The 72,089-nt window shown below is 41.9% G+C and overlaps 2 protein-coding genes across 5 annotated transcripts; one reads left to right on the top strand and one right to left on the bottom strand.

Moving 5' to 3' along the window:
- Window positions 1-26,913: 26,913 nt before the first annotated feature.
- On the bottom strand, window positions 26,914-54,132 carry CUNH1orf105 (chromosome unknown C1orf105 homolog). Its single transcript, XM_035445819.1, has 9 exons — window positions 54,061-54,132; window positions 53,916-53,945; window positions 53,065-53,472; window positions 51,948-52,033; window positions 48,862-48,949; window positions 38,633-38,707; window positions 34,215-34,285; window positions 31,160-31,218; window positions 26,914-27,960 (listed from the first exon to the last, which is right to left on the bottom strand). The coding sequence occupies exons 1-9, from the start codon at window positions 54,130-54,132 to the stop codon at window positions 27,734-27,736; spliced, it is 1,116 nt and encodes a 371-aa protein (XP_035301710.1). The 3' UTR covers window positions 26,914-27,733.
- On the top strand, window positions 53,193-55,671 carry Pigc (phosphatidylinositol glycan anchor biosynthesis class C). Of its 4 annotated transcripts, none has more exons than XM_027417222.2 (2): window positions 53,193-53,331; window positions 54,294-55,671. In XM_027417222.2, the coding sequence occupies exon 2, from the start codon at window positions 54,507-54,509 to the stop codon at window positions 55,398-55,400; it is 894 nt and encodes a 297-aa protein (XP_027273023.1). In that variant the 5' UTR covers window positions 53,193-53,331; window positions 54,294-54,506; the 3' UTR covers window positions 55,401-55,671. The 4 variants fall into 4 exon arrangements, with proteins under 4 accessions (XP_027273023.1, XP_027273025.1, XP_027273024.1 ...); XM_027417224.2 differs by having other exon boundaries at window positions 53,232-53,331; window positions 54,301-55,671; XM_027417223.2 differs by having other exon boundaries at window positions 53,285-53,424.
- Window positions 55,672-72,089: the final 16,418 nt, after the last annotated feature.

Genomic DNA, 72,089 nt, shown 5'->3' with positions numbered 1-72,089 from the left:
TAGTAGCCATTAAGTAAATATCCCCAGATTTCCATGAGACCCTTTCCATACTACAAGTATGGATTCTCAACAGTTTGCTCCAAAGACCTGACTTCTGCTCTTTGCCATCATATCATTCTGTGGAGACTTTGTCTTTGATCTGGTTTCATGTTTTAGGGACACTCCCTGACACTTTTATAGTCTCTCCTCCTACCTGCTTGCTCATCCTATAGCCTTTCCTATTCACATGGCAGGTAGTATGGTCTGTGTTTTACTAGACAGGGTGGATGTTTTTCTTATTCTTCAGTAAGAAGGGATATTTTACTCAGGATTTGGGCTGAGTGTTTCTAGATTCTTGGCATCTTATTTAAGAATTAAATAAAGGCACATATGGATTGCAAAGTAGCAAGGAAACATTCAGAGTGAGGTAATAGTACAGATTAAATTGACAGCAAGCCACATGAGTGAGGGTACTATGGTTGTAGCTTAGGGTTTCCTTTTAAGGGGTTCAAGAGACAGAAATTTGCTTGCAAGAGCTGACACATAGTGTGGACAACTCACTAATTCGATTGGAAGATTGTTATGTAATCTTTTATGTGCATGTCTTTTTCCATAATGAATCTAATTTTAATCACATGAATACCCAACTGTGCACAAGAATAATAAGGTAACTTTTCCCCTAAAAGTTTACTGTGAGGACATAGTTTGTCATGTGATGTTCATGAGGTATAGAAATGGTTCAATGGTTAAGAGCAGTAACTGCTCTTCCGGAGGGCCTGAATTTAATTCCAACACCCACATGGTAGCTCGCAATGATCTATAACTAGAGACCCAATGTCCTCTTCTGGCCTCTGTGGACACTGTACCCATGTGGTACACAGACACAGATGTAGGCAAAATACCCATATACATAAAGTAAAAATAAATAAATCTCAAAAAACTAACCAAACAAAGAAAAATGACTATTCAGGCCAATTGGCCTTCATACTCCCTACCTTGACATAAACACAGTATGATAGAATCTAAGTTAGATGGTCATTAAGGGAAGAGGAACTTTTCCCATTGTTTAGAGTAGGGTGTGCATGCAGCTGATATAGGTAGGGGATTCTAGGTTGCTAATAGGTAACTAATAAATTGTTTGGAGTGAGATGTATGCTCATAGTACATGTAGATAAGGGTTTCAGGCTTCAAAGTACATTAAAAGAGGAAGGCTGCATTGCATAGTTTCTAAACTATTCCCTATGCTATATACAAATATTCTTCTGATAAGAGTCTTGTATCTCTCCATCACAATTAGAGGAAACCTCTAGTCATCTCCTGGAAGTGTTAAGAAAGGGTCCTTTGAGTCTACTTTGTATCAAGGACACACAGTGTTCCTGTGCCACAGAGCATCAAGATGTTGGCAGGGCCTTTTGGGGATCCCATCTTCACTGGTATTCCTTCCAGCAACTAGGAAATTTCCTTAGAAAAAAACTTAGATACCTGGAATGGTTGATTAAGTTTTGACCTTATGGGCACATCATATAGAAGCCTTGGTTTTCTGAAACACTAAGTCACAGATGGAGAATAGATTTGGCAACTAAGTTGTGTGTGTGTGTGTGTGTGTGTGTGTGTGTGTGTGTGTGTGTGTGTGTGTGTGTGTGTGTGTGTGTGTGTGTGATTAAGTCCCCCTAAAATGCACTGAAAACATAGTTCAAAGTCCAAAATGACCAAATGGATCTGTCCCTTAGAATTGTATATCTGTGGGAGTGAGTTGAGCAGTGGCATCGCCAAGGCCACTGGAGCTCACCCACTGGGTAGGTGAGGTAGCTACAGTGTTAGAAAACGATTCTGAGACTTCATATGGATAGTTACAAAGGTGACACTATCTCTTTAAGATAAGAGAAGGGAAAACTTGAGCCATGGATGGGAGTGGGAACCAGCAAGAGAGGCTCCTTCAGTACCTTACTATTCCCTGATGTTTCTTCCTCATTCAGCCTGCAATGTCAACATTCCAGAGGACTATGAGAAGTGTTGCTGTCATTAATACTGCTGCATACTTACTACATTCCTCACACGAAACACTATTCATTTGCCTGTGTTAAATGGCTTAATGCCCATAGATTGTTTGCCTCCATTAACGATGAATTTAAGGAAACCGAGGCACTGAGAAGTTAAAGAGACTAAGTTTTCCCAAAGGATCAAATTCTCACAAGTGTTTGGGCTGCTGACATCCAGATATAGCCAGGGAAAAGAGAGAGTGGGTGGAAGAAACCGATCAGCAACACAAGCTGATAGTTTATTCTATGACCAGACATTTCTTGCCACTGACTCAGCCAAACACTGCCAAATCCATCTTCTTGGTGGAATTTGGCACCTACTGCTTTCCCATCTATCAGGTGACAATGACACATGCAGTCCTTTGCAAGGGAACATTCAGAGGCATGCGGCGAAGTCCAGTCTCCCAGGACTGTTACATCAGCCCTGACAGAGGTCTAAGTAAGAGGGCTCAGGACAGCATCAATAGAGTCAGTTATTAATAACAGAAAGAAAAAAAACATGAATCTGGGAGGGAGATGGGGAAGGGGCCCTAAGAGGAGTTGGTGGTAGTGGATAGATGAATAGACACAATCAACAAGCATTGTATAAATGTATAAATGTTCAAAGAAGAAAATAATATTAAAAAAAAAAAAAAAAACACGGTGGCCTCCAGCCATTGGAGAGTCTCACTGGTCCTGAGAGTTGAGTCAGGCTCTGGCTGCCTTCCTTCTCAAGAGGAAATGGGCACCAAACATGACATTGTGGCTTCAGGGAGGGATATTTCATTTTCCGGCTGACATTTCATCGGTGGAGGCTGGGTAAGCAGGTATAACCTGCTCCACCCTTTTCTGGCACACAATCAGAAGCTACCCACCAAGTCTTTCCTTCTGGGCATTTTACAAAGGGAGGGAGGATCCTGGTTTTTCCTGGGAGAAGGTGTATCAGAGCCATTGTGCTTCTCTCTGGGAGACTTGGTGGCAAATGCCAAAGTTTTCAGAGAGCTGCCAGCTCACCTCCTCTGACAAGTGCAAGTACTACTGATTAAAGGCAAATTGCCTAAGAGTGAATTGCTCTTAGGTGACGTCAGGACTCCTTGCTTCAGCAGGTTGTATCTATGGAAAGCAAGCAATGACTCTTGCACCCATTTTACAGACTAGGAACATTGCATCAGCCTTTCCCTGATCTCAGGGTAGTTTGTTGTCCACAAAGGATCCCTGACCCATGATCATTCTGGTTGCTTTCTGAATAGTGGGAATACTGACCAGAGGTCACCCTTACCACTGGACAATGCAGCTCCTATCCCTAACCCTGAGTCTCTCAGCACTAGAGCATATATTTAAAACTAAATATGTGAAGGGAAAAATAATATTTCCCCTATTTGGTAGTCTAATAAAACTGATATAAAGGGCTCTTGTAACCTGGACCAATTTCTGAGGAAAAGCTTCTCACTCAGGAGAGGATTCGAATAAATGGTTCCTTTTACCAGGTTGGATAGCCCTGGTGAAGTCTCCAGGGAAAGGCTAATAAAAACTGAGGACTCCTAAGAGCCAGTAGCCAGGGAGGCTTCCCAAATGAAAGATAGGTTGAAGCCAGTAATAAAGCAGTGGAGAAAAAAAAAAAAAAAAACCCTGGAGAGCCACATTCACGTTTGGAGTCTGGTGTGTAGTGGGTATGAGGGAATAGAGAGCTGAGAGCCTGGACCTGGACTTCTGGCAATTAGTGTTCCTAGATTCACCTGGTGACTTGTGAATCCATGGTAGAGTCTGTGTTCCACATCTTGTAGCTCTGTGTGTGTGTGTGTGTGGGGATGGTCTAGACACAGACATTTCTAACTAGCTCCTGGGATGTTACTAGGGGACACATTTAGAGAACCAGTGATTACTTGAACCAGAGGGAGATTCATAAAATGGAGGGAGTCCCTGACATGCCCGTGGCAACCAAAACTCATTGGTTCATGTTCAGTTTCTCTGTATGGCAGTGCTGGCATGCGGGGCGGGGTGGCAGAGCTGCTATTAAGAAAGCCGATTCTGAGGTCCACAGACCTAAGTTCAGCCTTATTTAACTGCTGTGTGATTCTAGTCTAATTTCTTAACCTTTGGGTGGCCCATAGTTTGGGGTAAAAAATTAATAACTTTTCCTCAGAGCTTAATATGGGCTAGACACAGTACCAGTGTGTTTATTATTTACTTGTGGATGCCTACATGACTGTTAGGAGCTACCATCCCCAATTTATAGTGAGGACATTCAGATATAGAGGGACAGTAATAACAGACACTATACAATTACTGTGTGGGTTAGAGGATATCATCCATGCTAAATGTTAACCCAAACACCTAAGAATGTCATTTACTTTCCACATGAGCAAGGATCTGAAAGTCTGCTCTCTTACATTGAAATTTTCAAGGAATTGCCTAAAATGATGAACTATCTTTTTCCTCCTAAAGCTTATAGGAGAAAGAAATCTACAAGCCACACCCTCATTTGCCTCTTTCTCCCCTGCCCCATAGATGGGCTCCCTTCTTGGAGACTTTCTGTCTCCAAAAATCTGTGCAGTTCTAAGGGCCCCAGGGTATCATGGGTGAGGCAGAGAGAGTGTACTGTGGAGAAAGAGTCATGAAAGCAGTGGTATGCTTGCGCTTGGTTGAGCTGGGAGTTGGGTATGAGATCTGACATCTCAAGAGAAAGCAGGCAGTTTGCAAATTCACCAGACCAAAAGAAAAGAGAGCTGGGAGAATGCCCAGCCCTAGAGCTGCACCAGCACATTCCTGCCTGATTGACCCTTGTTGGTGGCCTTTGTTTTTCCATCAGAGCTGGAAAGCAGGGGCTAGAGACTTGGCCAGTACTTTTTCTGACCTTGTCACTTATAAAGCTTTCTTTTCATAGATTAGCACATAACAGCAAATTTCCCTTAAACTGATTGAAATTTAGTCATCACCAGTTAGTTGAGTGAAAAGTTGGTGATTCAACCTTTAGAACTTTCTAGCTGAAAGTAAAATATTCTGATGCAGGAATCATTATTCAGTTCAACCCATATATTCTCCTCCCAGCCCTTTTACTCTGACTGCTGAGCCTCCCCACACTGTGCCTTTGCTTTGGATCAGTGAGCACCTGCCAAGCCCTTACAGCCCCTAGATCCTAGCTTCTCTCACCCAATCCCATCCCCCAGCCAGATGGCGCAGGTGCCCTGAACTTGGTTTCATAGCCCCTGATTTCTCCTGGTGGTTTGTGCAGCTGGTTTCCTTCTTCCCTCAGTAAGAAGTGACAAGCTTTACATTCTCTTCTGATTCCCAGTGCCAACCATAGTGCCTTGCTGACAAGACATCACTGGTTGGTATTTTCCATATACCCAGCCTGGCTGGGCTATTCTGTTGATTGCCTATGGGACTGAGCTTATGGAAGAACTGATTTCTGTGCTGACAGAGAACAAAGTAAAAGAGAGTGAACACTAGGCCAGTCAGCTTAGTTATGATAAACACCGGTGAGAATGTCTGTCACAGTCCAGCTTATACTAGGATCTTTGTTTCTGGCTGTGTCTTGCCTTCTCCAGATTGCTTCTGAAGCCATTTTGAGAGAGCCTAATGTGTGGCTTTGTCTTCTGATGCATAGGACAACATATGCCTGCATGAGTAGGATATCATTTCCTGTATCTTGAAAAATTCAAAGTTGATTTTTTACCTTGAAGGTAAGCTTAAACCTTTGATCTTGACAAATGGCTGTGGCTGCATCCTTAAAGGACATCTAGATGTGAAAAATATGGGTGGATCTACCCTATTTTAGGAGTTTGACTCTTTCCCTAGCATACACAGAGGAAAATGAGACACACAGGATTTTCAAGGATTCCAGGCTGATCTTCAATTGGAAGAGGTGCAAGAGACCATCTTGCCAGTCTCTGGTTTATCTCCTCAGAGGGAAAATAAACTATAAAGTCATTTTGTTAACATCAGAATCTCATTATTCATTTTTAAAGGCCAAGCCTCTCATTTATTTTTAATTTTTAAATAATTTAATAATTAATTTTTAGAACCTAATTAATTTAAACTTAAAATTTTTATTTAATAAATTAATTGATAATTTAAAGGTAATTATCAGTTGAGATCATCAATTCTCAATTGATAATTACTAAATATAAATGGAAAAGGGACATATTTTCTACATAAATCATGTCAGCAATAATAGCAAAACATATAGGAAACAGAATTAAAAAGTTGTTAGTGCTGGGCAATAGAGGTACATGTCTGGAACAGCAGCACTAAGGAGGCAGAGACAGGAGGATCATGAATTTCAGATGAGCTGAGAATACCCTGTCATTACAGATTTTCTTAACTAGGTCAAACTTCTGGAATATTTCAAGGAACAAGGGAAGATTATTACATGGTTTTATTTGCTAGGAGGAAGGTTTAACAACATTGTCTTCAGTATCTTGTTATACATTAAACATTTCTCAATGCTTTATTAAGGGATCCTGACTGTGGGATCATGGGAGGTACAGATAGGCCCGGGCTAAAGTTGTAGGCATCATCCAAATCCCTTGATATAGGACTGTGCCATGGAAACTCTACTTCTACTGATACCAATCATAATATCAATGTCGAAAATAGCACTATAGGAAGCTAATATATTAAGTGCCTATCATAGAGAGAGTGGCTAAGAACCTGGCAAATGTGTTGTTACTTTCAAATACTTGCAGCTAGGCACTCATAGTAACTTCATTTTGTAGATGCAGAAGGCGAGGCTTGGAGAGGTCAAGTCACTTTCTTAATGTCATAGCCAGCAACAGGAGGAGCCAAGGCACAAAACTAGACCACCTGATTTACCTCATGCTGCTGTCAGCTTTTACCTTTGTAAGAAGCTAATCCAAAAAAGGAGGAAAAACAGACATGGTTGGGGACTCCAAAGAATGAGTTTAGAAAAAAAAAAAAAATGGGGACGCATTAGCACAGACAACATTAAGAAAACCACTAGGCTGAGACCTGCCTTTTATACCATTCCTGTTGGTGTGGTTGAGTACATGCTGGCCTAGCTACCATCTCCTCCCCCTCACTCCCCCTGAGATGGCAGTACCAGTGAGGGCTGTGAGCATATGCGCTTGTGTGGAACCTGGGCCTCAGGGTAATCTTGTCATATCCAGCCAGCACTCCATGCTGTCAGGCTCTGTGTATGTCCAGATGTACTGGCATAAAGGAATCACACTCGGCTGAAAGGTGTTTTACAAAAACAAATGCCATAGAAAAAATCCTTCCTAAACATGCTGGAGCAGGAACCCTATTCATTCTAGCAGCATGATAAATGGACAAGTTTTTGATTTTGTTTTAAACTGATGGGTGATCTAAATTGTGGGAGAGTGGAAATAATGATCTACTTAACTTTATGTTTGTTACCCTTGCCGTGGCCAAAAAAGAAAAAGGAAAAAAAAAGTGTTCTTGGCATGACACAAATAAGTGTTCAGGTAATTAGAAATAATCCTCTTTATTTTCAAGTATATAGGCACCAACCTATGAGTGTGTGTGTATGTGTGTGTGTGTGTGTGTGTGTGTGTGTGTGTGTACACCAAGCTTTTTCTTTTGAACAACCTACCAGATTTTAAATCATGACACAGAGACTTATTAGTTTTGAATGCTCAGCCTAGCTTAGGCACATTTTCTGGCTAGTTCTTTAACTTAAATTAACCAGTTTCTCTTTATCTACCTTCTGCCTTGAGCTTATTACTTTTCTTACTTCTGTATATCTTACTTTCTCTGCTTCTGTCTGGCTGGTGTCTGCCTGGCTTCTTGCCCTGGGCATGTCCCTTGTTCTTTCCCTCTTCTCTTGTTCTCCTTCTGCTGAGCCTAGAGTTCTCCTCCTATTTATTTGCTCTGCCTGATAGCCTGGCCTATCCTTTTTCCTGCCTACCTATTGGTCATTCAGCTCTCTATTAGAGCAATCAGTTGCCTTAGGCAGGCAAAGTGAAACAAATGTAGCACACCTTTACATAATTAAAGAAACGCAGCATAAACAAAAGTAACACACCTTTGCACAGTTAAAGTAATATTCCACAGCACAAACAAATGTAACGCATCTTTACATTGTTAAAATAATATTCTACAACATGTGTTTGTTGTCACGTGTGTGTAAAGGCCAGAGGCTGATGTCCAACTATAATCCTCTTTCTCCACCTTTTTTGTTTGTTTTTTTTTGTTTTTTGTTTTTTAAGTAAGGTCTCTCACTGAACCTGGAGCTTAATGTTGAGTGGTCTGCCTGACCAGTGATTTCCCAAAGTCTCTCTGCGTGTCTCTGCCCCCAGCCCTAGGACTGCAAGTATACTCCATCTGTGCTTTGCTTTTTTTTTTTTTTTAGGTTTTGGTTTTTTGAGTCAGGGTTTCTCTGTGGCTTTGGAGGCTGTCCTGGAACTAGCTCTTGTAGACCAGGCTGGTCTCCAACTCACAGAGATCCACCCGCTTCTGCCTCCCGAGTGCTGGGATTAAAGGCATGTGCCACCAATGTCCCGCCATCTGTGCTTTTTATGCAGCTATAGAGATCCAAACTCAGGTCCTAGTGCTCATGGGGCAAACAGTTTACTGACTGAGACATCACTTTAGAATTTTTCTTCCTCTTTTTCTCCTAATATTAATTCTGGAGTTTTCTTGGGGGAGGCTTTCAAATACCAAAGAAAGAAACGGGGATTCCCTTGGGTAACATGGGGCATCTGTTTGTGCTAAATTACTGGCAGCTTGCAGGAACAGGTTCATAAAGAGTTTTATGAAGGTCACTCATGACTTGTTCATGGTAAAATCTTATTCAGATGTGTGATTTCTGTCTTTAACTGGCCTATTGATCCACTTTTGATTTCTATCCTGTGGTCAGAATGGAAAATAACAAAAAGCGAAGAAGAAGAAGAAGAAGAAGAAGAAGAAGAAGAAGAAGAAGAAGAAGAAGAAGAAGAAGAAGAAGAGGCAGCAGCAGCTTGCTAGTGCTTGTGACCCCAGCACCCCTGCTGACTGGAGCTCCTCTTGTGTTCCTGCTTCTGCCCTGAGGTGCCAACTGACCTTGAGCTATCCCATTTCTAATCAGTGTGTAGCACATCGGTGTTTCCACCCATGAGGGTATTTTAAGGATTACCTGAAGCCCTGTGGGCTACTTAGGGATGGGAAAGACAATGAGTATAGTAATCCAGGGCTGCTAGTCAGACAGGCTCTGCATTGTCTAGATCAGGAAAACCCTGGGATCACTTAACTCTGAGCGTCCTAAGCTGCTTAGAAGGAGCTGAGATCTTGACTACCCAGAATTCCCTGTTGAGGATCAGACTCAGCCGGATGGATGCTGGCAGGAAATGCAGCAGGATCAGATAACAGCCTCAAAACCTAGGTCACTGAACAATGTGATTCCTGACATTTTCTTACTGCTGGAGAGCTGGGGAAGTAGAAAGAGAGTCCAGGCCCTCATGGGGTGTGGGGTGGAGGAGTGGAAGGGGGGCTCCCAAGAGGGTGGAGATTCAATGAAAGCCCAGATTGCTTTTATTTGGGCCTTGGTTCTTTACTATACTGATAATTATATGATACATTTTTAAGACCCTTCAATTAAAAAAAATTGTTACATTTGTGTGGATGCGTATGGTGTGTTTACATGTGTGTATGTCAGAGAGTTTATACCACATGTGTGCCCATAAGTGTGGAGGCATGAGGTCAACATCCAGCTTCTTTGACAATGGCACTCTATTAATTGAGGCATAGTCTCTCAGAGTTCACCAGTGAGCTAGCCTAGCTAGTCAGCTTGCCTCAGGGATGCCCCTGAAGCCTGTCTCCTGAATGTTGGGATCACAGGCAGCTGGCATGCCTGCACAGCTTTTATGTGGAGATCCGAACTCTGGTCTTTGTGCTTTCCAGGAGAGCGTTTTACCCACTAAGCCACCTCTCCAGCCACTGTCTTCTTATCCTAAAGCCTTCTCATTTTTTTAAAAGCTTTCATTTTAAAAGTTTCTATGAAGGAACCGGCTTCCCTTTTGGCAGCCATAACAGCCGAACACATGCTTGCCATAAACCTGCCTTGGTCACGTAGAGGTCAGATGCCTGTCTCGTGACAAGGAACCCATCAGAAGTTAGTCACTAGAAAGTCAGATGCCTGTCTCGTGACAAGGAGCCAATTGGAAGTTAGCTGGTGGCGCTATGCTTTACGACCCTGGGTGTGCTTTACGGACAAGCGCACGACAATGATGTAGAGAGCATAGCAACCACCCTGGGAGGGCCTATGAGCCATAACAACCAGTTGACCAATCAACACAGGGCAAGCCCTCCAAGCCTGGAGGCACACCAATCGTGAGCCTGTGCGTAAGCCTGTGCGTACCCCTAGACACTCCCCTTACGCTGCCCTATAAGATCTTTTGGGAGCCCGTAGGAGCCGTCTTTTCTAGCCGTCCGCCATGGCAGGTGGGTGAAAGACCCGAGCTAACATAGGGTTAGCTCGTTAAATTACAATAAAGCCTCGTGCAGTTTGCAGCAAGCTCTCGAATCCGCCTGGTGATTGGGGTGACCGAGAACCTGGCCTGAGACCCCGGATACTTGAGTTTTCGGGGGTCTAACACTAAAAGTCTAAGAGTTTGTTTTTGTAGCACCTCTCTTGATACTTATTGAAGATATGTTGAAGACAAAAAAAAAGATGCCGTGGGGGAAGAAAGAGAAGGAAAACATGTTGGCAGAGTTAGCTAAGGGACTTGATGCAGAGGGACATGGTAAGTTAGAGGCATGGGGAGGGGTCCCTCAGTCAAGCTAGCTGATCCTGTGACGGGAAGGAGACTCTGGGGAGAGATGATAACTGAGGTGGTCTACAGACAAGTAGCTATTAGCCAGGTAAGGAGGGGAAAGGATATTTCCAGCAGAAGGAAGAGAGTGTGTATAGTGATGTAAGAGAAGGCACCTCAAGAGCCTAAATAGTGAAGCTGAAGCCCTATGGGATCTTGATCAGAGTGACAGGGGTGAGCAGAGGCCAGCCTGGAATCCCCCTGTGGGCTGTACTGAAGAACTTGAAGTTCTTGGGGGCTAATGTTTAAATGAGGAACCACTGAAGTATTTTAAGCAAATATTAGCCTTCTTAGAACTTTGAAAGAACATTTAAAAATAGTAGTAATAGTAACACAAGTTGGTATTTATTGAGCACTTTGTATATGCCAGGCAATGTTTTAAGCATTTTTCCTAATATAAGACACGTGGTCTCACAGAAGCCTCACCTTAAACCACAAAATAGCATGAAGGGGATAGGGTCAAGGTACAAACCACATGGACTTCCACCACCAACCTTGCTCTCAGCCACTAAGCTACAAACATACCCACATATCTGCATGTCGTCCATTGTTCTCAGTAACAAATACTAATCCCCAACGCTTACCTCTTCCTTTTTGTCTTTCAGTTTTAAGCTAGTGTGTTTAGAGTTTCTCATGCCTAAACTAGAGCTATGACTTTGCAATCCCCACCTCTCCCAGGTCTATGTCTGGAGAACATAGAACATAGAAAATTCCCAATGAGCTGGATTTCTGTTTCTACCCTTCAGTGACAGTTGTGTGCTCCCCCAAGAAGGCCAGCTCTGCAAGGTACTTTCCTTTGTTTCTACAGTGACCTAATGCCCCTAGTTAGGCTCAGTCCCCAGATCCCAGAATAAACCCATCTTCTTTATTAGGACAATGAAATGAGAAAATAATTTTATCTCACTTGGAGCCAGTTGTTTGGAAGTAAATTTCCAGTTAATATGGAGCAAAACTCAGAAAAATCAAATCAAGGTTAAATGAGAGCTCCTTAAAAGTAAAAAAAAAAAAAAAAGGATTTCTTTTATTCCTGGAGGGCAAATTTCATGCTGTTATGAAGGACAGGGATATCCTTAGCTCCTGAGATACGTTCATAGATCCCAAATATTTTTATTCAAACACTCAATTATAATTTGCTGAACACCTGCTATATGCCAGGTGTCATTCATGTTTGTTAGAAATAGAGGTCTTGGGTGTTCGATTTCAGCTAAATGGAGAATCTCAATCATTGGTATTCTTTCAATGCAGGTGTGTAATGCTTCCATCTCTGTGAACACTTCCATTTCCTCCAGGCTGACAACTTGCAGGTAATTTTTTAATTACATTCTTTTAGTGTGTGTGTGTGCCCGCCCATGCACCCGTGTCCATGCATGTGTGAGTTGGGGGCAGAGCTGATAGTGAACACACATGTAGAGGTTACAGACAGCTTGCAAGAATCAATTCTCTCCTTCCACCATGTGGATTCCGAAGATTGAGCTCAGGTCATCAGATTGGAGGCAAGCATCTTTACCAGCTAAGCCATTTTGCCAGCCCAACTTGTAGATAACCTAAGAACACCACTTCCCTTGAAATCCTCCAGTACTGGCTGGCTAGGTACTTGGGCTCTCAAGTTGGGCCACCTGGCTGAGGCAATTTGCCACCAGTCTATCACTTCCTCCTTTGACTAGCAAATGAGACTTTCTTTGGCTTAGGTTGTTACAGGTCTATTTGGAAATTATTGAACTGTGGTAACTTTTTTTAAGAGAAAGGAAATCATTTTTGCTTTTAACAATCTCAAAAGAATAGCATTACTTAAAGAAACAGGAACAGAACTATTTCTAAGAGAAATGTCAGTTTTTAGAGATTCTCTGAAAAGTCTATTGTTTGTTCAAAATCTAATCTGTCCTACATACCTACCAGTATACAGAAAGTATATACTCCCTTAGTATATAATGTAAACTTTCTTAGTATACATTAAGAGCTCAGACACAATACTTGAGGATGAATTATTGTGGAAATAAAGCAGAGTGTAAGTCATTCATTCAGTCTGATACCCCTTTCCAATCAGGCATTTTTACAAATAAACAAAGAGTATATAGTTTCAAAATAATAACCATAGGAGAGAAAGAAGGGAGTGGACACTGCAGAGGAAATGGAATAAGTGTCACAGACCCAGGGGCTTTGCTCTTCTCTGAATTTCAGAACCCATCTCTCTCCTTCCTGGGTGAAGGAGTATGTGGGGAACAGCAAGGAAGCAGGGTTTGCAGTTACTTCCGCATGTCCTACATTGACTGCATTCTTCCTCTGCTCTATATTTACTTTCTTTCTCCTCTTTCCTCACTTAGCTGAATCTTGTTTCCTGCTTGATTCTGCTCATCCCCAATATTGTGACACTGACCTCCTTTCCCGTGCCCGCTAAGAGTTGATAAGCCAGTTCCTTGACTGCCACCTACACCACAGTCATCACTAACCCCAACTTGAACTGGAAAGACAGGATGTACCTTTCACAGAGAAAAAAAACGAGGGCAGCTTTTCAAAGGGAGATAGATGCCAATCTCAGCTGCTCCTAAACCAGCATGGTTCAGACTTTCTGAAGATAGCATTTATAGCATTTTTGCGTAGGGCGGCAGCAGCGACACCTTCGTTTTACAGGAAAAAGCTTTAGTCATCTTTGTCTCATCAGCTTGCCACACAGTGCAGTGCCATTGTAGTATTGACTGCTCAGGCTTGCACAGTTAACATCCAAAACTGAGTGTCTCTTTGCCCACCATTTCACACACCCCCACCCCTGCCAGAGCTCTGAAAGGCCATAGCTGATTGCTTGGTGGTAGGTACATTTTCATGTCACAGCAGGTGTCTTCTGGTGCTTGAGGCTAGGTACCACAAGTGGCTCCAGACTTGGAGGCTGCTTTTAGGCAGATCTTCCACCATGTGGCAAAAGGACTTCCCACTTCTAACTTAAGAAATGTCTTAAATCTTTAATCTCTTTCCATTTTTCAAACCACTTACAAGCCATTTCTACTTCTTACCCTTTCTCTCAATTTCTTGATTTATAATCACATAGGTCTGCTAATGGTGACACAGTACTTTCCCAGGAGTAGAATCTTAAAAAGGGACATATAAGGTAGAGTCATGTAGCAAAGATTTATTGGGAGTTGTGTATATAGTAGGCACAAAGTTAAGAGCTGTGACACTAGAGCATTTTTGCCTACTTCTCAGAGAAAATGAATGACCCAAGAAAGTATGTTGTAAACTTCACATGGTAAAATTTAATTTTTCTGAAATTACAATGATTAGCTGTCATTCTTATGTTATTTACTGATTCATTCTCCATTTACTCATTCAACAAATAATTTTTGGGTCAAGTACGATGTTGGCTAGCTTCATAGAACTGAACAAGGTCCTTGTCTTCTTTCAAGGTAAAAGAAAGAAGCAAGTTAACAATTAACAGGTGACTTCAGGCAGCATTGGTGATAAATGCTATGACTAAAACAATTTGAATAAGGAATGAAGCATCCATGTTGGGTGGGTGGTTTCTTTGAGGAGATGGTAACAGATATGTGAGTTATGCAAAGGGATGAGCCGTATGAACCTCTAGAATGCTCATAGTCCTTCCAGACAGTCCCCGGGAATTTCACTGGATGGTCCCTGGGGTTCTTACATAGAAGAATCTAGAGTTTTACACTTCCCATCTAGGTCTTGTTTTATAGCCCTTTTTGTTCCCTCTCAAAGTCCGCAATATTTGTTTTTTAGTTTTGAGAGATGGTGTTTAACTATGTAGCTCTAGCTGCCCTGGAACTCACTACTGCACCAGGCTGCCTTCAAACTCAGAGTTCCTCCTGCCTTTGACTCCTGAGTTCTGGTATTAAACCACCACCACACCTGGGGAATGTTTTGTAATTTCCAGCTACAAAGCCTAGAATTAGCCAAGGAGCTTTCAGAAGGGCTCTGTCTATACTCAAGGCTCAGATCTCCAGCAGTTTATGATCATATCTGTAGATGCCAGGATGGTACTTAGTGAAAGCGATCATCCAGGAAGGATGAGCCTAAGCTGTCAGTCAGGGAATTAGAGATGGCTCCTGGAGCAATAAATCAGCAACCTGGTGTTATGGTTGACTTGTTAATGTCTAAGCCTCCATTCTCTGATCTAGAGCTTTGGGCTGGTCATAATAGACAACACACTGTTCTCATAATTTAAACACACAAAAGGGAGATCACAGACAGTCCAAACCTCTCCACAATGAATATGGGTGTCTGGTGTCTGGCTATATTTGACGTGAAAGGCTTTGACTGTAACTAGAGGAAGGTGTTCATGGTTTGGGCAATGTAAACCTTTGTTTTGAGAACTTGCTTTTGCTTCTGCTGGTCATTCTGAGACCACTTCAAATTAAATTGAAGATGTTTGGCCTAGACTAGGTGTGTGTGTGTGTGTGTGTGTGTGTGTGTGTGTGTGTGTGTGTGTGTGTTGTTGTTGTTGTTGTTGTTGTTGTTGTTTTGTTTTACTTTTTTTTTTTTTTTTTGGTTTTACTAGGCCAGTGGTCAGACCTGGGGCCTTGCACCCACTAGGTAGGCACTCCACCAGTGAGCTCCATCCTTAGTCATGAGTTACAGCTTGTAATTTAAATTCCCAGATGAGATTTTTTTCTTTCTATTAGTGTCAAGTTGGAGACATACAAGATGTTCTTTTCTGTCCTCTGGCGAGTTTCTCTCTCTTATATATTATTATATATATTATATATTATGGACATAGACTTCTAATTTCTTAGCTTTACTTAGGATCTCTTGCGAAATTTCTCATTTTGGGCATTTTTCTTCACTAGCACATAAAATAATATTGCATGTTGTAATTGATGGCATGCTAGATTGAGCAATGCATAGTAAAGATTTGGAAAACAAGATGGGTACGTAGAAAGAGAATTTGGCAGCAAGGAGGGAAAGTCACTGAGAAGAGACGTGGAAGAAGACCACTTTAGAAAGGAGTGAGAATCTGGTTTGACTGATATGCATACCAATTATTATTGGCTTCATTGTAGTCTGAACAGGAATAGTCTGGGAGCCAAGCGAACAGTGATGCCAAGTGGGTCAGGAAGGAGGGAAACTGTTGAGTAAGGTGAAGGGAGCAGGCGAGGGAGGAAGCTAGAAGAATGCCTAGAGCTAAAGGGCAGGCTTTGCTTCATTCCTTCTTGGTTCCAGCAACCTATCTGTGGGCGTGACAAAGGCGGGGAGAGAAGCCTGCATGCAGTGAGCAGAGAGGTTTCAGGTTGATGCTGGAGAGACACCTAAAAAATGTCACCAACGAGATTTCTAAACCATACAAAAGTCTTACAAGCTAACTTGAACCTGTCTCTCTGTGCCCTTTGCCCTGAATATATACTTCATGATTACTCTGGGTCTTTTGAAAGCAGCCTCCTCTTTCTGGAATTTTCCCACCTTACTGGTGCTGGCTTAGGCATTTTTCCCCTAAGGCCTAGCTAGAAGGTTACCTTAATAAAACCTTGCCAGTTACATAGTCAGTGTTAATCTTATCTGGGAGGGTTCTCAAAGTACCTATGCACTGATATGGTGTATGTGTTGTAATACATCATGTGTCTCTCTCCTTAAGCTGTCAACTATGAAGGAAACACATTACATAAACATCATCTTTGTAGGCCTACCATGAAACATAGTATCTGGTATATCTATGGAACTCAAATGTCAATTGAATGAGTCAATGAACAAATGAGAGCGCAGGCTAGGCGTCTCTCTTATTGACCTGTACTGCCTTCATCACATCGTTTACATTTCCTTGCGGCTATCTGTTAACCTACAGTGGTTCAGCTAGAACACAGACTTCTGAAGGACAGGACGTGGTTGTATTCATTATTGTACAATATCAACAGCACTCAGAGTAATGCTTGTTGCTTAAGAGGTTTTGTGGTGAATGCTTGAGGTGCAGTCTGGTTGGGATAACTTCTTGTTAACCACCCCCCCACACACACACACAAAAAGCACTTGTACCTAGGTCTAATAGTTCTTGTTCATAATCCAAGCCCTTTGAAGACTGAGGCAGGATTGACAAATTTGAGGTTTGCCTGGACTATATAGGAAATTCCAGGCTAGTCTAGGCTAAAAAGCAAGACTCTGTATAAAAAAATACCTACACAGGTTCAAGCTAGAGGGAGACCCAGCACTGAGACGGGGAGTGGTCTTGGGGTACTGTCTGCAACTGATACACACTGGGCAAAAAAAAAAAAAATCAGTTTTCTTCAATGACGTCTCACTGAGTATACCAACCACATGTCAGGGTAGATCCCATACCCAAGAGTGGTTGGCTAAACTAAAAAGAACTAAATGGTATTTTTTTGTAGACTTTTTCTTTTATTTTGCTTTTTAGGGAGTATTTGTCTTATTGACCTTTTGCTTGTTTAAGTTTGTTTTATGTTTTTTTTGTGTATGTGTGTGTGTGTTTATTTATTTTTATTTAAGAGAGAGTCTTGGGTGGAAAACATAAAGCTGAGTGGGTATGGAAGTGAAGAGGATTTGATAAGGGAATATCATGATCAAAATATTATGTGATCTGGGCAGTAATGGTGCACACCTTTGATCCCAGCACTCAGGAAGCAGAGGCAGGTGGATTTCTGAGTTCAAGGCCAGCCTGGTCTACAGAGTGAGTTCCAGGGGAAAATACATACACACACACACACACACACACACACACACACACACACACACACACACACACACACACACACACGAGAAATTTTTTCAATTGAAAAAAAAAAGAAAAAAATGTCACCAAACAAAATTTTAAAACATCATCTTATTGTCTAGTAGCCTATTGGATGAAGAGATTAAAAGCCTTGTGCCAACCCAGGAAGGGAATGTTCTAAACAAAGGGAACCTCATAGGACAAATAATATTTAAGATGAATAATTTATATTAACTTATAGTTAAGTACCAAGTGCTATATAACTTGGATCCAGGATTTCCCCCAACACCCATGTATAAAGTAAAGTCTTTTCTCTAGCTGCTGGGATGTGGTAGAACCTTTATCATTCCTACTTGGAGGACGTTAGACCACTGGGGACATGACACTGGGACCCTGGCCCTTCTTTCTGTTTCCTGGCTATCATGAGGTGAGCAGTTCATTTCTATAGATATTCTGTCTCATCACTGGCAGGAGGACCATGGAACCATTACAAGTTCTGAAACCATAATTCAAAATGAACTTTTCTTTCATTATGTTGGAGCCCAGATAGCAGTAACAGCAATGGAAAGTTAATTCAAAGGTGCTTTATATAGTCATTCCATTCAATCCTCATAGTAATCCTATGAGCTAGGTGCTATATTCAATCTTGATATTATGGATGAAGGCATTAAGCTGAAAAGTGGCATGTCATTGGCCTGAGAGTATACCATCTCAGCTGGAACTTAGCTAGCATGAGCACAGAGCCCAATCTTCTAGCCAGTGTGGCTCATCAGTTCTGAATATCCTGCTCCTTTGAACCAGATCCAATGCAAGTACTCCTTAAAATTTGTTTATGGACTTCCAGGAAACCTGCTCTGCTTTCCCCATATCTGCACGAAGGTCAGACAGTACTCTCTAGTGTCTGGTACTGCCTTGCTTACAACACTTCTCACATTTACTATCTGTTAATTCACCTTTAGACCACACGCTTCTCAAGGGTAGAAAATGTTTGCATTTGTTATTGTGCAATATCAATAGTACAATGCCTTTTCATGTGGTTTTTATAGATTCTCTCAGATGGAGAGAAACCCTACATTATCCTTTCTGACAACTAGGTCTGCCCCAGAATACCATCTTTGCTTTATTCTCTCCAAGTGTTTCTGAATACTGCAACCAAATGACTTTTATTTTAGAAATTTCACAAGCTGCTTAAAAATCACTTAAATGTGAAATTATTAGTTTTTAGTTCTAATTCATTTTCTGTACATCTTTCTAGCTAAAACTAATTTGTTCAGATTTACTTTAATCATCTCAGATGATGATCATAAGAATAATATTTTAACTATATATGTAAAATGTATGCATTGAATACAATAACTGTATATTCCTTTTCTATGGATCATGATATGGTCACACTAAGAACCCCTAGGCTTCCTATTTTTCCATTCCAGACTCCCCTCTTCAGGCATAATCCATTGTTTTGAACCCTGTACAGACTCTGGGCTTTACTATAGGTACATAGATGTCTAATATTATAAATTCCTGCCCTCCACACTTCCAAGTACTCCTTGTCATATGTGCATTCCTGCACTTGGTTTTGGTTCCAAAGTTTACCAGACTGACTGGTGAAAGACACCACAACTAACTTTGTGATTCTGTTAGCCACCCTAACCTCTATTTCCCCCCTTTTAAGCCTTGTCTGTCCTAATGGCAATTATCATGCCAATACCTGCCTTCATCTCACTGCCCCTGGCCTTCCCATTCCAAAGTCATGAGATATTCTAATAAGCCTGAGCATCTAACAGGCTGAAAGAACAGGGAGGTGTCTGCCTGCAGCAAGCATGTGGTATTTCCCACCCCAAGAAAAACCAAGATGAAACTTGGCTTGCTTTGGCTTGTGGCCAGTTTTATCCCATGGAAGGAAGAGGATTCAAAGGAGTGGATTACTCCTTTGGGCTTAACTCCAACAGGGATGAGATGAGTGGGTAATAGGACATCTTAGATATTATATTGTACCTACAAAATTGGTATCATTCACAGCTCTGTCTCTACAGAGCAGGAGCTCCAGCTAAGTACTCAAAACCCTGAAGTTCATACTGTAACATTGTGCCAGCCTGGGAAAGTATTTATGTTTTCAAGATTCAGTTTCCTCATTCATTCTACAAGGATATGATTCTATTCTGTAATGTAAGAATGAAAGAGTGGTGGATATATTGTAAGGTATCCATTCAATAAATGCCTTTTGCGTGTGTGTGTGTGTGTGTGTGTGTGTGTGTGTGTGTGTGTGTGTGTGTGTGTGTGTGTGTCTGTCTGTCTGTCTGTCTGTCTGTCTGTCTGTCTGTGTCTGTCTGTCTGTCTGTCTGTGCTCACATATACATACACATGAGTGTGGAGGCCAGAGATCAAACATCTTCTTGGATGATTCTTAGTTTTCAACACAGGATCTCTCACTAACCCCAGGGCTCACCAATTGACTTGATGAGGCTGGCTGGTCTAGGATTCCCAGGGATCCACCTGTCTTACCTAGTGCTCTAGCCAGTGGGTTACAGACATGTACTGCCAGACCAACTTTTTATGTGAGCGTGTGAGTGCTGGGGATCAGAACTCGGGTATTCATGCTTGCATGGCAGGCTTTGTTCTACTGAGCCAAGCCCCCCCCCCAGGCTGCAATAACTTAAAAAAAAACCAAAAATCAAAAGCCTCATCATATGGATTTGATGTTAACTTAAAGGGTCAGATTTCCAAATGTTATATGAAAATATATTTGCTCCAAAGGTCAGAGGTTTCAAATAGAAGTCTTGAGTGCTTTGTTGTTTCAATCCTTATAGAGCCTTACTATTGAGGCAGATACTTTTATCTTTTTTTTATAGATTATAAGAAACAAAGCCCCATCAAGGTAATTTTATCAGCTATACAATTATGAAGTATCAAAACTGTGGTGTAATCCTTGTGACTATGTTAACCCATGATAAGAATGTTATTTCATACCCACTGGAAGCTCTAATTGGCAGTTACTCATGACTTTTTAGTCACATGAATAGGGGTACTATTCAAAGAGGTCATTAGCATTATTTATTTGTGTGTGCATGTAGCCATGGGAATGCCATATTGTGTGTGTGTGTGTGTGTGTGTGTGTGTGTGTGTGTGTGTGTGTGTGTGTGTAGGTCAGTGGACAACTTTCAGGTATCAGTTCTCTTTCCACTATTGCTTCTAGAGACCAAACTTGGGCTGTCAGGCCTGGAGGGCAAACACTTTAACTCAGTGGCTCATGTCTGTCTCAGTCATAGCATTTTACAGAACAATTGTCTCGATCTCTTGATCAAGTTAATATCATGGGAGTAAGTTGAAGTACAATTCGGGATAACATGAGGCAAATATGGACCGTGTCATTTTAATTTGATTTGAATTTAAAGACAATAGTTGTTGTACAGGACTACCTTCCATGTCAGACATACAGCATCTTCAGAAGTTCAGCTGGACATGCTTGCAAAAGATTATCACAGTCCAGCTTGATGATAATTGATGTTTCCTCGAAGAGGGTCATAGAACCCTCATCTAAGTATCTAGCCACTCTTTCAAAGAAGCTGTCTGTAATTCTGCCCTAAATGTGCCCAAGGTTAGAGGAATAAGCTGGTGATGCCTGGAGAGTGGGTTCTTTCTATGAAGCTATGGTGGAGTCATCAAGACTTGGTGCAGGTCTTCCAGTGTGGCTCCTTTAAAGGCACCCACACTCCTGCCCATAACCCCTCACCCACTGCTCTGGAAGGAAGCCTAATAAACTCATTGGTTCTCCAGAATGAATTTGTGAACTCATACATAGGTTTATAGTTGGGACACGGGAGTAGACACTGTTTACACCTCCCCAAGAAAAGGAAATTCAGCAACACTTGCTTGTAATAGTCTCATTGAAGAATGTGAATATGGATCAATGAGAGAAAACAACCAACTGTTTTATAATTATTAAGTAAGACAAGGGTGATATGTGTTAAAGGAATTTGTTTTGGAGTTTTGAGTCATATACTTAGTGTAAAATGTCACTGTCTTTAAAATGGTAGCAAGCACTGCAGTTGGAATAGATATGACAAGAATGTCTTCTAGGGGCTGGAGAGATGGCTCAGAGGTTAAGAGCACTGACTGCTCTTCCAGAGGTCCTGAGTTCAATTCCCAGCAACCACATGGTGGCTCACAACCATCCGTTATGAAATCTGGTGCCCCCTTCTGGTGTGCAGATATACATGGAAGCAGAATGTTGTATGCATAATAAATAAATAAAATCTTTAATCCCTGCACTTGAAAGGAAAAGGCACATAGGTCTCTGTGACTTCTGGCTGACCAGTGCTGCACAGTGAGACCCTGTCATAACACACACACAGTTAGCTGCAGAGGAAAACTTGAAGAACAGTTCTCACTAGAATGACGGGTTATCTTTAGTTGGTGGCAAAGCTATGACAGAGAATGAATTAGGGATTTGATCATTGAGAGAAAAAAATGCAATATCCATGTTTCAGGAAGTAGGACATTTAAAATGAGGGTATTTGGTTCCCACAGCCACAGCCTGGGCTTTAGATTCTACTCCGAGTGGCACAGTAGGCTGGGTCCAAATGGGATGGTTGGAGTCATATTACTATCCATAAACATGTAACAACAACAATGAGAAAAGCAAACAAAACCAGGCACATCTATGTCAGTGGAATGAAGAATTTTTGTTGAAGTACCCTTTTTGTGGAATGAACAAGGTCTTGTGAAACACTCTTGTTTAATGGTGAGAGAATGAGAACACAGCTGATGCAGAGGAGAGAATTAGAAAATGCTGAGGAAGCATGAAACATTGGCCTTGACTTTTAGTGGCAAAACTTTCTGAGGCCAGAGATAAAATGTATTCTTTCAGCTGGACACTTGCCCAAACGTGATAGGACTCAAGGTTTATGTCTGCCTGAGTGTCACAAGACAATTATGCACATAGTTTATTGAGTTTCCAATGTCAAAGCCAGATTAACTCCTTGGCACCTTCAAAAAGGTCTTTTGTTTCATCCTGTTCTGTTTTTGAGTCAGTGAAACACTGAAGTAGTTCACAATTCAAAGAGACAACAAGAGTAGAGTTTGCATAATCCTCTCTGCCATCTTCTGCCTTTTAGCCACTCAGTTCTACTTTTTGGAGCTAACCAATGTTACCACAATCTCTTTCTTGATTTTATACATTTTGTTCTTCATGCATTTTTTTTCTCGAGGCGAGAATCTAGGGAATAAAGTTCCTTAGCTTCTTTCCCCAGGTTGGAATTCCCACTGGATGGCCCTTACGACTGAACTAATAATCCAGTAAAATTTCCCAGAAAATAGCAGAAACCTGCCAGTGCCTCACTTGGCTTTTCTGCACTCTGCTGATCAGGTGACTAAGTGCCTTGCCAAAGACTTCACAAAGAACAAGTGATAACACACTGTGTGAGTGAACACATAGCTATTACCCTTCCTAATCCCCTTGCTGATGAGGTTCAATGATTGTGTCTTTGTTCCTGTCCAGATAGCAGGACGGTTGGTGATATGGAATGTGTTAATGCTGAAATTCTTGGGTATTTCTCTGTAATGCATTTCTCTCTCTCTCTCTCTCTCTCTCTCTCTCTCTCTCTCTCTCTCTCTCTCTCTCTCTCTCTCTCTCTCTCTCTCTCTCTGTGTGTGTGTGTGTGTGTGTAACTTCATGAAATGATAACCTTTTCAAAGGCAGAATCCCAATACCTAACCAAGTCTACCTTCAAAGCCCCAATTTATGGATCTTAACTTGTGGTTTTACAGATTAGTCAGTACACCTGGAAATGGACTTGCCTTTCTTTTATACATCTCAAATAAATTGGGTAGCCACTGCAGGGCTATAGTACAGCATGAGATGTTGTTGACCTTGCTAGGTTTCACACATTTAAAAAAAATTGAACAGAGTTACATGTATGAAAGAACTGTTTTACAAAGTGTCAAATTAAGTTGGTTTTAAGTAGAATATAGTTGACATGTTTATTAACCTAGCTTTCGGTAGGGGTTAGTTTATCCTTTTCAACTGCCTTCCTCCTCCCAACACTCAAGTTTGCACCCACGGCCTCCTATTTGATAGTCAAACACCAAATATTTAATGAAATCTTGGTTATTTCTCCCCAGTCTCTCTGTTTGTATATGTGTGGGTGCATAGGCAGGTGCCACCCATCTTGTTTTGTGAGACAGGGTCTCTGACTGTCCTGGCTCTCACGGACTAGGCTGGGCAGACTGGTCAGCAATCTCCGGTGGATCTGTCTGTCTCCATCTTCCCAGAGCTAAGATTACAGATGCCTGCTGCCACACCCAGGTTTTTAAGTCACTTCCAAGGCTTCAATTCCAATCTTTTCAAGGCGAGCACTTTGAAGTCTTCCCAAGCTCTCTATCTTGATTCTTAATAATTTTGTTTTTAGGTTTATTTATAGGCAGTAACCCTGTTGTTCTTCCTTTGTTGCATAATACCACTCTCATCCCTATAACACCCCTCCATCTGAACAACTGCACTTGAGTGACACTGTCTGAACAGGGCACTCATGAGACTACATGGAATTATCACATTTAAGACAATGAACATGAGCTGTGCCATATATAAGACCATTAGGCCAGGAGGCCAGCCAGTTGCTAACTATTTCAATCTCCCTACATGCCCCTATCTCTTCTTCTTCCCCTCCCCACCTGTTAGTCCTGAGCAAGGGAAAAGGACAAGTGACCCTAAAGAGAGATAATAGCAGTAGAAGCCTGCCCACACTGCCCAGAATTAAAATTGGGGCCAGGTATGACCATGGTCTTGCATTATACAAAATGAAACACAATAAAAACTATAGCACAGATTTTTTTTTGCCAACTATAGCATTTCTTTCCATTTCTAATGTAAAGGAATTTCACAGATTGGTTTTTAAATTCCCTATTGGAGTAAGGGAAGGTAAGAGAGGAGGAGTGTGTATGACTAACATCTATAGACTTTACTTCAATTAAGTTTTTTTTAAAAAGCAAAATCAGGCTTTTGCACTGAAATAAAAACATCTGCCCAGGTTATTCATTTTTCAGAATTAATCTGAACTACATACAACTTTGACTGAGGAATATCATTATGCACTGTAACACTAAAAATGGAAGACCCAGAGACAGGTATTCGGTTCAAGCTTCAAACTGAAGATCAGAAAAGCAAAGCAGCCGGCCACTTCAGACTGAAAGGGGTGAGCCTGTCTCCATGAGCTCTCCACAAGCCTCAGGCTGCTGCCTCTCCTCAGTGTGGCTTGGGGCTAAATCTCAGAATACAGCTTGAGACTCTGTTAATCTTTTAAGTTGATTCACTCTCATGTATCCCTGGGTGGCCTTGAACTCACAGAGATCCATCCTGAGTCCTGGGATTAAAGGTTGTGCCACACTGCCTAGCTTCTACAGCTAACTAGTGTGGCTGGCTTTGCATTCTAATACTTAAAGCAATCTTTATGAAATCATAAATAATATATCACTACAATGCATGAAGATGTTGCTTGGTCCATTCATTACTGGTTTTTGGATGACACTTAAGAACATTCAGGAGGTAAAAATAATAACAATTTCAGATTATTATGTTCAAGGACCCAACTCAGAGAAAACTGAGCCAAGAGGGATACTGTCAACCATTTTCCTCCCACAATACAATGGAAGCAAAGCATGTTATAGGTGTGATGTTCTATTTTAAACAAGTTTACTATTGATATAGAAAACCATGCAGTATATATGCAGATCCCTTGCAAGTTTGAATTAAAATACTAGCAATGGATTAGTCATACATGGAGATTTATGTTAGAGGTGGGCATCCAAAATTGAGACCTTCTACCCTCAGTGCCATTACTCTCCAGAATATGATCATAGGAACAAAGCAACAGGGAAACTCTTCTTGGTTAGCTATATAACAAAGCTATTGGGGCCATCACTCGTGTACTGAGGCCATAAGAGGTCAGGTTTGGGTCTGAGATTCTGGGAAATTTCTTACTAAGCCAAAATGCAAATCAGCTAATGTAATGAGAGATCCACCAGCCTCACCTGTGGCTCTGACCACTCCCATTTGGGTGTGGTCACAGATGCGTACATGAGAGCATGTGGTATTTGGTCTGGGGTACGGGATAGGCTAACCCGCTCTTCTTTCAGGTCGGGTCACAAAGAGAAGCCTGGGTGAGGATCCTTGGAGCAGGAACTTGCAGGTCATTGGTTTCTTATGTAAGTGACTCCTCACTTATAAATTTAACCTATATTTGACCAAGTCCCATTTATCTTAGTCTGTGCATCTACATGCTAACACTCGGATTCAAATGGAAACATGACAGTGCAGTATGGACCAGACTTCTGTTCTCACTGGGACACTATTTGAGAAAAATTACAACGTTCATAGGCAGTAAAGGGAAACTGATGCTACAGATTAGCATTATCAATGCTGAAAACCTAGTATTTCCTTCTCTCTAAATCATCTACCAAGGAACCACATTACTCTGAGCATGAGTAAAATCTACTCTGAGCATGAGTAAAATCAACATGCCATCCCTTTCCCCGGAGGTCTTGAGATTCAAGGGTATATGTCACTCAGCCTTGAAGTCTTGAAGTGTGGACTTGGAACCCCTTGGCCTTTGAAGTCCTTCATTTGCACAGCACATACTTTCTTATTCTTCTTGCTCAAACATGGTAGATTTTTTTCAAGACTAAATGACATGTGATGATTTAACCATTCCGACGCCTAATGAAAGTGTTTAAAAATTATTCCATTTTAATTTCTAATATGGTAAATATTAATAAATATAACTTCCATTTTAAATTTTATTAGGGTATAAAATGTTCCTAAAACCAAATAGTGTAAGAAACACAGAGAGAGGGAGAAAGAGGAATAAAAGACTGGGGAGAAGGAGAAAGAAAGAGTTGGGGAGAGGAAGAGAGAACACAATAGGGTCCTATTATCCCACTCAAGGCATATCCCCAATGACATAAAATCCTCCTTCTTGACTCCATTTCTTAAAGATGATACTACCTTTCTGGTAGTGTCATAAGCTGGTGGCCAAGCCTTCATTCAATATGTGACCATTGTGGGGAGCATTTAAGATCTAAACTATAGCACCCACTGTCAACATGTTGGCAAGTACCAAGATGCTCTTCTGGAGTGTTTTCAGGGTGCTCTAGGTTAGGCTATCTTAATGAGATTGCAGAAGCATTTTATCTCCTAAGCTGCATAACATCCAGATTATCTCCAAAGCTCCAAATAATTGTTCATGAGGGAAGTATTTTTCCTAATTCATGACTGCAGGCACAAGTCCTTTTGCTGAAGCATGCACAAACAACAAACAATAACCAAAGAAAACGTTTCTGTGCTTGCTAAATTGTCTGAAATGATATTAGAATTCATGGGTACTATTTTTTGAAGTTCTTGAACTCCAATTGAAGTGAAAACAAGAATCATAGCCTACCAGAAACATAAGATAACGAAGCAGGTTTTGTTTGCTTTGTTTTTCTTTGTTTTATTGAGTTCGATTTGGACACTGGCTCATTTATCTGAGATCTTTTAACTCCATTCTTCAAAAGTGGTTGGCACAGGTTGTGTCTCATAGGTTGGTCTAGCATCCATTTAGTCAGGGGGTAGCTTTCCACTAGGCAGTTGCTTCCTAAGAAACAGAAGGGCTTTTTTTTATATAAAGCCTCTTGAAACTTGGCTCAGAACATATATGACCATGAATATAGTATCTGCAAGCTTGGAATTATCTTTTGTGATCTTCACACTGTGTACATACAGATCAGCACAGAACTGGAAGCATGCATTTTCATATAAAAATAACCTCACTATAAAATACAAGCAAAGACTGGCTGAACACTTGATTAATATGCAAGGAGACACAGAAGGAAAGATGGGGCACAGTTCCTGTGACTAGGGATTGCAACAAGTAATCATTTGCCAGTTATGACATCATAGTGTCCCCTGTTATCCATGAGATTAACTGAAAGAAAAAAGGAGATTTTTCTCCCCTTTCTCTATGATTACTAATAACATAAATTCATAGAGGGCTCCAGGAGCCACCCCTGGTCCTCCTACATGAAAGAATGGGCTAAATGACTTTCATGGAAAAACCCATGACTTATGAAGAGAAGATTGTCATTTATTATAACATGCATTAAAATCTTCAGCAAAAATAATACAAGGCACACTTACCACATTCTGTGTTAGTCAATAAATCTTTATATTTATGTAAATTAAGCCATTTTGTCTTTAGGAGAAAGTGGTAAGAGCTAGAATAGCATCATGTAGGAAGGAAAAATGATTCATCTTTCAGGAGATACGAAGACTATGGGAATGAAGAAGTATCAGAACTGCTTGGAGACGTGGTCTCTTCCCTGAACATTTGGGGGTAATTATCTTTGACCACTCCCTGCTTCATTGTCTTCATCATTCGTTTGTTTCTGGGAAAGGAGAGGTGTTGAGTCTCCTGAGGAGTATGGTAGGCACTTGACAGCAGCCCGTGGAAGATAGCAGTCCTGGGGCCCATAATGGGCAGTCTGTAGCCAATGCTCTCTAGAAGACAATGCAAAAATAGTGGAGAATAAGGACTTGGACACTGTTCTTAAAAATGCAAAATAACTAAGGGCCACCAGAGACTCCTCCAGCCTTAGCACATACTCAAAATTCATATAAGAATTTCTTTTAATAGAACCATCTTATACCAACAACTTTTCAAAATCTGATCGAAGATGCCAAGTGAAATTTAGAAATAACACCCAAGAGTTAAGAGTATTGCCAATTAAATTTAAATTGAAGATAAAGTATATCTGGAGTTGTAATATTAATTCAAGGGAAAAGAAGGCTCAATTCTCAGGAGACTGCTCCAGGACACATGTGTCCATAATCCTGTTCTTTGAAAAAATAAATAGCCTTGATCTTACAAAAAGGCTACAGTATGAAAAGGATTTAGTATTTCAAAAGGAACTTTACCTTACCATCCTGACATCTTCTTCAAACATGATTGATTTTTTTAAAAATTATTTACATTTATCTTTTCCAGAATACATATTGCTTAAAGGAGATAAATCATGTATGCAACATCACTTTTCCAGCTGAATGACTAAGGGAGTTGAAGCCCTAAATTTTCTAGAACAAGTTTGCTTGGTAAATCCAAATGGGAGTTAAATCAATTATGGGCTTGAAAGTCTAGAATGCAGTGCAGCCTTATCATTGCAATTAAGAAGAAACAATATTTTGGGTTGACAGACATAAACAGGTTGAAGCCCAGGATCTAGCTCCTCTTAGTCTAACTTAGTGCACTTTGTATCATGTCACACTTCTTTGAGGCCAGGTGCTAAACATATGTCGGGTGGGTAACATAACACCAGGGCTCATCAAAAATAAGAACCTGCAGTTCTTATGAAATAAAGACAAAGATAAATGAGTCCAAAGAAACCTCCAGTTACCATTCTGGATGCTGATAATAAGGTTTGGCTGAATTTAGGAAAATGGTAGAAATCACTATCTTGACCTACAAAATGAGTTAGATAACTGTGGACAGTGAAAACACTGGGATTCTGTATTCATAGCATGTTTTCATGGGTGTGGCAGCTTGGGCAATAAGTAGCAAATATTGAAGTATTGGTATGACTATTTGAATAAACCATTAGGGTGGGTGTGCCAGGAGCTGTGGCTTGGTCCAGCATAAAGGTTGTTTATAGTATGTGAAACAAGATGCTGCTCCAGCTTTTAAAGTAGGAATATGGACACCAAACCCACAGAGAAAGGCCAGCATCTGGGAATGGGCATTATTGGTCCCAAGCTACACATTCCCCCCATGCTTTGGAGGACACATACAGCAAGAAAGCCTAGCTCAGAGAGGTCACAGCTAGCACCACATATAAATTCACCAATGTGCAGCCCATGAATAATTCAGCACCCACTTTCCCTACAGCTCCATATCCAAGATTGTTGCCTTAGATTAGACTCTATGGGCAAGAAAACCCTGTGCTGATCCCACGCACTCAGCTAGCTTTTATGTTACTAATTGAAGCATTCCCAGGGTTTACAAATTGGTGTTGCAAAATAATCTTTCTGAGAGAAGGAGATATAAGTGTGTGTGTGTGTGTGTGTGTGTGTGTGTGTGTGTGTGTGTGTGTGTGTATTTGAATCATTAATTTTCAAGATAAATCTGAAAAAAATCCAGATCCAAGAAAAATTAAAAATAAGTTTGTCACTAGCACAGATGACACTGAGACCGATTGGGTGTGCTTATCTCCCAGTGTTCTCTTGCCTTGCGGGGAATAACTGAGCAGAGAACATTAGTGGGGAACTTTCATTGGGTAGATGCTCTTAAGCTTAGGTCTCCATTGCTCCCTTTTGTGTAACCAAACTCATGAATTAGGTCAATAGTTTTAGATATGTGAGAGGAAATTCATGGGAACTGGGCAGCCCCTTTTCATGGCAATGGAGTTGTATTCCCCAATCTCCTATTGTTTGGGGGTCTCTAGTCTTCCCTTTGGCATCGGCACAAGACACCCCTTCTGTACTCAACTTTCCTTTCTAGGTGGCTTCTCAGTTCAGCTCCAGTTAGGAATCCCTGCAACTTCCTAGGATAAAATATCAACATCTAATTTCTGTAACCATAACTTTATTTCTTTTACTGTACAAATCTAATGAAACAAAAGCTCCAGGTAGTTGCAGCTCTTTGTGATCCATTTGATAGGAAAAGAAGCCACTAAAGCTTAAGCATCCCTCAATCTTTGAATTACGTCACCCCAAGAAATGGTTTAGTTGTATGTTTGTCAGTCCATTGCCACCCACTCTAGGGGTGAGACATAAATCAGTGCTAAAGCCTAGCATATACTACTGTCTTTTTTGTTTGCTTGTTATATAAGTAGCAATAGAACTTAGAATAGCATCGGACAGCTTCTGGAGAAAGGTAGGTGTTTTAGGACTCCTGTGGATAAAAGATTTGTGGCTCCCAAAGTCCACACCTATGCTAGGGATAAGTACTGAACTACTACAGGAGGTCCCGTAGATTTCCGAGGTCTCCTCATTGAAACCCACGTTCCTGGGGTCTGGATCAATCCCATGCGGGTATCCTAGCTATCAATCCACATAGAGGGATACTCCCTGAGCCAAAACACACGGGAGTGGGCCTAGGACCTATCCCAAAGGATATGATAGTCTCTGATGACTCCCTATGGAAGGCCTCACCCTCCCTGGGGAGCAGAAAGGATATGTGATAGGTGGATTTTAGATGGGGAGGAGCGGTAGGGGAGGATCGGAGGGAGTGGGAACTGGGAGTGACATGTAAAACAATCTTGTTTCTAATTCAAATAAAAAAGATGAAAAAAAAAGATTTGTGGCTTTATAGTGAGACCATTCCAGGAACATTGTGATACACTTGTCTTTCCTCTTCGATTTATGTCACCAGGACTGCTGAGAAAAGTTCTTTTACTTGGTTTGTGTTGCGTTTCTATGGAAAGTTAGTTAGCAAGTGGCTTATTAGTCAGAATTATGTGACCTTGGAGACAATATGGCATAAAAACACATGAGACCCTTGGAGGGGACAGAGTGAACTGGAGTTAAAAGAAGGAGAGGGGGGCTGTGAAACAATCCAAACACATGCAAAAGATTATACACAAAAGAAAAAAAGGACGGAGAATGGAATTTGCTCAGAAAATTCACAGAAACTGAATTTTCCATTCTCAGGCCCCAGGTGGAGTGTGTATTATACTGGAAGTACTTACTCTAAAAGAAAACAAACCTGTTTTGTGGTAGCACTGATTAAACTGCTGGACATGGGGATGATGAATGAACATCACTCTGATTGGAAGAATCAAGAAAACACATTAGTCAGTTGGTTAGACCTTAGAGAAAAGGAACTGAAGGGACAAATATCCCTGGTCCTTTTCCTTGTTCCCTTCTCCTTGTCCCTCATCCTCTTATTCTCTGCCCTCTGTCCCTCTGGACAAATAAATCTCCTTTGTGATGACAACTTGGTGTTGGGGCTCCTGAGCTGATAGTTTTCCTTTCAGGGATGTGTCTTTACACATAGAGCAGGAGTGTTCTCCACTCCAGCATTTGCTTGCTTTACAGCAGGGTTAGAGAATTAATTGTCGAAAACCCACTAATTCTCAAATGCTTTTCCTTGGTAGTATCTTAATGGGTTCTGATAAAACCTTCATTGTAAAAATATTTTATTCTACCATAAGAACATGTAGAGTCTAAAACTAGGAAGAATTAAGGAAATATTTCCCTAATTTCCATTAAAAGTAAGAAATCTTCCAAGTTAGTCATTTGCCCCTGAAAAGCAAAACTGAGAGAATGTTTGGGTTGGAGAGTTTGTGACTTCTCCCTTTCTCCTGGCAGCCAAGGCCGTGAGGATGCCCACCGCCCCTCTCCAAATGTGTCCAATCCTCAGACATTCTAGATTGGTCTAAACTGCTTAATTTCTTAAGACATACAAACTAGTAACATTTGATGGACTATCTAGCAGTGATTCTCAACCTGTGGGCCATGACCCCTTTGGAGGCGGCATAGTAGATATTTTCATTATGATTCATAACAGTAGCAAAATTATAGTCATGAAGTAGCAACGAAATAATTTTATGGTTGGGGGTTACCCCAACATGAGGAACTATATTAAAGGGTTGAAGCATTAGGAAGATGGAGAACCCATAAAGGCTCTCTATACATTTTAATGTGCCTACTTCCACAAAGCTCTTCTGAGGTTGTTGTGTTACCAAAATATATGGCTGGTGTAGGCAGTTTGTTTAACTCATTTGTCACTGGAGGGCTCATTGAGATGGAGAAAAGAGAAAGCAAAACTCATCTATGCCCATGCTGTGCAAACAGCAGGCAGTATGTTTAGGAATAAATAGTTTATGATCTGTCTATTCATAATTCAGCAAGTATGTGTGCCACATCATTTTTTCTTCCTCAATTCTTCATTTTTACATTTATAAAACATTAACTCTTGCAGTGGCTATAGTTAAAATCACTTAAGAGGTGGCAGGGCTGGAGAGAAGGCTTGGTGGTTAAGAGGCTTTTCCAGAGGACCTGGGTTCAATGCCCTGTACTTATGTTGGACAGCTCCACCAGGGCATTTGATGCCTTTCTGGCTTCTTCAGGTGCATCCCCCCCTTGGCATACACACATACACAAAAAGATAAAATACATTTTAAAGGGGGGGAGGAAATTGTTTCGGTGAGGTTCCATTTCCCTGTATATGGTGAGACTTACAAAGGGTAGAGAAGATTTTATACACAGCAAACAGAGCCAAGTCCATATTGCATAGCCACTGTAAGTATCAAACAGAAGTGGTAGGCTTTCCTTCATTATTATGTTGAAAATGCAACCAGAACCAAAGGTTTGAGAGTATTTTAAGATCATTCAATTCTTGGCCACAGTTTAAAGGAATAAGAACTGTTTGCTTATAATAAAGCCAATTAATGATTTTGAGATTAAATGCTTTACTTAAAGTACAAAATAGTTTCCTATTTAAAGTTGGCAAAGAGTATTTATTAGAATGACTTTTATCATTATTTAAAAAAAAATGGTATGAGTAAATGATGTTAGTGTTGGAACTTGGACTGCCCGGACACACGTTTCCTCTGTGACCTTTGTGTATCTGAGCCAGCACTGGTACATGGTTTCAGTGCACTTGACTTTTGTCACAGCCTAGAACAAAAGGTTGTAATGTCATAAAAGCAATCAGAACATTTGCTCTGAGCCACATACGATTACAAGAAGACTTGCTGGTTCTTCCACCTCCCCCTTTATTTAAGAGAGAGAATTAAAAGTTGCCTTAGTGTCATATTTAATTATTTTGTAAAGGTGACTCCATGCTCACATTCCACCGTGTATCATAGGCATTCAGAACATTGATGCCTTAGCCAGAGTGCATCCATGTTTGTTGTTTTATTTAATCTTTGTTTGTTTTAGTTAGTGTATAAAACAATGCGTTTCATTATGATGTTTCATACATTCCTAGCATTGCATTTGGGCCTAGAGGTTTTTTAAATTGAGGTTTTCATAATGAGATCATTATATGTGCATACAACCCCTCGTGCCCTCATTTCTTTCCAATTTACTTTCCAAGTAAATTCTTCACTGTTGATAGTGAAATACAAGAAAAAAGTATAAAAACCCAAGTAATCAGAATTTAACTAAAGTTTATTTTGTTGTATTTCTATTGTATTGCAGCAAACAAAATTGAATGTATTAAGTAGAATTTAAGTTGATGAAAGGTAACAGAGGATGCCTTGAACTCCGGACAAACTGTGTGTCATCTCCCATATTTTGTGAATTAGATATGTATTGTCTATACAGGAATTGTTTTCTGCTGGAGAGCAATCAAGACATTTCCTACCCTACTCCTTGTACTGTTCTTTAGTGGGTGGAAAGAAAGGTTGTGATAATAGTAACTTAAATAATCATTAGTGGGGGCTGGAGAGATGGCTCGGAGGTTAAGAGCACTGACTGCTCTTCCAGAGGTCCTGAGTTCAATTCCCAGCAACCACATGGTGGCTCACAGCCATCCATTATGAGATCTGGTGCCCTCTTCTGGTGTGCAGATATACATGGAAGCAGAATGCTGTATACATAATAAATAAATAAAATATTTTTAAAAATAATCATTCGTGTAAAGAAGTGAAATAATTTAATTTAGTCAGACTCCTTGGCTCCAACAGAAGATAAAACAACTATGAAGTACATTCCCAGGGTGTTCTGTTTACTGTCCTTTCAATCCCAATTCTGCATCCCAAACAGATAGGACCAGAACTTAAGGCAGATCCCAGCGTACATCTTTGGCTCACCTGTGATTCACAGAATTCTGGGAGGATGATTTCTCTTCATAGTCTGGGATTGTGAAGTTTTTTGGCTGTACCTGAGGAGAAAAACCCTGATTCAGTATGTTGTCTGTTATAGTCTGATTTAAATAATGGACATTAGCAAATCCTAGTTATGTCTGATACTGTTCACATATCCTTTTGCATCTTCCTGCTTCTACTCTCAGGGCAGCCACCACTGCCTTCCACACACTGCTGGCTCCTGGTATTCTCTGTCTCTGCTCTCTGAACACTCAAAGATGTTGCTGCACTACTTGCTTAATGGTGTCTGCCTTTCCTGATAAACTCGAATCTTCATGAAGAGATGGCATTTTCTACACTGGTATGTTTGAGAATTAGTGAGCAAATGATGCCAATGTGAAGCACATTTGAAAGCATGGGCCTTTCTCACAGGCTACAATCCGCAGAGTCACAACTTCTCTAGTTAGGAAATAGCTAGCTCACTCTTGAGCTACTTTGATCCCAGCACTACAGGCTGGCTTCCTTCACGAGAGTACACATTCACTCCAGCACCCTTCCACTGAAGATGATGGTACCAGTGATGGCGAGATGGCAATTACAAACACATGGGTGCAGGTGTTCTCTTGGCCTACTCGCTGAGGGACTTGGGATTTAAACTCATGGTATAATAAAATTGCAAATTGTTATGTGTTCAATACCTCTAGAGATGCCTGAAAATAGAAAAATTCAATGCCAGCTCTATCTGAATGGTCTGGCATTTTTAGTCAGATTGTTCTCCTGAATCATTGGCTAAGGGAAGATGGAGGAGGAAAAAGAAGAAAATGATTAGGAGTCAAGGAATATGTGGGGAAGTGAGAGTAGCAATGGCTTCAGTGAGGACCCAGGGGGAGAAGGAGAGAGAATATTCCAGAAACAGATCTTGTCTTTCCTCAAATTTCATCTATGGTTGACTCCAAAGGGAGGAGCAGGGAACTTCCTACTTCTTGTAGAGTAGCATGACCCACATTCTACAGCCCCTCACTCTGACTGGTATTTTATGCATAATATGGGGTTTAGGGGCTCCACAGAACAAAGCTGCTGGCAATGGCATTTTTGTTTCTGAGAAAAATTGCTTCTGGATGAATCTACTCAGTTTTCCCACCTTTATCGATTTTCTTAAACCTTAACTGTACATATTTATAGTTACAATTTGATATGTGCATATGGTGTGATGACCAAATCAGAATAGTTAAATATTTCTCTATCCTTAAATACATTTTTAAAGTGCAACAATCAAGTGGTTGTGCTAGTTTATCTAGTATAGTGTGCTAATTTTGATACTTAACACTTTACTCTCCTAATTAATACTTTGTATTTGGAGTTTTCCAGTTCCTTGCTTCCACTGTACATAAAATAATAGGTTGTCATGAAGTGCAGTCATCTCACTGTGCTGTAGACTTATACTTGTAGGACTTCTTACTTCCATCTATGCTTTGGTACCCATTATTCAAGCTTACTTTATTCTCTTCACCCTTCTCAACCTTTATGATCTCTATTGTATATCCTGACTAGCTTTTTAAAAATTTACATATGAGAAAATAGGTAATATTTGTCTTTCTGCACCTGACTTATTTCATTTAACTAGCACAGTGACATCAGGCTGTGTAAGATTTTGTTGCAAATGAGAAGATGCTATCTTTTTTGTTGATGCATAGCATTCCATTATGCCTGTACTACCCATTCTCTTTCCTTTCATCCCTTTATAGGTCTCAAGGTTGGATACATATCTTAGCTACTGTGAACAATACAGTAATCAGTATACTTGTTCAAGTGACTTTTTAATATGCTGATAGAATTTTCTTTGCCTATATAAAAGAAGAGGTATGGTTGGGTTACATGGTAGCTCTGTTTTAAGTTTTTTTTTTTTTTTTTTTTTTTAGGAACCACCATGCTATGTGTTCTCCAAAATGACTAATTCCTATTCCCACAACTATACACTATTTTTCACATTTTTTGCCAGTATTCATTATTTATGGACTTTTTGGTAATAACTATTCGAATCAGAACAAGATCTGCCTTCACTACTTCCTAGTGATGCAAGGATCTGTTTCCTATAATTTGCTCATCATTTGAATTTCTCCTCCTGAGAAGCAACTGCCTATATCCTTTGTTCATTTTATATTGGATTTTTATTATTGAAATGTTAAGTTCCTTACATATTCTAGACATAAGCCCATTGTAAATGAGTGGTTTGCAATCCACCCATTTTATAGGTGTCTCTTGACTCTGTTTTTTTTTTTTTTGTTCAGATTTTTAGTTCACATATAGTTATATAATCTTTTAAGCTTGTATAGTTATATAATCTCATGCATTTATATTTGTTTTATTTTATGTTCTTTGTCTTACACCCTCCTCCAAATCACAGCCTATATGGACATCTTAAGTATTTTTCCTGTTTCCTTCTAGTAGGTCTTTAATCTATTTTTTGTTTTCTTTTTGTAAGATAAGAGGGGCCACTTTTTTCTCTTTTCCCTTGGAGTGCCTGGTTTCCTGAGCACTGCTAATAAAGAGGCTGTCTTTTCTCCCAGTGCATACTTTTAACTTCTGTGTTGAGAATCCAGGGGCTGCAAAAGCATGATGTTACATGTGGGGTTTGTGGTGGATCCCTTTTGCTATGCTGATAAAGTTCTCTTCCATTCCTAGGGGTCTTTACATCCTCCCCTGCTGTGTTCATTGAATGAGCTGTTAGGGAAGGTTGGATGACAGAGAAACTACAGAAACTCAATAGTTACTTCCTTTGGTGGATACTGTGTAGTGTGAGGCTAGCACTTCAGGCTTGCTGTCTGTCTTTCTGTAGTTTCTCAGCCAGCTCTGATGGCAGGAGGGAAGAGTTCTTAGGCACTACTGTGTTGCAAGACTGTTACTGTGGCATCTGTAGCAAGCAGTGAAGCCATGGGATTATGGGTTTATTCCTGTCAGGCCTGTGATAGGACAAAGGTCAGGGAAGAGGTCTTGGGAACAGGAGCTTCCAAAGTTGCAAGTGTCCCAGTTGGCCATAGCCAGCTTTGCCCCGAGGTCAGGGCATTCTAAATGTGATTCCAGGAATGAAAGCAGGAGAAATTCCAGTCTAGACCACAGTTAATGCTCATGTGAAAACTGGTCCCTGGTGTGTGGAAAACTAACAGATGGCAATACCGAGGGGCAGTGTCTGCCACAGCTTTAGCCACACACAAATTCACTCAACTCACCTTCGCTTATTACTCAGTTTAGACTTCTTCCTTACCCTGTGCCCCTCATCCTTTGTCTTATAACCTTAGCCCTGGCTTTCTCCAATCAAAGGAGAATTAGTGGATATCAGACTTAAGGTGGTCCTTTATCACCTGCACTTAACAGATAGCTCAATCACCTTAAGCCAAGTCATATCTCTGCTCTAACCCTAAAAGCCATGAGGCCCTAATCCTAATCCTTAAATTAACCCATGTCCTAATTCTGACCTGGGATTCCCCCACACACACACAACAGGTCTCTTTTCTGCAGCAATTCCGACATGTGGCAGCATCGTGTCCTTTTTCCTTACAGATCTCCTGGGAATCTTCTTTTCCCATAACATTTCTCCTTCCCACTATTTTCCATTACAAATTAAAGTTATCCAGGCCAAGAGACACCTCTGGCTACCTCTCCCCAGCTCTCTTCCGAGGCTCACACTGAATTAATGATAAACTCCAAAGTAAGCAGGTTATTTCATAATTGTAATGGTAGAGAAGATTAGTGTGGAGTGTGTGTGTGTGTGTGTGTGTGTGTGTGTGTGTGTGTGTGTGTGTGAGAGAGAGAGAGAGAGAGAGAGAGAGAGAGAGAGAGAGAGAGAGAGAGAGAGAGAGAGACAGAAAGAGTGTGTGTGTGAGTATGACAGAGAGTGTGTGTGTGAGAGAGAGAGCATGAGAGAGACAGTATGAGAGAGAGTGTGTGTGAGAGAGAGAATGAGAGAGTGTGTGTGTGTGTGTGTGAGAGAGAGAGAGTATGAAAGAGAGAGGATGTATGTGAGTATGAGAGAGAGAGAGAGAGAGAGAGAGAGAGAGAGAGAGAGAGAGTGTTGTAGAGATGTCATGGTGAGAGAAGAGGCTTCATATCTCCTGCACTCTCTGTAAGTGTGTAGCTATCGACAAACCCCAGAGTGGTTCGTGGGCAGCAGCCCATTGTTTTAGTTATTTCTCTGTGTTCTCCATCTCCAGCCCACCCCTCCTGGTTCACGTTTTGCTCCTTGGAATGGAGAAAGCTGGTTATATTGCATCAGTAGATGCTGCTCTCAGGACCCAGAGCTTCCTTTGCCGGCTCCATCAGAGCCTTCTCTGTAAAGGGCTCTATTACTACTTCTTCCTACAGAGCTCCGGTGCAGCAAGGGGAGGTTCTATACCTGGAAACCTCCTGTCTGTTGCCCCTTTGCCTACCGTTTTCACTTCTCGATACGTGGAGTATAGTTGCTTGTTCCTGGGTAACAGATTTTCATGCCCGTTCTTTCTGGCCTATGGGGAGAGGGGATAGAGATGGGTGAGAAGAGGATAAGATAGATACCCAGGGCAGGAAAGAGTTAAAAATGGGGGTCGGGGAGGGAGAGAAACTTTTCCTTCCATAAAGATGAAATGGATAATCTGATTTTAGCTTTGCAGAGTAGCTGCTGAATCTGGGATTTGCTGCATTTATAGGTTCTGAAAGGGATTAAGCAGGAGGGACCGACGCCAGACAAGGTAGTACTGGCCTTGGGGCCACTGTATACAGTGACAGAAATGTAAGGATAGCTGGCATAGGGGAGGAGGAACTAAAATGCAGCAGGATCTCTGCCTTTTAGCCTATGCACACATGGCAGAAGGGCTGTATTTCCCTGTACACAGCACATTTCCCCCATTTTTCAAATGAGCTCCACCAAATGGCCTGGGAACTTCTGACTCAATGAAAACCTTCCTGTGGGTCTTTCTGTGCATCACGCATTAAGCCACAGCTGATCTAGAGCCGGTAAATCTCTTGTGAGCCCCCTCCTTTGGGGAAGAAAGGCTGTGCCAGCCAGGCAAAGGAAAAGCTAATGGAAGGAGGATGGGGCATCCTTCTATTCACTGTAAAGTCTGCTTTCTTTCTGACTTCATTTTTGCAAAATGCGAGAGAGCCTCAGAGCATTTATTTACACCTGGAACAGAGGGCTCTAGCATACATGTCTGCCTGAGGTTTCTTTAGGAGGTGGATGAGAACTTGAATCTCAAATTACATTTGCAGATTCAATCTAGCACCTTTTGATGCATGCTGACATCGGGGTAATCTGATTCACCCACAGAAAGTATAGAACATAGGCAAGAAGAGCACCACAGTGACAAGCCAGTAAGGAGTAACAGCTTAAGCGCTCTCCTTCCAGTTGGCTCAAGTATGCCCTGACTCATTCCTGTTGTCCTAAGGATATGTGGGAGACAGGAGAGGCTGAACACGTCTACCCAGCATGATTAGTGTGCAGCAAAGGTGACCTTTGCCACATTGATCTGCAAGTTTCATCCTGATGGATACATGGTGTTAGGAGTTTCAAGACTGAATACTACTGACAAAAGTTGAATTCTTCTGACAAACATTTAAACTATGCTTCATCTTTATAGGACATGAGGAAGAATCAATTCACTATTAGAGTTGTGGGTTTGCATGAGTGCAAATGGGTAGATTTAATAATTTAACAACCAGTATTTATTGTGGGCACCACATTTCTTAGGAAGATATGAAGAGAATACAAATTTGCTATTCTTTAGGTACACCGAGATAAACCAGACACAGCTTCTCACATCAAGCTGTTCACCATCCACCAATCTGAATCCCACAAGCAAGGCTTTGTATTAACTGCCTTTCACTGTGCTGTGACAAAATACCCAGAAGAAATGGGTAAGGAAAAGGTTTATTCTGGCTTATAAATTTGGGGATTTCAGTCTGTCATGTGAGGGAAGCAGAAGAGAGCCATTTGGACCATGGCAGCAAGAGAGGGTTGATGGGGGAAGTCCTTCTGCGTATATGTTTGTCTTTTTGGTTGATAAATAAAGCTCTGTTGGGCAATAGGGAAGCAAGATAGGTGGGGCTAGGATTTGAGGAGGATTCTGGGAAATGTAGTAAACAGGAGAATTGCCATGTGATCCCAGGGAAGAGAGGATGCATGCCACTGGCGTCCTTGATAAGTCTTTATAAAATAGATAGATTAATGGTTGTGGTTGATACTTAAGACAGAGCTAGCAAATAAGAAATCGTAGTCATTGGCCACCAGCATTGTAACTAATGTTAATCTCTGTATGTTATTTGGGGGCCATAACGTGGTGGCAAAACTCAGGTGGCTGTCGAAAAGAGTTATCGTTACAAATGGTGCACATGTGGTTTTACGATCTTCCACATAAAAACTTCACAAAAACTTAAAAGGGATTTTAGAAACAAAAAGAAATGAGGCAAGCACAGTTTCTTGATAGCAGCATTTTCTTGGATTAGCTCTGTTTCCCAGGCATTAAGAGACATGCCTTGACTCCTTTTAAGAGCAGTTTCCTCATTTACATAGTGGCCAAAACCATGGCTGTTAGCGAGCACATAAGAATGGTGTGATTAGAAAAAGATATGGATTTACATTAAAGAAAAAATATACATAGATATGGGAGAGAAAATAAAAAAATAATGAGTAGCTGGGTATACTGACATGCGCCTTTAATCCCAGCACTCCAGAAGCAGAGGCAGTCAAATTTCCACAGAGAAACCTTGTCTCAAGAAAAAAGAAAAAAAGAGAGTAAAAGAAATAGAATAATAAAAAGCCAGGTAAAGATGGAAAATACTCATAGAGTCTGGATACTATATGTTATAACGTTATCTTTAAATTGTTTGATTGCTGAGGAAAGAGCTACAGCTGCTAAAATACATTTGATTATAGGTGCTGTTAAATTAATCCAAGTTACATATTTTAAAATGCTTTGACTTCTAAATTTAAAAATAAGGACAGGTTACTTGGGAAAAGAGTTTTTGCTTATGTTTCCACAGAAAGTATAAAGCTATGGATTCCTTCCAGACTAATATGGTTTAATGAAGCAAGACCCCCTGAAACAGTGTCCCAAGTGATCCAACATTTAAAACAGCTAAGACGATACAGCCTTACAGACTACAAAAACAAGGACCTGGCCAGGTTTCTGTGTTTTATTATGATCCCCATGGTATGGACATTGCCCCCAACCAGGAGGAAGAAGTTTGGAATGAACAATGCCCAAATTCCCAAATATTGTTTATAATGTTTGTTTTCATTTAAATGGCATTGGTTATAAATGGTAATAATGACAGTCAATCTCCTTTTAAAGGAAAACAGGGGTATAGGATATAGAAATGAATACTTTGCATTGGTATGGATTTTCATTTATTGATATAACTTTAAGGTCATTTTGTGATATGTATATTTCTCTTTTTGTTTGGGTATTGTGTTTATACAGATCTTTTAAAATGTAATGCATAATTAAATACAGATTGTATATAGTCAGGGATAATAGTCAAAATTTACAGTTAGGTTTGTTAGGTTTTCTAGATATACAGAGATTGTATTTGAGATGGATAGACATTCTTCAAACCTTTCAAAGACCTATAGAATAAGACATTTAAATCATTTATGGTTTTTCATGACAGTGAGACACAACTGCTCCTGGCACAATTATGTCAGAAAGGAGGCTGGGCATCTAAGAAACTCAATATGGAATTTGCCTTCAACATGGCAAGATTAGCCATTTGGGCAAGAAACAGCTCTTGCCTGGACTGTTTGATAAACTGGACATGCAGGACCCACAGGAAAGTGACTGCTGAACTTGCAAAACAAGACAGTCCTAAAGGGTTCCTACTTCATGGAAGAGTCTTCCAGACAATCTACAGGACACACAGAAAAATGACTGTCAAACTGCCAATACAGGTGGACAGTTTAAAATGTCCTGTTTCACTGAGAAGTATGCCAGACACACTGTGGCTTATAGGCTGAAGATGCATGCCCCAACATTACAGAGGAACTTTGGGTGACTGTCCAGGTAGTGAGATGTCTCCGTCATATCTAGAGTTTATATATTATCCTTCTGTGGTCTTTGATGGAGTTGAAGACAGATAGTTATGGTTATAGTTTTCTTTAGTTATTATAAAAGATAAGCTATATATAAGACTTTAGACTCACAAAGATAGATGATAGAATATTTTCTTTAAGATCTTGCTAAATGTTAATGAACTAAATATTGTAACTATAGTTCTTACTTGATAACTGTTTTGTTATATATTTTACTATGTTAATGTTAAAATCCTTTTTATTTAGACAGAAAAGAGGAGATGATGGGGGAAGTCCTTCTGTGTATATGTTTGTCTTAGTGGTTGATAAATAAAGCACTGTTGGCCAATAGGGAAGCATGATAGGTGGGGTTAGGATTTGAGGAGGATTCTGGGAAATGTAGTAAAGAGGAGAGTTGCCATGTGATCCCGAGGAAGAGAGGACACATGCCAGTGACATCCTGGATAAGATAAGTCTTTATAAAATATATAGATTAGTGATTATGGTTGATACTTAAGACAAAGCTAGCAAATAAGAAATCCTAGTCATTGGCCAGCAGCATTGTAACTAATATTAATCTCCATTATTTGGAGGCCCAAAGGTGGCAGCAGAACACAGGCGGCTGGCAGAAAGAGTTATCGTTACAGAGGATGGCTTCATGTTCACACGACACTGGGCCAGGAAGTAGATAACTCGTGCAGAACCAGGGGCAGGTATAACTCTCAAAGTCCAGTCCCAAGTGCTCTGACTTTTTCAAGGCCCTACAGCCTTCCCTATGATGCCATAAGCTGCAGATGAAGTTATGGAAACACAAACTTCTGTGGGGTTACTTCAGATTTGGACTAACAGTGCTGAAGATGCTATGACAGAAACAACTGCTGGAGGCCCCAGTGATGCTGGTGGGCATTGCTGAGTTCACTGGGAGTAATGAACAGAGAGGAGGGTCTGAAAGGAGGAAGATGTCAAGAGATGCGTAGATAGGCACTTCTCTGATAAATGAGAGAAAGGGAAGGCATCCTGGGAGAAGGACCAAGCAATAACCTGGGAGAAGAACTAATCATATCCCCCTCTGATGGTGAGAGCATCCTGGTTGCCTGGGGGAGAAGGGCTTAAATGAGATGAGAAGAGGGACTTGAGAGTAAGCTCTCTGTGCATGCTCCTTGGCTTTGAGCTGAGTCAACTCTCTGCCATGTCTTCTCAGGCACTCTGGGGGTGGCCTACCCTGTAGCTCAGGCTCCTCAATCCATTTCCCATGGTTTTGAGGTCTTGAGACTCAGTTACCCCTCAAAAACTGTCACTGAAAGCATCAATGATACCTCTGGGACCTTAGAAAGGAGACAGGGACTACTTGTCAGTGTAGGAATAAAGAAAGCATTCCTAGAAGGGCCTTTGGTGGTGAGTTTCAGAGGTAAAAAGATTTGGATGGAGGGTAGCAAACCCTTGGGCTCACTTGTAGCAGAGGTGTGTGCATATTATTCTTCTATGTAATCAGTTCTTCCACATTTAAGGACTTCTGAGTTCCTCATAAAATACTACTAGAATACTTTCATGGGTTAGGATCAGAGTTTGCCACAAAACAAGGGGCAAATACATTAGTGAAATCCCCAAGTTGCAGTTACTAACCACTCTGGCAATTCTTAATACAGATCAAGAACAATGGTGGCTACCATCCTTTGGCATCAGAAGGATAAAACATGCTCAAGATTCTTAGCCTGTCCTTGTTAACTCATTATCCTTTAAGACGAATCTTTTCACCCTGTTGATGTGATAAAACACACTGACCAAAATGACTTAAGACTTTCCTCTGGCTCACAGTTCTAAGGTACAGTCAACCATGGCAGAGAAGTCAAGTTGACAGGGACTTTAAGCAGTTGGGGACACTGCATTGATCATCAAGAAGCAGAGCTCAGTAAATGCTTGCATGCAGTGCTCAGTTCAGGATCCCCTCCTCAGAGAATAGTGTCACACCACAATTGGGGAATAGTGCCACCCACAATCAGCAGGTCTCCCCATCTTTATTGACACAATGGGCAAAGGCTGGTCTCCAGGGTGATTCTAGATTCTGACCAGTTGACAACACTTTCTCAGAAAACCTGCTTCCTTCTTCTGACTTATACCACCCTCTTAGATTGAGTTGGATGTCCACCTCTCTATTCTATTATAGACTCCTTAAAACTTTCTTTGCAGTTTATGATTTATTCAAAACAATCTTTTTGTTTCTACCACCAGCTAAGAGTTACTTAACTGCAAGAACTATGCCTCAAATGTTGTGTTTCTAGAGCCTGTAATGGGCACAGGTCCACAATTTAACAAATAGTGAATAAATGAATCATGGTGAGTTATTTGAATTAACAGATGCAAATATAGACATATTCACAAAGATTGCTGTTATAACATTGTATTACAGAAATCTTCCAAGAAGAGGTGCTCCATTCTTCTTTATTTGGGGGGTAAGTAGGCTTAGAGTTACAGGAGGCAACTGCAATCTACAAATCTGAAGTGGATGTAAATCCTTCCGGATTCCATGTTTGAGAGGGCTCCTTTCCTCTGCTCATGCTTTCTTTCTCAGCCATGGAACTAAGGTCTTTTTGACCTGTACCAATCCCACCTTGCTGTCTTTCCCTATGGCTGGCATAGCCCCAGCAGCAGCAATGGAGAGAAACTGGCCAGGCTCACTGCCAAGCTCCTGGTGATATCATCTCTCCAGTGAGACACACTGGAACATTAATGTGTCTCTTATTTTCTAAGCACCCGTCCTTGAGACAGCTGATAGTAGTGACAGGAGGGTTACAGCAACCTGTAGAAAGTCTAGCAGAGGTGTAACCAGATGTCAAGCAGTCTCCAGGTGTTGAAGACTCCTCATGCTTTACAACTGCAAGTTCTTATTTTAGGACAGTATTTTCTCAGATTGCAAAGAGCTGGCTCATGGCCCAAGATTTTGGCTTTCTAAAATGCTTGATAAAGAACTTGAAGTGTATTTCATTCTTCCCACCCTTACACACCCACCCCACCTCCAACACACATGTACATGCACACACACACACACACACACACACACACACACACACACGCACACACACACATACCTGTTTACATAACAAAACTGAAAATGTAAGTACCAGATGGTGATTTTAAAAATAGACAAGATGAGCTTGATTTCAATATAATGATAATTTGCCTATGTCCGGTTTGCCCTTCACTACATCTATTCCTTTCCTGGGTTCTACTCCTGACTTAGCTGACAGGGACCTTTCTGGTTTCCTTTCTCAATTAACCCAGTGAGGAAACAGTAGTCCAGAAAGGCTAAGAGACTTATCTGGTAACTCATCCACTTAGATTCAGTGATTGAGATTTTTTTTGTCTTGTTTTGTTTTTATAAAAGGGTCAAAGACGGATGATTTTTTCCCCCTCAGGGTAAAAGTGGATCCTTAGAGTCTACTTGAGGGCATGATTATCCCTCTACCTTTAAAGACTGATAGGTTAGTCAGTTCACTGTTCCAGAACACACATGAAATAACTACACCCTTCTATATCTGAAAATATCAATGATTTCCATTAAAGGATAAGTCCCAAAGTTCCCCTACTCTTCACTAGGAAAACTATTATACACAAAAGAGCCAGGCATGTACTATCCAGACTTATTAAATGTATATTCTGTGTCCATAATCATTCTACAACAATCATATTCATTATTCTGAAGGTTTTTTATAATTGTGTATATTTGAGAAATATGAACAGGAAAAAGACTTAGGACCATATGAGGTAGTCTCTTTGGTGGTGATAACTTTCAAAATTTAGAATCACGGAGAGATAATTAGCTAAAGAGTTCTTAGTGGTGAGAAAATGGGATTCATCTTTTATTGTTTCCCAGCTGGCCCTCTGATATTGAACAATGTCTTCAGCCAAAGCTTTTTGTTACAGGTTTGCTGAAAGCAAAATAAATAATACTGTCATGTTTAATCTGACTTCATTAGATCCAAAAAGTCAAAGAGAGAGGCAAGCCGCTGGTATTGAGAGAGCCTAATCAGTATGTGCCCTGCAAGTCCTGGCTGCTCCTACTCAGCCCAAGGGTTGGCAAAGGAGGTTTAGAGCCTCTGGGTGCCTTCTCCAGGTAACTCACGCACTTCTCCCTCCGTGTAGAATAAGTAACCTTCTGGAATCCCCATGAAGCAAAACGCTAGGTGAGAGTGTGGCTAGTGAAAATTCTGCCCAGTAAACAGGGAATGTTTATGCTTCTTCCTTGCCTTCATTCAAAAGCTTTCCCATTATCCACTCCCCCACCCCACCCCCTGCCTCCTGGGTATTGTTTTAGAGCCCCATGTCTCCATGCATCCTATTCTTACTGTCTGCCTCTCTCTCCCAGATCCTTGTCTTTCTTCGCCCTCTGTCTGCTTCAGGCACATTTGTACCTGCAGCTGCTGCATGGCCGGCCGGCCCTCCCTGGGCAAGTGAGGAATGCTACTGTGGAATGTGAGAGTTCAAATTGTGCCCTTTGACTGTTGATGGTGAAGAGGAAGGGAGCCAGGTGTCAGGACCTTTGCACCTATATGGTGTCCAGGGCCTCTGGTTGGTCACAATGATTAGTAGTTTCGTGGCAGATCCCCTGGTTGAGGGATAAAGAAGATACAGTGTCCACATAACATTCCAGTCCTTTGAGGCACGACATACTTTCTTTCTGGAAAGGAGCAGCTGTCGAGCCTGCATTTACCTCACGGCATACATGTGGCAAGGATTCATAGTTCATAGCATTCTCTGGAGGGCTGTTTTGACAGTTAAGTGTCTGACTTGAGCCACAGCGTGGTGCCTAACAGAACAAGCATCCTAGATTGCCCAGAGACCCTTCCCACCTACAAGGGTGATTCTCTCTCACACACAGCAGTGGAGGAGCAGACCCTAGTAAGATGAAGATGAGGCTGAAGGACGTGGCTTTCTATTCTTGCAGGAGCAGTGCATTTGTGTTTCCTCTTAGGTCTATCCAGAGACTGCTCTCTCAAACCTATTATTTATTGGTCAGGCTGCTGGAGGCTGTTGCTCCTAACCATCCTCTAGCGGCCAGCCACCAGCATTACAGTCACAAAATGCTAAGCACTGCAAGGAGGAGGCCTCCAGAGGTCTTTAGGAAAAAGCCTCTGCTGCAGCCACGGGGTGCTTTGGTGTCAGGGTCTGGGCTGCCACAGAGTACTGAGTCGCAGAGCAAATCTCGGGGAGCAGGCAGTTGGCAGCAGATGTGAGAGCTTGTCTAGATAGTTTAGATTTTGGTGACTGAAAGCTTCTTGTCTGTGATTAGTCTCTCCTCTCTTCTCTTTCCCCCTCACCTAATACATGTCATGGTAGCCTTGCTTGCTTGTCCAGGGTGTGAGGGGGACTAACTAAGCAAGCTCTTAGCACAGCTTGGACCCCAACACCTGTGTGCTGAAACTGGTATGTCTGCTCACAGTTCGTGGTTTTGTGGGCTCGCTGTGCTCTGGCTGGGTGCAGCAGGCTTGCTCCCCTTTCACGAAGCGCTCTCTGACCCTTGGGTGTTCTTCAAGCGTTTCCTGTACTCTTGGGCGCCACATCTATCTAATATTCCTTCCTTTACCCGAGTCTCTTTTGTTCTTTCTCCAAGCTGGCTCTGAATTACAGGTGTAAATGTGTTACCTTCAAGCCATGCAGGTGCTACTTCCTCCTCCCCTCCTCCCCAGCCCCCAGCCTGGAGTGACTTTCCCTCCCACCTTCTCAAGCACTTTGCCCCCCTCTGATATTTCTGTGAGCGTCACCAGTCTCATCTCATTTTGCCTGCCCTGTTTCGTGTCTGTGGGCTGGAAATGAGCTACTCTTTTCTGTATCACGTTAGAATAAATGAAAAGGGTTCAGTTAGCATTACGTGGACTGACAAGAGTGCTCCTAATAACTGTTGCTCACGGCTCACTAAGGGTTGGCACTGGGCCAAGTGCTGTGGGCACTCCTTCTGGTACTGCCTTGCAATAGTCCTGAAGATGCCTGCAGGTTTACAGTGAAGGAATTCCTATTATCCCCAGGTGGGTCCTTCCCTCCCTCCCTCTACAAGTGCTGACAGCTCAGGCACCTTAGCTTAGATGCCTCTGTGCCACCAGCAACCAGCTGTTTCGGATTTCTGTGAGCTGGAGGGGAAGGGCGGGAGTTTTAAATGGAAGCTCCACAGGTGCAGGGATTTGTTTGTGGAAGACAAAGTAATTCCTGAGGGCCTGGAAGAGGCTGGGTTAGTGTCTCTAGAAACCAGGACCCATCTAGCTACACGCTGTCTCTGAGATCCTTCTGGCAGACTCTTCCATAATTAACTTCTGTTTTCCCTTTTTGGTATTTCTAACATTATTTATTTTTAGTTATAACATACTGGAGTACTAAAATACTTGAGTCAGGGTAAGAACAAATAAAACCTGGTTTTATTTGTGGTGATACAAATTCATTTAATTAAACAAATAAATATTAATTAAACACCGGTGATGTGCCAGGCACAGACTCATGTTAAGGAGATAGGAAATACATTCATATTCTATATTAGGGGCAAAGGAACAGATACAGTGTTCACAAAACATTCTGCTCTCTTGAGGCAAGACAATTCACAGAGGGATTTAGTGAAAACATTCTGAGTACCTTTGACATAGCATCTGGAACTTGAAGGAAATTCTGCAAATCCATGTCCTTCCTAGGTAAAGTCAGAATAGTGGCAGAGGCGGGATATCTAAGTGATCAAAGCAAAAACAAGTTAGAAAGCCCTTGGCGTGGAGACGCAGGCCCCAGCTGTTTTGGAGACAAGTCCTGGGGACTTGTACTGTCTCCTGCTCCAATTCTGCAGTTCTGCATAGCTCAGGCCATGTGGGCTCCCACATATGCTCTTAGGTCACTTTAGCTTCTCGCTTCTTCTTCTTTTTTTTTTTTAAGTAACCAATGACAGTCCTTGATGAGATACAAATAAATCAGGGGGAAAGATTACCCCTGGAAGCCAAAGTGCACAGAATGAACTGTAACTTAGGTTTCTTCTTCAAAGTGTCTGCATGGATGTGAAGTCTTTAACAATGACCAAGAACCCTTCCTTTGATACCTGGCTGGGTTTCCTGGACTTTATGCCCCTGCACACTCCAACAACTTACTTCTTTCTTCCAAACTATCTTTCATTGGAACATTCTTCCCAGTTATCAGTTGGCATGGAGATGTGACAGGGTAACACTAGTTGTCTCCACAGGATAACCTACTCTCCCACTGAAGTTCATTTAGTTGAAGTATTAGGGGCTGAAGCCCTGGTGTCGGGGTGGTGAGACACTGGGCATGCCCCTGCCATCTAAGGGATGGAAACAGGGAGTGCTGATCCTCTGCCAAGAACACCTCTCCTCTTTAGTGAGAAGGGATTCCATTGTTCATTGTTCGTGTGAAAGGAGTGTGGTTTACATAGAGTATTTATTGTTACACTTCTCATGCCACTTCCCTGGGTCCTAGGAAGCAGGGGAGGTGGCCGGGTGTGAATTCCTCCATAGGCTGCCTCTGATTTATTATCCCAAAAGTGACCAGGAAAGACATGAGGGTGAAGTCAGTCCTGCTTCAGCACACAATAATCACTCATTAGCAGGACCTCTGTGTACTGAGCAGCTTTGGACAGTGGGTGTAGTTTCAGCACAGTCCAGCCAAGGTGGGGGAGTGCTTCTGAGAGGAAGTGGCTCTGTACAGGCACTTCCCCACCACTTCCTGGAGGTCTTACAGGTCTCCCTTCCCCATCACTTCCTGGGGGTCTTATAGGCCTCACCTGCATCTTTATAGCTGTGTTTCCACAGCTTGTTTGAACTTGGGATGTCCTGAGACATTTTTCACTAAACATTCCTTTACCTTCTATAGACCATTCTAATAGATCTGCTAGTCTAAGGGCATGTAATACTTTGAGGGTTTTGAACTGTCCCCTAAGGGCTTAGGAAAGTTACTGCCAAACCAACATGCTGGCATCTGAAACTCTGGACAAATGAAGAGTTTCTGTCCTTATAAACGGCTAGACATCAATTATCCTCTTTCTGTTTCCAATAAGACTTGTTCTTGCCCTGTCCTCTGAGAGCTGAGGGTACTTCACAGGTCCTGCCCAATCATAGTGTGGTGAGGTAAGTAGGCTCATTTCTCTAAGCAGGGATTGAGATTGCCTCCTCAGTCTTAGAGGATTTCACTTATTGAGAAGAATTTCACTTACTACCATATGGAACTTCTCGTCACTAGCCTAAATGTGGCCAGCAGAGGGAGGAAATGATAGCATCCCTTTTCAGCTGCTGCTGACAGATACCCAGTCTTAACTCTGAAAGAACAGATACCATGACTGTTCAGCTGGGTGCTAAGCCTGCCTCTCTCGAGCCTGGCTCTGTTCTCTACCTTTTTACCAAAAGGCTTGTACAGGGGAGTTGGAGGCAAGATGAACACAATCTGGGTTCAGGGGCACATCATCTAGTGGGCAGAGAGTACTATGGGATAGTGGGGGTTGGCTTATTAGATGTCAAGTGCTAGCAATTGAAAATTTCAAGATTTTAGGAAACCCAGCATATTTGGCTCCCAGACTCACACATCTGAGACAACACTGACTTGGGTTGAGGGCAAGATGTCACCTTTGATCAGTTTTCCCATTCCTTGCCATCTCCATCTGACCAGCCTTATCAGTGTGGCATCCATTTAACTGTCATCAGCATGTGGACTTATGACATAAGCACAATTAAAAAAGATGTTAGCTTGTCATGACTCAGGATGATTCTTGAGGTATTGTCAACTCTTAATAGGTGTATTACTTTGTTGCTTCTGAAGCAAACCTTTGACTTTATTGAACCCCTGATTGCTCATGCCAGATAAACACACACACACACACACACACACACACACACACACACACACACCTGACCAAATGAATGTTTGCTTTGAAAATACACAAACCCATCTATCAGCTTGTGGAAAATTGTTTTAAAGTGCAGACAAAGCAAAAATGTAATAGGGGTTCCCTTCATGGAGTCATCTGCTTACAGATGTAGGAATGCATGACCATTATCCACAGGCAAGGAAACTCTTGGAAAGTGTGCTTTTTCTAACAACCCTTTCCAGTCTATGACAAGCCTATGAAGTTGTCTTTGGACCTTCCTTGCTTATCTCAATTCCCTACTCCCCTCTCTCCATCAACTCACAACCTATCTCCCCCGCCACCAGAGCATTGACTTATCACCACACCTAGGGACAATTTAATTACTAAATGGGGGTAGGGGGGTAATGAGGAACCTAAGTATTTTAAGTGGAAACTGAAATCCCTCTACATACAAATTCTCAAGTTTCAAAAACAGAAATGTGTTCTTTATTGGCTCTGGGGTGGCGGCAATGAAACTAGAGAAGGTCCCAAGTGAAAAACAGCAGCTACTACTCTATTAAAACTAGTTACCACGGTTCTAGACTTCTGATAGTTGAAATTTGAAGACTGGAAACTAAAGCAGGGGAGGGAAAGATATGGAATGGTTTTGAGAGCTAGTATCTAGGGTTGGATAGTGGAGGCAGAAAGGAATGTTATGCGGGCCTCATCTCCTCTGGCAAGGCCTTCATGCAGCATAACCTTTGTCTGAGAATGCCAGGGCATTTCTGAGTTTTGTGCACTTGACCAGGTTTTTCCACCCACCACACCCACCTCTCCCCCTTGAGATCTCTCTCAAACGCTTTGTCCTCAGAAGCTGGGGGATTACCTTCCAGGGAGGCTGAGTACCAAGGGCTTGTTTACCAGGCTGGCCTCACTAAGCCAAGGAACCTTGTCAAATTTTGGAACAAAAGCCTAAAGAGAAAGGGAAAGAGATAGTTTTGCATAAGTTATCACACTTATGAAAAATGAAAATAAATGTTAAAATGGGTCACAGGACTGGAGAGATGGCTCAGTGTTAAAAGCACTTTCTTCTCTTTGAGAAAATCCAGGTTCAGTTGATAACACGCACTATCCATTCACAGCTACCTGTTAACTATAGTTGCAGGGGACTTAGCACCCCCTCTTATGGCCCCCACAGGTACCTGCTTTCAGGAGCACATACTTACATATGGACACATGTGTAGATAAAATTTAAAATGAAACATTAAAACAGAGTTAAACACTTGACTAGTGCTAGTTCTGTGATAACCAAAGTAAGTTATTAGCTATCACATAGCAATCACCTCTACAAAAATTTGTACATGTGAGTCTTTCAACCGTCCCATAAAGTGGCCAAGAACAAATACGTGCCTCCTCTGGTTTTTAAACGAAGAGTTCAAAGTGACGACAGTGTAAGTTCTTCTAAGCGACACTGCTAATAAATGGGTTCATGCTTTCTGACTTTTGTGTCCACTATATCCCATATTCTACATATTTTCAGTTCTTTGTACTTAACGTCTATTTCTAAATTCTGTAATATTTCCATGAGCTCAGCTGAAAACCAGCCATCTCTTGTCCCAATCCTCTAGCCATGTTTTCAGACCCAAGGGCCTCCACCCTCCTCACTCTCTTTGGGTGGCAAACTCTGGGAAAGAATCGAGTTGTAGAGCCATCCACATTTGGACATTTGATCTAGTTGCAATCAGTATACAGCTGCCTGACTTTGGACAAATATAAACTTGTGATCACATCGTCTCTGTGGAAGCCAATGCCCAGAAAGCGCCATGAGATCTATACAGTTGTTTTTGTTTCCTCTGTGTAGTTAATGCAGCACTAGAAGCCTGGGTTGGCACCTCTGAAGGCTGGAACGCAAGAGAAGTCCCTTAGCTGAGGGCCTGACAATAACATAAGCTCAACATCTGCAGCTGCTACCACTCTTCCACCAGCTCAGAATCTATTCCTGCCTTCTCCTCCCTTTGAACCCTGGAGGAGCTTCCTTTTCTTCCAGGAGCAGAGATCGCACTTTGAGCCGATCTCCGGGAGAGAAGCAGCCAGTAGAGGGCAGCAGCGACCTCGCGGTGTGCTGTCTCCGTGAGCGCCGCTTTGGCGGCGGAGTGGTGCAGAGCCGGAAGTGCTCCTTCACAGCGGTACCCTCCAACCCCGCGCCCCGGATGTAGAAATCGCTGGGCGGCTGCCCTTCTCAGTCGTGCACCCCTAAGAGCTCGGTGCAGGTGGGTTCCGGCATCCTTCCTGTCTGGCTGGTACCGCTGAGCTAAGGCTGGGTGGGAGACAGGCGGCGGCGGCGGGCGGGGCAGGCCGGCTGGGTGAGTGACAGCACAAGACCGGACCCTTCCCTGTCCGCTGACGCGGACCTTTCAAATCCAGAGGTCCCTGTGCGTGAGGGTAGACTCTAGGGTGTCTGCCAGCCTATCCTGGCCTCCGTAGAATAAAGAAAGGTCCAGCGGGGAGTTTTTTTCCTCCTCAGTTTTACTTAATGACCTTCGTGTTTCTGACTCTGAGTTTTCCCTTCTGAAAATGGAATGGTTATCTATCCCGCACTGGAGTTTTGCTGTTTCATTTAATTAGAATGATAAATCACTGTAGAGGGTGGTAAGCTTAGTTAATGAACAAAGAAGGCTTGAGTTCTTGGTTTGGGCTAAAACTGTAGCTATCACGCCCTTCTGTATTGTGCAGATTATTGTTGTCATGAGATCTAGAACTTAATTCGATGCCTTTGGGAACCTTGTAACAGCTATGGATTGTGTTCCTATATTTGCGTATGTTGCAAATACAAACATGCAAAAATAGTACATACCTTAGGTGTGAGAACGCCAAAGTTGACTGGCTTTAAGGAAGATAATGAGAAGCACAAACTTTGATACTAGATTTTGTTGGAGTTCTGGCTCCATTGTTACCCTGGGACATAAATACCCAACCAGTGTGAAACTCAATTGTCTTACTAGGTAAAGTGGGACAGGTACTAACTTGTAATGTTGTGTAAGATATTTAGCATTCTGAGTCAGTGATGTCATGCAGATATGAATTGTTAATATTATATTTTAAATGTCTCAAATTATGTCACTTCGCACAATTGATTTAGGCTTTCATTAAACTGAGTTGTTTTGTATTATAACATAGTCCTACCATGACCTTTTCGAGCTTTCATATATTCACAGATCTCTCTTTTTCTAAGAATTTAGCTGTGTTGTCCTGCCTCACAGAACACCTCATCTGCTGCAGGCCTAGCTAGCCTGGGTTGCAGCCTTTGTAAACAAGGAAACATCTGGAAGGTATCAACATGGCATTTCCATAGAGGTCCTAATTTGTAACTGTATCAAGAAGGAGAATTGTGTGGACTTCTCTGAGGGAGATCCGACCAGCCTGGATTTAAGGGAAGGATGAGATAATGTGTGCTCAACACCTAACGGACACCACAGAAGTCAAGTGGCAGAAGGTTTTATATGAACGGCAGCCCTTCCCCGATAATTATGTTGATCAAAGATTCCTGGAAGAACTCCGGAAAAACATCTATGCCCGGAAATACCAATACTGGGCTGTGGTATTTGAGTCCAGTGTGGTGGTGCAGCAGCTCTGTAGTGTCTGTGTTTTTGTAGTGATCTGGTGGTACATGGATGAGGGTCTTCTGGCCCCCCAGTGGCTTTTTGGGACTGGACTGGCATCTTCATTGATTGGGTATGTTTTATTTGATCTCATCGATGGAGGTGATGGACGGAAGAAGAGTGGGCGGACCCGATGGGCTGACCTGAAGAGTACTCTGGTCTTCATTACATTCACTTATGGTTTTTCACCAGTGCTAAAGACCCTGACAGAGTCTGTCAGTACTGACACCATCTACGCCATGTCAGTTTTTATGCTGTTAGGCCATCTCATCTTCTTTGATTATGGTGCCAATGCCGCAATTGTATCCAGCACACTGTCCTTGAACATGGCCATCTTTGCTTCTGTTTGCCTGGCCTCTCGTCTCCCCCGGTCACTGCATGCCTTCATTATGGTGACATTTGCCATCCAGATTTTTGCACTGTGGCCCATGTTACAGAAGAAACTGAAGGCATATACCCCCCGAAGTTATGTAGGGGTCACTCTGCTTTTTGCATTTTCAGCTTTTGGGGGTCTTTTGTCCATTAGTGGTGTGGGAGCCATACTCTTTGCCCTTCTGCTGATTTCCATTTCGTGTCTCTGCCCTTACTACCTCATTCGTCTGCAGCTTTTTAAGGAAAATATTCATGGGCCTTGGGATGAAGCTGAAATTAAAGAAGACTTGTCTAGGTTCCTTAGCTAAACTAGGGACCTTCATTCCATTATTACAGCAAGCCAAAAGACCTCGAACCTAACCAGTATAACACTTAAGGGCAGCGGGCTGATCTGGATGGTAGAACAGAGAGCAGAAGGAAACGTTTAACCAAGGGCTTAGGGGAAGATGTTTGTCCTTCAGTTATTTTATGACTGAAAAAGCTTTCTGGTGCTGTCTTGAATTATTGTCCCTCTTTATTCCTTGTAACAAATTATATAATGTGGGCTCTGCTTATTAAAAAAAAGTAATACCCATTGAATTGTCTCATATTTTAAAAACATACCCTTTTTATATGCATGAGAGGGGGGGAGAGAGAGAGGAGAGAGAGAGAGAGTTGGTTCTCTTTCCAGTATGCATGTCCCAGGCATTCAATCCATGCCTTGGGAACAATGCCTTTACCAGCTAAGCCACCATACTGGCCCTGTCTCATAGTTTTTCTGACAAAAGTGGTATGAGGAGTAGTAGGTGTGTGTAATCAGTTGTCTAGCCTTTTCTGTGTACTGAGGGACACCTCTATATATTTAGAGCCCAAATTTGAGAATTCAAGAAAGTAGTATCCAGCTTGTTGTCCAATACCACAGAACCATTTTAGTTTTTAGTGGATTGTATGTATAGCCAATAGAGGAGAGTTATTCGTCATAGAAAGAAAATGTTAGAGACAGTGAAAGACGCTGGAGAGAGTGAGTTTATCTGAAGCAATTAGGCTAGTGGATGTGGCAATTAGGCAACAAGAGGTGACATTTACTCTCGGAGGACAGCTGGCAAGAGAGCCCTTGAGAGCCAGATAAGTGATGTTAGCCAGTGAGGGCAGTTGCTACTGTCGAAAAAACGATTGTTTCTGCTCAGTTTGGGCTTCATACCTGCAGAATTTCCAAGAAAAATGAATATTACAGTAGCTGTGAATCTGATCTGTAATATGAAATATGCTTTGTAAGCTGTGTCAAATTTAATCCAGGTTACAAGAACATTTGCAGGCAAAACGTGACTACATTTGATGCCACATCCACTAGCCAAGGCGCAAAGATGGGGCCAGGATAGAGATTTAGAGTTACGAGATCTGGGGGAGGAAAGAAAGTCAGTGGAGCCTGAGTAAAGGTTCAGCTCTATTGATACAGTCCCATGGGCTCCGTATCCCGTGGTGGGCAATCCATCTTGTCTAAAGATGGGCTAAATTGAAGTCTTGAGTCAGCTAATTGTTCAGTTCTCAGTTTGCATCTTTAAGAATTGTGGCAATTAGATAAGCTGTGTGTGAAGTGTCTTGAAGAATGCCTAAGGATGCACAGTATTAGTGCCGAATATCTCAAATGCAGAATTCTGAAACCGAAAATGCTCCCAAATCTGAAAGGTTTTGAACATCAGTGTTACGCCTTGTGGAAATTCCACATTCTATACATTCTACATTCTACACGAAACCTTCATGTTTAAAATTATTTAAGAAATATAAAATTGCCTTCATACTGTGAATAAGGTGTATATAAAACAAGTGAATTTTGTATTTGAATGAGTTCCATTCTCAAGCTATCATTTTATGTAAAAAAAATTTAAAATCTGAGGAAAGTAAAGTTCCAAAATTTTCTGGTCCTAAGTATATTGGATCAGGGACACCAAGTGTGTCATAATATGTTGGAATGTAGGAAAATTTGAAGAGGTCACTGGCACAAAATGAATGAGGTACTTCCCAGAGTGGCTGCTTCCAGCTGTGAAGGTACATGTATGTTCTGTCCTCTGGTTATTGTAAGTCATTTTAAGTTAGAAATAACAAGAGAGTAGTATACTGTGAAGTAATGTTTTTTTATTTTTCTGACTTTTCATAAATGTCTTGAATAGGATTTTGAACTAATGTTTGCAGCTACCATCTTATCCCTTTTCTGATGTTTACTGTGATAGATGAACATTGCCTCATGATAAAGAGTAGGTTATTGTCCTCTAAGACCACTTATACTGTTTTTCCAAACCCAGGGGCCCTTGGTGACGGGGACAAAAGGATGTAGAAACTGCCCCATGGAACCAAAAAGCATCCATGCACTGTGATGGATTGCACATTTTGTGCCTTGAAAGTGGCACAAATTATTCTATAGTGCACATCAATGGATGGCAGATGGATGTAGCAAAGAATTGTAAAAATCATGTTTTAATACCTTGACTTTTCTGAATAGGTTTCCAATTGTCAACCTTGGAAACCCATGGCCCCATGGCAGTGAACAGAATACTTTAAAAGATTGAACCGCTTTTAAGAATAGTGGGGTGAATGAATGTGACTGCTGTTGTTTTCAGCTGTTTTTTGTTTTTTTTTTTTTTTTTTTTTTTTGTGTGTGTCTTTTCTTTGGAGTCATCCAGTACTCAAATGTTACTCATATTTGTGGTCCTAGGTCAGTGTGGAGGTGATGGGGGATGGGGAGTTGTGAGATGCACTTGAATTTGAGGGGGGAGGTGCAGCACGGACTAGATACTAATGAAGCTGTAGGGAGAAGGGTACCTGTGGTAGTTTGAATGTAATTGGTCTCCATAATCTCATAGGGAGTGGCACTATTAGGAGGTATGGCTTTGTTGGAGTGGATATGACCTTGTTGGAAGAAGTGTGTCACAGAGAGGACAGGCTTTGGGGTTTCCTATGCTCAGGATACCACCCAGTGTCTCAGTCAACTTCCTGTTGCCTGCAAGATGTAGGACTCTGAGCTACTCCTCCAGCACCATGTCTGCCTTCATGTTGCTATGCTCTCTGCCATGATGGCAATGGACTGAACCTCTGAAACTGTAAGCAAGCTCCCTCAATTAAATGTTTTCCTTATAAGAGTTGCCCTGGTCATGGTGTCTCTTCACAGCAATAGAAACCCCAACTAAGACCACAAGCAGAATCCAAAGTGGGTAGCATTATGTGTTCCAAAGGGACCTAATGCATCCTGGTAGAAGCACAGAACAAAATGGATTATAATTGACAGGGAGCTGAGAACATTGTATTATTACAGTATCCTGTAATCAGTGGGAAACTCAAGAACCTTCAAAAGAGATACACTAAGATACTATATGGAAGTATTAGGAAACCTTATATATAAGTGAAGTCTAAAGACTGGCAATAGTTTTGAGACTGAACTAGTGAAGCTGAGCATGGAGAGTGCTTGTGGAAATATGGAGAAAAGAGAGGATCTGGATGGAGAGTGTGGCAATGGGAATGGAAATAAGTGTATTTAGTGATTTTTAGGGAATTTGCTAACTTCATGTGGAGAGAGAGGAAGAGGAGGTAGGAAGACAGGGTAAGTGCAGGAGTGAATTTGTGTATCTGTTAACTCTGTCATGAACTAACCAGTGAGCACAGGCCATGGAGCAGATAATAATGGGATAAGTTACTTTTGGGGTTCTTGAGATGCTATATCCAGGTGGAGGATGAGCTCCATATAATGCACCCAGAGTGTACTGGCTCAAAATTCTAAGCATAATTTACATGGATACCAAGACAAATAGAACAGCATGCTTTTTGTTTTGGAAGTGTTGTTTTTACAATCTAGTTGCCCCACAAGTGGGCAATTGTGGAATTCAAAACAGGTGGTAGAATGACAAATTGAATAAGCCAAATGAGAGATCAAAGGGACACGAGGGAGCCTTTTGAAAAATGGATTAGACACTAGAACTCAGCCCAGGAGGAAAACTCAAAGTGACCACGGCCTATAACATTACTCAGGGTAGGGCTATGTAGTTCATTAGTAGAGAAATTACCAAGAATTCCTCAAACTTGAAAAACAAAATCAGAGAGTAAAAGCAAATATCAATTTGTTCACTAGATCATGACTTACAATAAACACTGGAGTTGCATCAGTGTGCGTTTGGGCCAAATGAAAATATAATTTTACCAAATTTATGCATTTTCTCCAAGAAAAATCTCCCAGGCCAACAATATAAATGAAATCTAAAAAGGTTTAGGGAGAATGAAACAAAACATCATGGTTTGGTTTGTTTTTTAACCCTGAGAAATCCTTAGCCCTTACCTGTTGCTATTAGGATGATAAGACTAACCTGTGGCATTCTCATTGGCTTGTGGCTGATGGGAATTCAAGCCTTTTTAAAAAAAATGATTCGTTTGACCTAGTACAGCAGTTGCTGGGAACACAGTTCATCCCTTAAATCCAGTACTCCAGCCAGCCTCAACTTAAACCACGCTGAAAGGGTGTGGGCAATATATTAGTGATGCAGATTTCCAAAGTAAATATTGTATTCAGGGGGATACAAAAGGGGAAAGAGTTCAGTAGTATTGTAATTATATCTCAATCTGTGGAATACTTGTTTATATAAAAAGCCACCATTTCCCTCCTCTCTCTGAGCACCTCTTCTTGTCATTTGTTCTAAGTACAAGAGAGGGGGTGGTGCAAGTGAGAGCAAGGAGGGGATGGGGGACCCTTTTGCCTACCTTGCTCAAAAGGAACTGGTATAGTTTGGATATTGTGGGTCAAAGGCTCATGTGCTAAGTGCATGATCCCACCGGGAGGTGCTAGATCCTTCAGGGACTGAAGGCATGGAAGAAGGTGTAAGAGTATGCCTTTCAAGGGATGTTGGACCTGACCCTCTCTCTGTGTGTTTCAGTGATTCCAGACAAGCAGCTTGGCTCTTCCGTGGGCTCCCTGCCATGGTGTGCTTCTCCACCACAGGCAGAAGAGCCAACCCACCATGGGCTGCACCCTCTGAAACTGAATCAAGACAATTCCTTTCTCCTTAAGCTCGATCATCACAAGGATTTTCTTTCCCCAGTGCTGGAAGACTAAGTGACACAGGTGTCAGCATTGAAACTGGGGCGGAGAGGATCAAGGAGCAGAACTGCGGGGGTGGCAAAAAACCAAACCGAACCAAACACAAAACAAACAAAACAAATCACAACAACAACAACAACAACAACAAAAACTACTAATTTTGTGCTGTGCTGTAGCTGACTTATGCCAAGCAGGGAGCTAGAAGAAACAAGTATGTGTGCAGCAACATGATGGCTCCCCGTGCTAAGCATGTTTGTGTCAGCGCTGGGCTGTACGGGTACCTACATCTTGTGAACGTCTCAGAATTTTTGGGCGGCTCTGAGTTTAAGCGTTCTTGCTGAGCCTACACGAGGACTCACAGAAGGCTATCATTTATATTTTCCAAGCCAAAAAAAAAAAAAAAAAGGCCCAAGGACAAGAAGTAAACGAGTCAGCAGAGGGCATCAGTCACACAATTATGTGGTATTTCAAACCTTCCGTGAAACAAGCCTGGGGCACAGTGCCCTCTAGTGGAAGTTACGGTTGTTTCTTTTTGCAGTAGTGATTGCAGGTTGGAATTCTCACTGGCTTGTGAATCATGAAATAAGCTCTGAGGTCCCCATAAACCCAGGAAGCAGACAGTAAGCGGGGACTCGATTAAATTAATAATAATCCCTACATCTTAGAGCACGCCTCGGTGTGTTGTGTCCCAGTCACTATGCTATGCACTTTGAGTATACATTATATTATTCTCATAACAATCCTGGGAGGGGGATTATTTCCATTTTACAATTGAGGAGACCAAGAATCAGAGTGAGTAAGCAGGAAATTGTCTAAGGCTATGTTAATAGGTTAGGCCAATGCTCTGCTGTTCTGACAGCTGAGTTGCTTCAATGGCTAAAGGCTGATTGGCAGGGAGCTGCTTTGAATGCTTCAAATCCCTCATCATCCCCTGTACCCTAAATCCTCTTCCCCCAACATTAACGAGATATTTAATGCCTACCAAGGCTATCTCCATGCACTTTATACCATTGGTATTTTATGATATTTGCCTTAGGAATTTGACAGTCAACCAATACTTCTTCTGTGTCCTTACTATATGATACATATTATTACATGTGCCTCGGGTATAGCTATAAACTAAAATGCTTAAAGATCCTTAACCTACTACAGTTTAGCAGGAGGAGATCGATAATGGATATAAATAGAAGGCAATATGTGCTGTGAAAAGATGAATGACAGGAACCCCATGGAGGCAAGAGAAAAAGGAAGAGGGTTGTGTGTCCTAGAAATCAAGGGCAAAAAGTAACCACAGTAGGAAAGGGCGACCAGCTGTGATCAGTCAGAATCTAAGGACTAAGATCACGCCATTGGACCCACATGGGAGGAGGGCATATCTTTGAAAAGAGTAAGACTTTGGCGGATGGATAAACAACTTATTTGGAGTGGGCTTGAAAATAGAGAAACTGTAGCAGCAAAGTTTCTTGGAAGTTTTGCTTCCGAGGACAGCCAAGGCCTAGTATAGAAAAGCAAGGAGAAGTTAATAAAACAGAACAATGCCGTGAAGCGTGGCTACCTGAGGGGGAGGAGTTCCTGGAGTAGTATTCCTGAGTAGGCGAGAGGGGATGGGATCTAATTCGCAAATGGAAGACAGAGGGAAAGAGAGTAGAGCTATGGTTACGAGGGGGAAGGTAGGTAGGGTGCTTGGGCGCAGATGTTGGGGAGCAGAAGACGAGGTGAGTAAATCTTTGGAAATTCTTTTCTGACTGCTTCAGTTTTCTAGAAAAAACGGAGGAACGAATACGGTGAGAATGATGGCAGAGTGAGGCTGAGCGTGAAGGAGTGGAGTCCACTGGGACAGCATGGGAGGGGGGATTGGGAAAGCAGTTTTACCCGTTATCCTGTAATACTTAGAGCTTCTGCAGTGGTTTGAACGAGTATAGCCCCCATAGGCTTATATATTTGAATGCTTGGTCCCAATTGGTGGACTGTTTAGGAAGGATTAGGAAGTACGCCCATATTGGAGGTGTGTCACAGAGGGTGGGCTTTCAAAAGCTCACTCTACGTCCGCTCAGTCTTCCCTTACCTCCTCCTCTTCCGCCTGCGATTCCTTCAGCCTCTGCGCCAAGCCTTACCTGCCGGCCTGCCACCATGCTTCCCTCATGATGATCACAGGCTAACCCTCAGAAACTGTAAGCAAGCTCCCAATTAGGTATTCTTTTATAAGCTGTCTTGTGGCTGTGGTGTTTTGTCAAAATAGACGAATAAGACAGTTCCCGTGAATATCGTGATGATGAATTGAAAATAAAGCTAGTTTCCGCTTTACACATCTGATTATATTTTTCAGGTCATGTTCCATTACTCGTGCAAACCAGGGTTGGTAGAGTCTTGATTTTATCCAGAGTGGTAGATTAATCAATGACATAACATGGAGAGCAGGCTGCACATACTGTGGAGTTTATTGTCTGGGCAGTGAGTTAGGCATTTGGGCATAGTGCAACAATTTCAAAAGCTCGAGATTCCTGGGAGAAGAGGACAAAGACTGTATAGAAGCATATGGAGATGATAGTACAGGGTGGATCTAGGTGTCTAGGGGTTCTGAGATGGCTGGCATCGACTGGATAAAGGCAAATGATGCAAATATTGGTGAGTTCAAAGTAGTACGCTGGACTTCTGGGGCCTTCTCTTCATATTGAAGCAGGTGTGGTCTCAGGGTAAGGAGATGCTATGATGGTTCACTAACAGGATTCATGGGCCCATTGTCGGGGTGACGTGTGTTTTGACTAGAGTCCTTTGGGAATAATCACACAGACTTCCTGAGAACTATGAACATTTCAACAGCAGGCAGTGTTTTTCGAAGGTTCTAGAAACTGATTCTGGCAAGGGATCAGATTAGCTGAGAGCCAAGGTTTGATGAAGAACTTTGGACCATGGGACCAGAGGAAACACATTCCTGTTACCTCTGGGAAGGCACAGGCAAGCTGAGCAGCAGGGAGAGGAACATGAGAACCAACAGGTCTGCTGGGGTCTGCTTAGGCCAGGCCAATACTTCCAGCTGCTTTTTCAGTCCTCAACTCCCAGATGCCATCAATGATGGTTTACCTTGGGAAACAGCTGTAGTTAACAAACAAACGAGAGCACTGCTTTCCTCCCAGGTGCATTTGTGTGTGAAACAGGAGGATTGCCAAAAGCAAGGGCTATGAAGCAACTGTGTCCCAACTGCTTCAGGGGTTACAGCCCCTCAGGCCTAGCTCCTCTCTCGAATTCCACAACAGAGAGGTAAGGAAGGAGGAGGCTCGAAAAGTCAGTTGGTGCCTTGCTTCCCAGGGCATTCGGGAGCAGCCTGAGGTTTTCTGCCCTGAGGTTTGCTTTGCCCACACTGGTACTGATTTCCTCAGTGCTGAAAAAGACATGGTCTCTTGGGGCCACTTAAAAGCTGCTTCTGCTTTCCCAAGCTTTCTGGCTAGCTGCTCACCACCCCGGCATGGCCTGTGGCCTCGTGCTGGGCCCCAGTCACATTTGGACTCTGGTGAGAACTCTGTGGGCCTCCCACTCTTTTAAAATTACCAAATAAACAGATCCTTAAGGCCCCAGGCAGCCTTTGTGTACATAGCTGAGAATACTTTTTGTGTTTAAAAGAGAAAAAGGCAGACAGAAGAAACTGTCTTTTGGCTCGAACTTCTGCTGCTGCTTTCTACAGAACTCACTTGGGAGAAGAAAGTATAGCGTCAAAGAGCTGGAAAGACTAGGTTTCAATAGCGTATGGCAGTTCAAAAATGGTACTTTTTAAAATGTGCATCGGCAGACCCGCCTTGGTGTCTTCTTGGTGACCGTCTTTACCTTCTGGGGCACGACTAAGACTTTATTGCATTTGTTCATGATTAACAAAGTCATGAGTTTCATTGATGTTAACAGGCTGATCTGATGTAAAGTACCACGAAATGGAATTAAAAACCATATGGAAGTGGCAGTGTGTAGTCTTTACCCACCAGTAGCCTGCCACCTGTTGATTGCCTTAGCATTTGATCTTAAGGTGTTGACAATATTGAAATGTAATAGTGGCTGGCAGTATTCGGCAACAGTGATGAAAACAACAGGTGTATTCTATGATGTGGAGGCAGCTGGCTGTGCCCTTCAAATGTGGGGGTGGGGGGCACATTTATGATGCCAATGGTCTAAGTTCAATGTGATTTACTCAGATACAGACTCTAGTTAGAATATGAAGAACACAGAATTGATTTTGGATTTTAGCCATCTTGGTGTGTGTGTGTGTGTGTGTGTGTGTGTGTGTGTGTGTGTGTGTGTGTGTTCATTCTGTGTGTGCACGTGGAAGCCTGAGATCAAGGTTGGCTATTTTTCTCAGTCCTTCTCACCTCCTTTTAAGGCAGGTTTTCCACTGATCTAGATCTCACAAGTTGGGTTGACTGACTGGCCAGCAAGCCCCAGGCATATTCCTCTTTCTGCTTCCTTAGCACCGGGATTACTGGATCTTTTATTACGTGGGTTGTGAGAATGTGATGTGTGATCATCCTGTCTGTGCAGCATCTCTCCCAGCCTGTCTTTAGCAACTTTCCGTGTGTTTCATTTTGAAAATGGATTGATAAGTTAGGCATGTTTATCTGAGACTCTCAGGAAACTGAGAGCTATAATAGAAGAGACATGAGGCAAGCACAATGTTTTTTCAAGTCATGGGATAAGGAACCTTGAAGTCTGTCACATTCATTAGAATGTCCCTGTCTGTACATGAATAGCAGTGCTTTCTTGTCTTTGTTATGGTTTGAACATGAAGTGTCCCCATAGGCTCATGTGGGGAGCCAGAGTGTGGGGAGCCCAGCTTCAAATCACCTGGGATTTGAAGAAGTAATTGGACCCTTCTATTGAGCTAATCAATAGATCAGTTCCTTGGTAGATTCATAATCTGATGGCTTTAGTAGAAGGTGGTGAGAAGTAGAAGGGGGAGGGAATAGCGGGACATGCCATGGAGAGAGAGATGTATGTCGTTACCTGTCCCTTCTTTGCTTCCTAGTCTCCACAGGGGGAGATGAAGGGTGGCACAAAATGTTAATGAGTTAGCTGAAGTGTTGTCTTATGAAGAACCTACATACTACAACAGCATATACACACTGGCAAGCCTTAGCACAGTTCAATGCTGTTTTGCCTCAACTCAGGCCCAACGCAATGGATTCACCTGAGTGTGGACTGAAATCCTTGCCTCATTTGTAAATAAGGTACCCATGGTTGACATACATTTATTTAGTGGTGAAGCTCTAAGAGAACTATTGAACGTTTTAATTTTTTCCTACCTTTAGCTCTCTCTTTTCCATTTCTCAGGTGTTCGGTTTTTTGTTTTTTGTTTTTTGTTTTTTTGAGCTGTGGACTGTAGAACAATGGCCTCTCTGTGTTCTGTCAAGAGAAAGCTGCTGCAGGACCTCTCAGATAGGCACCAAAGCAGGTGGGAGACCCCTTCATAATTTCAATAACAGTATACTCTGCTTTCTTGACAACACTTGAATGACTTAGGATCTTGCAGCATGTATTCTATTAGGACTGAAGTTTGTTTTGATTGGCTGGCATGAATTCCGTAGTCTCTTGGTCAGGGCAGGAGTCACAATTGGTACCTTCTGGAACATTAGGTCATGGTTGGAGCAAGTAGATTAATGCTCTTGAGATCTCAGCTAGCTTCATCAGCACTTATATCACTAATGGTTTTCCCTAGAAACATGACCAAGCCTTTTATCATAACAATATGTGATAACTGCTGATTTGGTTATTTCGTAAGCTGCTTTGATTCCGTTACTGCTCCTGCTGACCAAGATGTTATTCTGAATCCCAGAGACAACTGATGCGTAAAGAAAGGGGTGGCAATACAAGGACTAGCTTTCAAAAGAAGCACTAACTCCTCTTGGCCATCATCCTGAGTTATGATCAATCTTGAAGACTGTAATACCTTTTCTACTCTGTCACACATGGAGGATGCAGGTAGAGGTGGAGACAGAGCTGGTGGATGGTTGAAGAAGGGTATATTATGAATGGAATAAGAACTTTGTACAGTAAACTCATGCCAGTGCCTCTTCGCAGCATTTACTTTCATTCCATACTTTTCTCCTCTCTCCCCAGACTCCCAATTGCTTGCTCTGTCTATGAGAGGAGACCACACTTTTATTCAGTTCAGACGACTCAAGGTCATTCCATTCTGGTATAGTTGGAGTTTCACTTTCTTCTTGTTCATCAGGTCCATTCAAATCGTAAATATCCAAAAATGTGAAGTAGTAGGTAAAACCAAGTCTGTATTTAAATACCAAGTGTTTGAAAGAACAAAACAAATTGGAGGAAAACCCTTGCACTGACAGCCTCAATTTGCTTGGCAAAGGGGTATAAAATAATCTGGGAATATCGTGTCTGCTGGTGTATGGATCTCTCTAGAAAAATTATTGCTTTAAATTTCCAGCGGCTGGAAAGATGGCTCAGCATATAACAGTATTTGCTGCAGGAGGGGTCATATCTCAGCACGCACGTAAAAAGCCAAGTGCGGCCACAAAGCTTTCATGTAATTCCAGTGCTAGGAGCAGAGGCAGGGGGATCCTTGGTCCTTGCTGGCCAAGTTCAGTTAGAAACCCTGACTCAAAGGAATAAGGTAGAAATTGATAGAGGAGAATATTGGGATATCCTCTGGCCTCTGAGTTCATAAGCTGATGCAAACTAACACAACATATGCGAGCATACAATACACATACAAACATAAAAACACTATCGGATGGGGACTGAGGTAAAGGCAAAGGCTGCACAGTGTGCAGCATTTCACATCAGCTCAGTTGCCCTGGGGTACAGGAGAACCAGCTGATTGCCTTGCTTAGAGTCGTTGAACTTTGTTGCCAGTAATCCTGTTCATTATTGAACCTTGGATACAGCAAAAAGGGAGGTGACACAGGACATGCAACTTGAAACCCAAGAAGCTGGCTTGCATTTTTGAGTGGAGAATTTAATTCTTAAAAACAACTTAAGTGGTCTTCATGGTCCAGAGAAAATGGTTTTAATGAGGGGGTCTTCTTTTAGAATAAGGAGGTCCTGCCCAGATCCTCCTCGTGCCTGCCGTTGCCAGGACTCCCCCAGGTCAAATGTAAATGGAATTCTAGTGAAGCAGATGGAACACAGAGTCCCAGAGAATGATTTGCTCTCTTGGTGTGTACTATTCTATTTTAAACAGTGAAATGAGGCGTTTTCACAAGGGCTCCCATCCGAGAAAGGCTAGCTGCTTTTCAATTCAAATTCAACCCACATACATCTTCAACACAGAAAATCACAAATTAAATTTAAAGCCTTTGGCAAAGCTGCCAAACAATTGGCAGAATGTACTGCATTACCTTAAAAGTAAGCATTCTATTTGTATAAATTTGGGGGACAGTTAAAAAAAAAATCCAAAGCCTAAAATTTCAGTATTGGTATTCTTTAAGGACCGATGCATTAAAAAGTTTTCTCTTCCATGAAGCTTCTCTTGACCCAGTTTCTTTGCCACTTCACTGACATCCCCAAGAAGTTTGAGGTGGCAACCTTTCCATGCTTTATTGCACATAAATTTTAAACAATATGATTTTTCCTTAAATGATATGATTTGTCAGATACAATTTGTATGCTTATATGTTTCAGACCCACAGTTTCTTCTGTAATTGTAGTTGGTTGTTTTTACTCTTTGGCCTTTGACTCTTTAGGGGCCACCACCAGCTCCCAAAAAGACTTATTCTTACTTATGAATGCCTAGTCTTAGCTTGGTTTATTTCTAGTCTTCCTTCCTTCCTTCCTTCCTTCCTTCCTTCCTTCCTTCCTTCCTTCCTTCCTTCCTTCCTGTCCTTTCTTTTTGATTTTTCATAATTTATTAAAAAATTTACTTTCATTTTATATACTAAGCCCAGTTCTCTCTCCCTCCCCTTCTCCTGGTCCCCACCTCCCCCCTTCCCACCCACCCCCCATCTAGTCCTCATGGGGGTAAGGCCTTCCTTGGGGAGTCAACAAAATCTGATGTACCAAGCTGAAGCAGACACAAGCCCCTCCCCCATGGATCAAGGCTGAGCAAGGTATCCCATCATAGGGATGGGCTCCAAAAAGCCAGTTCATGCCCCTGGGATATGTCCTAGTGCCACGGCCAGCTCCCCCACCCCAACAGATCAAGTCACATAACTGTCACCTACTTTCAGAGGGTCTAGTTTGGTCCCATGCACTTTCTCCAGCTGTCAGTCCATAGTCCATGAGTTCCCACTAGCCCAGGTCAGCTGTCTCTGTGGTTTTCCCCATCATGCTCTTGAGCCCCCCACCCTTGCTCATATGATCCCTCCTCCCTCTCTCCAGTTGAACTCCAGGAGCTTCAGCCCACTGCTTGGCTGTGGATCACTGCATCTGCTTCTATCAGTTATTTGGATGTAGGTTCTATGATGGCAATTAGGGTAGTCACTAATCTGATTAAAGGGGAAGGCCTGTTCAGACATCCTCTTCATTATTGCTAGGAGTCTTAGCTGGGGTCATCCTTGTGGTTTCCTGAGAATTTCTCTAGCACCAGGTTTCTCCCTAACCCCATAATTATCCAACTTCTCTTAATTTATCCCACCTCCTTTTTGCCTCTGAGCTTTTACCTTTATTTCTGTATGTCTTTTTTCCCCCCTTCTTATTCTGTGTCTGTCTGTATGACTGGGTGTCTGGCCCCCAGCATCCTCCTCTCCTCATTTTTCACTCCCCCTTTTCTCTTTTTTTCCTTCCCTTTATTCTCTCTGCTGTTGGTCCCAACTGTCCTTTTTCCTGTCTAGCTATTGGCCCTTTAGTGCTTTATTAGACCAATCAGGTGTTTTAGACAGGCAAAGTAACACCACTTCACAGAGTTAAACAAATGCAACATAAAAGAATGCAATGCATTTTTGCATCATTAAACAAATATTCCACAATGTAACGCATCTTAAAGTACATTCCACAACATGTAATATTACATTTTTTTATTCTTCTATAATAGCTTTAGGAAAATAATAGTAAAATATTTTGGTGCAATAATAACTATTGATAAGATTTCTGGAGGCAGAGCGAAAGGATTGAGGCTTCTGTGCCCTTTCTAGACTCGTAAATGTTCATTATTCTATTTTTGTATTGTGTTGAAATATTTTTCTATTCATTAGCTTATTTTTCAATTCAATACACTATCATTCTCTGCCAAATAGTATCTTAAATCACAGTGGTCTAATGTAATTCTTTACCATTCAGCTCTTTACTATATCAAACTATACATTTTCAGGAGCTGTGTGTGGTGGTACATGCTGCTAACCTAAGCACTTGAGTTAGTGGAGACAGGATCCAGAGTTCAAGACCAGCCTTGGCTACATGAAATCATCTTAAAAATACTCTTATTTATTTACTTATTTTTTTACTTTTATTTTCTTGAAGTGTCCACTCCCTCCTCTCCTCCTAGTCTCTTCCCCCATCTCCCCTCTCCTCCAGATCAACCCCTTCTCCATTTTCCCTTAAAAACAAACAAACAAAGTAGGCCCCTCCCGGGGATAACCACTGAACATAGCCTAAAAAGATACAATAAAACTGGGCACAAACCCTCACATCAAGGCTGGATGAGGCAACTCAGTAGGAAGAAAAGAGACCAAAGTACAGGCAAAAGAGTGAGAGAGATTCCCCCCCCCATGTTGTTGAGAATCCCACAAGAACACCAAGCTGCTTAACAACAATAACATATATGCAGAGGACCTAGCTCCGACCCAGATGGGTTCTTTGATTGTTGCTCCAGTCTTTGTGAGCCTCTATGAGCCCTGCTTAGTTGATTTCATGGACTGTGTTCTCATGGTATCCTCTCCTCAACCCCTCTGGCTCCTATAATCTTTCCTCTCCTCTCCCCACTTCTGTGGGGTTCCCCAAGCTCAACCTAATGTTTATCTGTGAGTCTCTGCATCTGTTTCCATCAGTTGCTGGGTGAAACCTCTCTGATGACAATTGGGATAGGCACCAATCTGTGAATATAGCAGAGTATCATTAGGAATCATTTCATTGACTTTTCTGGGGGGTGGGGTAGGGAGTCAGTCATGTTTGGTTCTATCTTGGGTATCTGAGCTGACCTGGATTATAGTTCCTGGTCATTCAGGCAGTGTCAGAAGTGGGCTCCCTCTAATGGTGTGGGCCACAGGTTGTACCAATCATGGGTTGGACAGTCCTACAAGTTCTGTGCTGCCATTGCCCTAGCATGCTTTATAGGCAGGACAGATTGTAATTTGAAGGCTTTGTGGCTGGGTTGATGTCCTAGTCCTACTGCTAGGAGCCTTGTCTGGTTACAAAGATGGCTAATTAGGGCTCTGTATCTCCCATTGCTGGGAGATGTCTCTAGGATCACTTCTGTACATTCTAGAGAGTTTTCACTACACTGGATTTCTATAATACCCTCTCACACCTGCCCCCCCCCCAGTTCCAGTCATTTTTCCTAGTACTCTTTCCTGCCATCCCTCCCACCCCCTGCCTGATCCCTCCGGTTTGTATCTCCACCTTCCCCCAGTCCACCATAAAATCTATTTCCCTTCTTTAAAAAAAGAGAAAAGGCTAGATAAATGCATTCTTACCTTACCCAGCATTAGCTTAAATGAATTATTTTAATTCAGCTTATTTTTTCTAAAGGAAAAGAAATGAACACATGTAATTTTCTATATAGAATAAAATTTATTTTTTAATTAAAGACAGATCAAAAATAAAAGTTTTTATATACATGTGACATAGTGCAAACAAAAGTTATTTTAAATACCATGGGTAGACATGTTGTTGGAAACAAAAGGAGATGAATGACTGAATGACAGGGGTTGGGAGATGGGTTTAGGATGGTCGGCCTGGAACTGCAGGAGGGGGTCTCCTAGTAAAAACAAAACAAGATAATAAAAGAGAAAAACACAGATGTAGAGGAAAACAATGTTTAAATTATAAGATAAATCCAAATAGCATGCAAAAAAAATCCCACAAAAATCTAATTCAAACAAACAAACAAAAACCCCAAATAAAGCAAAAGACCAGGCAGACATGCAGGTGAAATGAAAGGAGACCACATGGCAAAGTTAGCAGCGACTAGGACTCTCCCAGGGTACCAGTAGCACGCTAAGGCATTGGCGTCCATTCAAAACCATTACCATGTTGCACCACTGGAATTATAAATCCTTGTAATCTAATTTAGGTGAATTTGGATCAATATTAAAGATACCCTTTGGATTTGCATATTTGATTTCTAACCCAAATTTTATGACCCCCAAATTATTACCAAAGACTTAAATGAATGATGTGAATGTTCCCCAGGCGGGGGAAGGGATTGCTATAGAATTCTGTTGATGGAAATTTCCATTTACTACCTTAGTCCTTACGTTACCCTGTGACTAGTGAAATATTTTTCAAGGTGAGGAAATTAAAGGGTAACAAGATCAAGTGAACAACTTCATCCCAACACAAAGACCTCAGGGGTTAATTTGCAGTCATAGATCTGTAACTAAGAACCTAAGGTGAATAGCTGTGTGGTATGGCAGCCTATGATCAAGTCTAGGAAAACCAGCCAGCCAGGGTGGTCCCAGGATTTGAAGGAATTCCCTCTGTCTTACAGCAAGGAGCATTGAAAATCCTGATTTCCTGGGAAGCAAGTCCAGGGTACAAAGACTCTGGTTTTCTGGTTATGTTTCCCCGATCTCTAGCCTGGCTTGTTTGTCATGAACTGTGGAGTCAGGGTCCAGAGTTGTTTTACTGCCTGACACCAGCCTCTGGATTTGGAGGTGACTTCCATCTCCAGAGGATACAGTAACCACCATATGCTGCAAGGGCCAACTTTGTATCAGACAGATAAGGGCAGGCCAAAGAACTGTCCAAGGGATTCCAGCTGAAGTCTGCACTTTAATTCCCTCTTCCTAACCCAGTCACTGAGAACTGACTCTCAATGGTACTGTGAAACCATCTCAAACCCTCC

This window comes from Cricetulus griseus, chromosome 5 (assembly GCF_003668045.3).
Source record: "Cricetulus griseus strain 17A/GY chromosome 5, alternate assembly CriGri-PICRH-1.0, whole genome shotgun sequence".
Taxonomy (NCBI): domain Eukaryota; kingdom Metazoa; phylum Chordata; class Mammalia; order Rodentia; family Cricetidae; genus Cricetulus; species Cricetulus griseus.
This window is presented reverse-complemented; position numbering and strand designations above follow the sequence as displayed.

Bases quoted from the DNA above. Each gene is read 5' to 3' on its own strand.
- CUNH1orf105 (XM_035445819.1), bottom strand. From the start codon at position 54,132: ATGACATCACTGACTCAGAATGCTAAATATCTTACACAACATTACAAG. The intron at 34,286-38,632 runs GTAGGCAAAGGG...TTTTCTCCTCAG, and splicing joins CGTATCGAGAAGTGAAAACG to GTACAGCCAAAAAACTTCAC. The intron at 31,219-34,214 runs GTGAGCCAAAGA...TCTTCCAATCAG, and splicing joins CAGAATTCTGTGAATCACAG to AGTGATGTTCATTCATCATC.
- Pigc (XM_027417222.2), top strand. From the start codon at position 54,507: ATGTGTGCTCAACACCTAACGGACACCACAGAAGTCAAGTGGCAGAAG.